The sequence below is a fragment of the Acinonyx jubatus genome, chromosome D1 (assembly GCF_027475565.1).
Source record: "Acinonyx jubatus isolate Ajub_Pintada_27869175 chromosome D1, VMU_Ajub_asm_v1.0, whole genome shotgun sequence".
NCBI classification, from domain to species: Eukaryota; Metazoa; Chordata; class Mammalia; order Carnivora; family Felidae; genus Acinonyx; species Acinonyx jubatus.
The window spans coordinates 26,410,422-26,471,369 of NC_069390.1; the positions used below are offsets into that span (position 1 = coordinate 26,410,422).

The 60,948-nt window shown below is 45.0% G+C and overlaps 1 protein-coding gene across 5 annotated transcripts; it reads right to left on the bottom strand.

The window, feature by feature from the left end:
• Window positions 1-20,117: 20,117 nt before the first annotated feature.
• EHF (ETS homologous factor) lies at window positions 20,118-60,637 on the bottom strand. 5 transcript variants are annotated; one of them, XM_015074389.3, is made up of 9 exons: window positions 60,470-60,637; window positions 40,307-40,406; window positions 36,313-36,558; window positions 34,083-34,145; window positions 31,392-31,460; window positions 31,206-31,274; window positions 26,071-26,133; window positions 24,634-24,829; window positions 20,118-24,544 (listed from the first exon to the last, which is right to left on the bottom strand). In XM_015074389.3, exons 2-9 carry the CDS (start codon window positions 40,401-40,403, stop codon window positions 24,445-24,447), a joined length of 903 nt encoding a protein of 300 aa, XP_014929875.2. In that variant the 5' UTR covers window positions 40,404-40,406; window positions 60,470-60,637; the 3' UTR covers window positions 20,118-24,444. The 5 variants fall into 5 exon arrangements, with proteins under 5 accessions (XP_014929875.2, XP_026928712.1, XP_026928711.1 ...); XM_027072911.2 differs by lacking the exon at window positions 60,470-60,637 and adding an exon at window positions 51,375-53,066 and having other exon boundaries at window positions 26,071-26,130; XM_027072910.2 differs by lacking the exon at window positions 60,470-60,637 and adding an exon at window positions 51,375-53,062.
• Between the last annotated feature and the right edge of the window lie 311 nt (window positions 60,638-60,948).

A 60,948-nucleotide genomic window follows, 5' to 3' on the forward strand; every position in this document is an offset into this window, starting at 1 on the left:
CAGTCCATATCCAGAGTATATTAAAAATTCATACAAAGCAATAAGAAGAATAATCAATTCAATGAAATAGGTCAAGAATATTAACAGGCATTTTTTCCAAGAAAGAACAACTGGGAAGATAATAAATACACGAAAGTGTGCTCAACCTCATTAACTTTTGTGGACTGCAAATTATAATAATAATGAGATATGATCTCCCATCCATTACATTTACAAAAATTCAGAATTATGGCAATGCCAAGTATTTGTGAGGACATAGCGGTAACACTCACGCCATCTGGTAGGAAGCTCACCTGATATCACTGCTTTGGGTAAACATTTCGGCATTAATCTAGGAACACAGAAGACACCCATACTCCTAGTATAGCATGCGGGAGAAATTCTAACATGTGCTTGAGGAGGTATGTGCAAGACTGGTGATTGCAACTTTTTCGTGGGAGCAACAGTTTGGGAAATATTTAAATAGCAGTAGAAGCATAATGGGTAAATGGTGATCTATGTACATAATGGAACCCTAGTCAGCACTTAAAATGAAGATGAGTGAGCGACATTGACCCATATGGACAAAGCGTAAGTTACAAAATGATCCAGACAGAGTAAGGCCATGTGCACAAAGTTTTTAAATGTGCAAAACTGCTACTTCCAGCTTAGGAATAGATACACAGAGAGCAAGAGTATAAAATTGAGCATGGGAATTCCGGAGAGTACTTATCTCTCTGGAACCAAGAAAGAAAATAGGACTAGGGGTAGGGCACACAGGGGTCTCCAACTGTTATTTGTTGTTGTAATCTTTTATTTCCCCCCCAAAACAAACAAACAAACAAACAAAAAAAACCCACAACACTCTACACATTTCTATATGCTTGAAATATCCACAATTATTTTTAAAAGTCAGAAGGAAAAGTAAAATCAAGATTTTTAAAAAGTTTATTCATTTATGGGGTGGGGGGAAGAGAGACAGGGAGAGAAGGAGAGTCCCAAGCAGGCTCCCCACTGTCCACTCAGAGCCTGACGCAGAGCTCGATCTCACATGACCTGAGCTGAAACCAAGGGTTAGACGCTTAACTAAATGAGCCATCGGTGCCCTTAAAATCATGATTTTTAACAGTGATTATCTCTGGGTGTATGGATTTATCTTGGTGGTGGTGTTCTAGAATTTCTTTTTCTTTTCTCCTTTTGTTGTTGTTCAGAAGGGCGGTCTTTTCCTGAATATGAAATAATTGGGCTTTTTCTCTGAGTGTGTTGGACGTGTGTGTCTGTGCGTGCATGTGTGATACAGCACACAGTGCTTTAGTAATAACAATGACAGTAACAACTGGAGAAATGTTTTCTCCATCAATCAACAAGGACGTTCGATGGAAAAGTGATTTTTCTGGACTTTGCAGATGGTAATCTGACAAACGTCTTGGCATGTGTGGAATGACCTCACCCACGGTGGTTTCCAGGGTTTGGATGGGAACCAGTTTCTGGCTATTTCACCACCTTAGGAGAAGAAGGGTGAGGTGTTACTGCAGGGGCACCCGGTCAGCACTGCATCTACTGAGACGCCCTGCCCAGCCATGCAATCTTTTCTGAAACTAATGAGATCAGCAGCTTTTGACGAAACCATGAGTCATCCCTATTGGTGAGGATTTCCAGGAGCCTGAGGAGCGGCTTGAAGGGCAGGCTTCACCAGATGTGCTCCCTTCCCCTAATGTCGAGCACGGCCTCCGGCCCATTACCAACGGTCACAAGGTCACCGACAGCCAAAAACACTCCTGGGCTTCAGGTAAGGGCCTGTAAAATTAATGCGATCCCAATTAAAACGCCAGTTGGATTGTTTTTCAGGAACTTGATGTTCTAACATTTACCTTGGCTCACGACTTACCAAACCATCATTGATTGATTTTAAGACAGATCGGAAGACCAATAATAAAAATGTGTGGTATTGGTTTAGAAACAGACAGATCAGGCCATGGAAGAGAAGTTAATGCCTGATAAAGACAAATAATAGATGACAGACTCATCGACAGATTCATAGACAAAGACACTTGTTTAATAAGTGGCATTGAGAAACTACAAAACAGATTATTGTGGGAAGACAACTGAAGGTAGATACCTCTCTGACTCCGCAAACAAGGGTAGATTCCAGAGGGACTGAAAAACCAAATGTGACCAGTAAAACTATAAAAGAAATAGAAAAATATGCAGGATATCTTTGTAACCTGAAAGTTAGGGAATGATGGAAGGATGGCAGGCAATAAAACGTCCAGAGTACAGATGCTATGGGGGGGGGGGGGGAAGATGGATTGACCATAACAAAATTTCGAATTATCGTTCATAGAAGGACGCCATGAACAAAAATAATAGTAAGTGACAGAACTTAGAGTCTCGGAAACCAATATCTAAAATTTTCAAGGAAATTCAATAAAAGACAAGAGCCCTAATAAAAAAAAAAAATAATAGGCCAAGGGTATTAAAAGGCAATTCACAGGAGAGGAAACATAAAAGGTTCCTTAGTATTTGAAAGACCCAACATTGTTAGTGACCAGAGAAAGCAATTCAAGGCAAGATATCACTTTACTTCAAATACTTATTCCCAAAGAATCGGGACATAATGGCAAGACTGGACAACGGCGGTCTTGGTGAGGCCCAGGAGCCACAAGAATTCTTTGCGCACTGTGCCATTTCTCCGGCAATTCTATTCCTAGGTATATATCTCAGACGAATTCTTTTCCCAGGCCCGTAAGAGCCCAGGTATGATAATGTTCACTGCAGTGTGATTGCAGTGGTGGGAAAGCCTTGGAGACAACCAACACATCCATGAGTAGAGGAGGAGAGGAGGTCAGCCGACTGCCCCTGGGGCATTGTGTAGCAATGAGAAGCAATGGATTACGTGTAAATACGGTACCATGGAGAGGCTTTTTAAAAATGCTTTACCCAGGATTACAAGGGGAAAAAAGCAAAAAACAGAATGAGATATATAATTTATATAACATCAAAAACATACCCACAAAAACATATAGTTGAGGAATGTATATTTAGAAGAGACTTAGAGGTGCCTGGGTGGCTCAGTTGGTTAAGCGGAAGACTTCGGCTCAGGTTATGATCTCGCGGTTCGTGGGTTCGAGCCCTGCATTCAGCTCTGTGCTGACAGGTCAGAGCCTGGAGCTTGCTTCACATTCTATGTCTCCCTCTCTCTCTCTCTCTCTCTCTCTGCCCTCCTCTGTTCTCAGTCTGTCTCTGTCTCTCTCGAAAATAAATAAATAGTAAAAATATAAATAAATAAATAAAACCAAAAAAGACCTAAATGTGTACCACAGCAACAAACACATGGAATGGAGTAGAATGGTTGCCCATAAAAGTGGAAATGAAAATAAAACATTAATGGCACAGTTTATTCTGGAAATCTGAGCACACACTCCATGAGGCATCACATCACAGATGCGTATATAGGCATTGATGGACATGCATTAAGGGCTCTGCCTTCACTGCCATTTTCATCAGCGCTTTGCACTATGCATTGATAACTGAGGGACAGAAAGAGGAACATATTTATTGTATATAATACCATGAAGCCATCTGTTATGTATATCTGCCTATGTTTCTAGATTTTAAGATGACCCTGTAGAAGAACAAAGTACTAGGGGAAGAAAGGAACACTTCCCTTCTGCCCTTTCTTCCCCCTTCCCTCAAATCCCTCCCCTGTCATCGTTGAAACACTAAAATAACAGGTATGCTCAGGGGACAATCCGGGGACAATCGAGTCAATCATTTCGCCCACCTGATAGAATCGTATAAAGTCGTGGCAATTATGTTGAAGGAGAGGAGGAAGACAGAGCACTACAGAGGACACTGATGCACCTCGTCTAGGAAAACGAGTTCACAATCCAGCTCCGTTTCCCCCCAGTGAGTTGTTTTGCTGGTATCCTAGAGATTTGTCTCATCTGCTTTGCAAGTGGCATTTAATTTAACAAATTCCACGCCTCTACTAACCCTTCGGGAGTTCAGAATGATCATGGCTGACAACGGCAGGTCACGCTTGAATAAAAATATATAATAAAATATTTTCTCAAAATTGTTTGGGTGAGGGTGTAGAGATTTATAGAGGTATAGTGAGTAATCCTGGCATAATACAACTAAATTTCATCTATGCTAATTGATTGCAAAGTGCTCCATTATTTTATGTTTCATTAAGTAAGAAAAAAACGCTGTCGATTAAACTATGACATAATGGCATCCTTAAAAAAAAAAGACAACAATATGTGTTCAGCAGCCTGGCAAGCCAGGGTTTATATCCCAGCTCTTTCGGGTCCAACCGTGTGCCTGTGAACAAATGAACTAACCTCTCTAAGCTTCAGTGTCGGCTTTTGTAATAGGAACACAGTAATAGTACCCACTAAACAGGATTTATGTGGGGATTAAATGCGACTGTGAATGCTAAGTGTCCAGCATTCTATCTAGCACATGCTTGCCCTCAATACTTAAAATATAAATTAGCAACTTCAGGATTAACAAAAGGCGTGTAATAACATGGAATGTTCTCATGGTATAAGGATAATAAAAAACGGAGATACAAAATTACTATTATTTAATCTCAACTGTCTTCAAAAGAAGTAAGGCATGGAAGAAATGCCACAAAGAAACAGACCAAAATGTTAACACGTTATTAACATATGTAACACATATTTGGGGCACACCTATGGAATTATTCTTTTCTCTTTTCTGATTTTTCTGGCTTCCTAACTTCTCTATAATAGTCATTTTAATGGAGAAAAAATATTTGATTATTTTTTGATTTACTCCTAGATGCTTCTTTCACACTTGAAAGCTTCTTTTCACACATCTGCCAGTGAATGCATAAACAAATGTACCTATTGTGAAGCCAAAAAATGTGCCTACAAAGCCTCTGTCCTAGGGCGTCTCATGCCAGCCACAGAAGGCCACTGCTAATCAAGCACGGCCTCCTGTGATTCTTCCCCTGAATCCTCCCGGAGATTATAATCCTTCCCAATACAATCATCCAGCTCTCTCTTTCTAGTCAACTAAAATAGTACAGTGGGTGAAGTGTATCTGTGGTCTCATGTGTCATTCTTCCCCAGGATATTTACACGTTAACTACAAGCATATTTCATTACTAGATCAACACTTCAGGCGAAAGCCAAAAAAACCAGGGTGGAATTTTAGGTGCCCAATATTTGGGAGGGGAGATTTGGAAAGAAGAGCTTTTCAATCCCAAGAACTTCATTTTCCTTTACCAAAAGATGGCAGAAGTAATGGCAGAGTTCTGTGTCTTAAACCTACGACACAATTCCGGAGTTTCCTAAACAGTCATTATGTTGAATATTCTGCTACTTGTGCTGGTTCAGGCAATGTGTTCCAACCTTGATTTTGCCTCCAAGGGCCCATCCCTTTCTGTATTCCAGGCATCTGGCTCTTCGCAGGTTCTAAATCAGCTGGTTGTCTAATGCTCAATTTCTCTTGGCAAAGAGAAGACCTGTTTCTTTCCCAACAAAGACACGAATTCTCCTTGCTTTCAGGCCTTGTTCCTCACCTCTTCAGATCTACTCTACCAGGACGGCACAGTGCAGGTGATTTGTGCATAAACTAGTCCTCACAGCCATGTCTGAAGAGCCAGCTTCCAGGAGACAGAACGGGTGGTCAGGGCCATGCCATGCCCAGGCTTTGGAAGTGACTGGTGGGTGAGTCATGCAGCTGTGTCACTGCGTTTGTTTACAGGGACCAAAGCTACATTTGTGTCCAAGCTCGTAGATCCAGAGAAGAAACAATCTCATGAAAAAAACAAAGGCTCCTATTACTCCAAATTACCTGTAAGAGAGCGACAGGCTACGTGCTGGGGGACGTGGGATAGCCCTTAAAACTCCATTGAAATTCAGCTGCAGGGTTTCGTTTCCAGTATAGTGGATAGTTCACAAGGAGATGTTTCCCTATGAAAAGGTTGAAGCAACGGGGAGACTTTTGTCCTTCTCTATCCCCGGAGTGGGGATGGGAAGCAGTTTCAGGATAGCCTTTGGAGTTGTTGGTTGGTATGGCGGAAGGAACATATGACTTGGTTTAAGAAAACCTGCATTCAAGGGGCACTTGGGTGGCTCAGTCGGTTAAGCGTCCGACTTCGGCTCAGGTCATGATCTCGCAGTTCGTGAGTTCAAGCCCCACGTCAGGCTCTGTGCTCGCAGCTCAGAGCCTGGAGTCCACTTCGCATTCCGTATGTGTCTCTCTCTGCCCTTCTGCCCAGGTCATACTTTTTCTCTCTCTCAAAAATAAATAAACATTAACATACTAAAAAAAAAAAATGAAAACCTGCCTTCAAGTTCCACTTCTGTCACCTAATGACAGTATGATCTTGGGTGAGTCTTAATTCCCCCTGAGCCTCAGTTTTATCATCTGGAAAATGGTGACCACAATGATAGGGTGTTGATAGGAACGACTGAGATATAGATCTCTTGGCATGCAATACATGCTCAGTGAACATTTCATTCCTTATCCAGTTTTGTGAGCTATGGAAACTAGGGCTTGGGGAGATGCTGCAATTTGCCAAGGGTCTCCCACATCAGTGGTGAATGATACACATTGTCCTCCATCTGGGAGGTGGGAGAATTGGGATCCGAGTCCAGTTAGCTTTCTGATTTCAAATCTTATTTTCTGAAAATTCTTTTTGCCTTCCTGTCTGTCAATGCCAGCTGGTGAGGACTTGGTTGGAACTGAGGCTAAGGAGGGGCCAAGAGGGGAGAAATCCTAATAGGATGAGCCCGGGAGCTCCGTGGCAGTGTGGCCCGCCCCAGCCGGACAGCCAGGTGGAGGCAGCACATGGGAAGGGACAGCCAGGACCATGGTGCGTGGGAGTTCACCGCAGTCATCTGGTGCTGCTGACCCAACACCATGTCACTATAAAGCAATAACCATATAATGACAGCTCCCACTAACTGATTGCTTCTCAGGTAACCAGTCACAGGCCAAGTACTCCTACCTCACACGGTTACCATAAAGATACGATAACGTAAACTGTCTAAAACACTTAGCAGAGCTTGTGGCATACAGTAAGTGCTCAATAAATGGTAGTTGCTGACACTATACACAAGGTCTCGTTTCATCTTTGCAACAACTTGAAGCGATTATTACTACTTCTCTCTCTGTTTTACTAGTGAGGGTACGAAGGCTTAGGGGGACAAAAGAACGTGGCCACTGTCAAACAGCTGCAAAGGAAATCGGGACTCAAACTAGATATGTTGAGTCCAAAGCCTGCACTTTCAGCCTTTAGGATATGCTGGCTGTCAGCCTGCTAGTGGAAGTTGTGACCTGCTAAATAGTTTCACTTTAACGTTGTCCAGGGTTCCCCTTTCCCACGAGACCTGAGCCCTGAAACTGAGCACAGCAGGAGGGCATAGAGGCTGCATTGAGCCAAAGGAGGTCTGGCTTCATACTCTTCATTGCCAGGAGCCTGAGACTGAAGAACTGATGGCTGAGAAGGAAGGAACTGGAGTGGGTTTTTGTAGTAGGGACCTTAGAGGTTACTTAATTGTTAAGGTCAATGGAGCCATTTGTTCCAGGTGGACTTGGTTTGCTTTGGAAAGCTTTGCTCAAATGAAATTTTATAGAAAGGCCCAAAGTGTAAAGTCAGCAAAAGTACAACCGGTCTGTTGAAAATGAGTGGAAGGCCCAGAGCCTCACCTCCTCCAAGGAGCCCTGATATAGTCACCTCATAATTCAAGATGGCGGCCATGCAGCTGGTGACTAAAGAACTATGCCGTCGGTATGTGGATAGAGACACTATGGGCAGTGGAAAGTGCACGGGGCCCTGAAGTCCCTGGTTCATATCTCATCTCTGCCCTTTCTGACGTGTGTGGTTTGGGCAAAGGAAATAATCTTTCGGAGCATATTTCCTCCTGTGTAAAACGGAGCTCTGATCCAACCCAAGAAGGTCGGTGAGGGAGAAAATGCAGTAATAGATGAAAATGGCCTCAGACAGTAAACCACACGCAGAACAAGAGGAACAACTATTAGGTCTCCAGTCTGAATTTTAGTTTTGGTGTGTTTTGGTGGTTTGTTTTGTTTTGTCTTGTGAAAAGAGGAAGACATTTTTAACGGTTCAAATGAATAAAGAAAACATATCCTAAAACCAGCATACATAATCACCAAGGCTGAGAAATGCACATCCTTGCTTTCATTCAACATTTACCTTGTTCCTAGAAGTGGGTGGTATTGACATGGAATAAACACTGTGACTATTACCTTGCCCTGGAGGAGCTTATAGTCATGTGTATGTATAATTGTACACACGCACACACACACACACACACACACAGGAATTTCCAAACTCTTTTCAGTGTGGCAAATTATGACAACACAACAGCTTGGAGTCCTAGACTCTGGGAATCCCTGTCCTGGTTCTTGTTGAAGCAAGAGAAACACCAGAGGCTTCTCATATAGCTCAGGCTTTGCTAAGATCTCAACAGGCCTGTGTTTTTCCTTCATCTGGTTTGACCCTGGGATTTATTATCAACCTCTGCCTTGATTTTGCCCACAGCCTGGTATAACAGGGTGACCTGAAAAGCCTTTTTTCCTTCCCACAAGTGCTTCTTCCACCCTAGCCTACCTTCTGGAAAGAAACATGAAGATAAGAATGGAATAATCTTAAAATAATTTAGGAGCTCAAACATAAGCTTTCTTCGTTAATGTGTTGACATTGAATGTAATGAAAAGAAGCCTGGAGGTAAGTAAGTATTCCCATAGCTTCTGGATGTATAATAAGCTCAGGATTATTTTCTCTTAAGGAAAACAGGCCCAGTCACTGCAGTGGAGAAGGACCAACCCAAGTCAAGGGACCCATAGTCTAACCAGCTTGCCCCATCTGCCTGAAACCAGGGGAAATACCATGATCGAGAAGCAAAAGATGACTCATTGGAAAGAAAGAGGCAAGTGTAGGATCTTGAGAAAGTTACTTAGTACACTGAACTTAGGATGAGAAACCAAATACAGTTGCATTAAATTATTCCACAAATATTAGTAAGCACAGATAAGGTGTATATTAGTATCCATTGCCGCATTATTCTAAAACTCAGCATCTTAAAATAAGAAGCGTTTATCTTCTTACACAGTTTCTGAGGACCAGGACTAAGAGCTGCTGAGTTGGGTAGATCTGGCTCATAATCTGAAATCCTGACTGGGGCCAAAGGAGTCACTTCCGAGTTCCTTGAGGTGGCCATTGTCTGGAGACCTTAGTTCCTCACCATGTGGGCCTCTCTGTGAAGCTGCTCATGACATGGCGGCTGACTCCTTTTAGGCTAACTAATCTGAAAGAGAAAGAAAGAGAATGCCCAAGATGGAAGGCTTGATGTCTTCTGTAGTCTAACGTTAGAAGTGACATGCCGTTACTCTGCCATCGTCTATTGCTTCCACAGACCAAACCTGATATGTCGGTGGAGCAGAATATGCAAAGATGTGAATCCTGGGGAGTAGGGATCACTGGGACGCCATCTTAGAGACTGGTTACCACCAGGTGATACAATCCTCAATGCCTTTTCCCTTAGGCAGTGAACCAGACTATTACCCTCCTAATTTAGACGCTGTAGAATTCTAAGACTTTTTCGTCTTGACCAAGAAATTTTTTGCCACTGTTCATCCAACAAGAGCAGAAAGGTAAAGATTTTAGATGAAATCTTGTGACATTGCAAGTATCCCTTTCATTTAGTCAGTGGTCACTCTGTGTCCGGCAATGTGCAGACTTTGTACAGATTATCACTGGGCTCCAAGCACACTCAAGATCAAGGAGTTTTGTGTTCCCAGAGACAGAGGAAAGGACTGAATGGTCTTATCAGGTCCCTTCCAGACTAGGATGGTTTTGCTTCTTCCCAAAGAGCTCCTTTTAGTATTCATTTTACTGTAGGTTTGCCGGTAGCTAATTGTATTTATTTTTCTTGGTGTGAAAAGTCATTATTTGGTCTTAACATTTGAAAGATGTTTTTGATGGGTACACAATTTTAATTGGGAATTTTTTTCAGAACTTTATAGAAGTTATTCCATTGTCTTCTGGCTTCCATTATTTCTTTAGAAAAGTCACATACCTAATTTTTTTCTCTGCTTACTTTTAAGGTTTTCGCTTTGTCTCTTGTCTTTGTTTTTAGAGTGTAGCAATGAAAGCCTGAGTGTGGTTCTCTTCTGTTTCTGTTTCTTTCTTCTCAGAGTTCACAGGAATCACTGAACAGGTGGGTTTCGTCCATTTTGGAAAATTCTTGCCTGTTACCTCTTCAATGTTGCTTTGGCTCACTTTCTTTTCTCACACTCTGCCACTCCAATTATACAGTTTTTAGGCCTATTTACTGCATCCATATATATTTTCTTTTGTCTAGTTTTTTCTAGGTTTTCATTATTTGGTCCTTGTAATGTATTGAAATATGTGTAAAAAACTGTCGAGATTTTGAATGGTGTCATCTTTCTCCTGAAAAGCTTTACTCTTTCTTTTGTGAGCCAGATTAGGGACTATCAACTTCCACCAATCAAGTACTAAGCTCATTTGAAGTAGATTTGCAATTGTGGCAAGGATTTATCACTTTGAGTTTATCTCTACCTTCTGGAATTCCTAATAAAAACCTCAGGTGTTTATGGAAGATTTTTCTAACCTTTTTGGTCCTGAATCCTAATCCTTGTTTTTTTGGCATCATGACACTAACAACATTTCATTCTGCTTTTCAGAGCCTAGGTCTCTTGCCATAAACAGTTTCAGAGTTTGGCATGTCATGAGGGGTGAGGAATCTGATGGAATGTTGTGATCAGTTCTCTAGCCTTCTCTTCTCATTGTTATTCTGATTCCTTAAGCATCTGCTTTTTGTCTCACCAGCCCCACAAGACTTTCAAAACCTCTACAGTTTCTCTGCTTCTTGGCTGCCTCCTACCTGGCTTTTTGCTTCAAATCCAAAATGGAAAAATGACTTGAGATTAAAAAGTCACTCAAATTGTCAACTCACCTTGCATGATTCCCTCCTTCTTGGGATTTTGTCCCCTCAAGTCCTGGTTGCCTTCAGGTCTTGCAACCTTTCTAGTCCTTCTGGTGGGAGCTACTGAATTATAGTTGAAAGTAGAAGCCTATGGTGTTATTAAAAATTTGAAGAGTTGGACCATAATTTTATTTTTATCAAAGGTAAGGATAGAAATATGCAGCTAGAGTTTGATTTGTAGATCTAGTGGGAAGATTTTGAAGATGTTAATGCCCAGTGATGGCATGACTGGAGCTGCATATTATCTAGAGATTCCTGACAGAGTGTATGGGATCAAATAGAGGTGAGAGAGGCAGAAAATTAAGAAACTGGCAATTTTTCCCCACTTTGTGTCCCTGCCTGAGAAATGACTCAATCTCTTAGACTCCTGTTCCTTGCTCTAGAAAAATTGGAAAAAGGTGTTCTTCCTGCAACAGTGAGCTTATGGGTGACATCCCCTCACAGAAGTGATAAAAGGTAGTTGAGGGATAAAAATAAAGGCTTTGAAGCCAGATTGACTTTAGTTTAAACACTATCTCTGCCACTAACTAATTGTATGAATTTGGTAAGTTCACAATATTTCTTTTTTTTTTTAATTTTTTTAATGTTTATTCATTTTTGAAAGACAGAGAGAGACAGAGCACAAGCAGGGGTGAGGCAGAGAGAGAGGGGGACACAGAATCCGAAGCAGACTCCAGGCTCCGAGCTGTCGGCACAGAGCCCGACGCGGGGCTCGAACTCACGAACCGCGAGATCATGACCTGAGCCAAAGTCAGACGTTCAACCGCCTGAGCCACCCGGGCACCCTAGTTCGCAACATTTCTGAACCTCATTTTTTAATCTGTACAATGAGAATACTAATAGCACATAGAGTCGTTTTATAGATGAAATGGAATTTCAGGATCGTGATTGAGCCAGGATTCAGACTCAAGCAATCTGACTCTGGAGCCAAGTGTTTAAGTACTACAATATATTGCCTCTCTAAGAATCAGAGATTGTTGTTGAGTTTCCCCAAGTCAAACATTTCCAAAGGCAATATTTTCCATTGCACAGGTGAATTTGGAGGCAGTAGAGATCCCTGCATGGTCACCCACGTCCTGCAGTTGTCCTGGCTCACAGTTTCAACCAGATCAGAGATCACTGGCTCCAAAGTTGGACTCTTTCAGGAGGTTGCAAAAGAGGACTTTGACCCGTAGATAGAAAACTACAGTCAGAATTTCCAATAAAAAGTTGTCACCTTCATTAGTATGAGTTAAGGTTTCTCTTACTCAGGATTCTGTCTGTACTTGTCCCAGGACTGGACTGTAACCAATGCCTTAAAAATATTCCACAAGAGAATGAAACGAGCTTCATCTAATTGCCCGGATGATTCCTTTCCCCAATTTCCCCATTCCCCCACCAAGTTCTTCTTGTCTCCTTTGCATTTTCCCAGCACCAGGTAAGACCTTCCTATGAAGAAATAACTTATACTGTGACAGGCAAGTTGTCACTCCAAGGTTCTACTCCTCTTTAACCAGAATAAGGATGCTTGTAACCGGAGGAAAAAACTAAACTCTCAAAGACTAAGTCACGTGCTGTCTGTTCGCTGGCCTCTTAAGCTTTGTTGATGTCATTGCCTATACAGGAATACTCTTTCCACTAGCTCTTATCAGCAGCTACCTTCACAATTGCGTTAAGTAGTACTCTTCGTTTTATAGTTAATAGAAAACTCAGAAATCTAAAATAGGGACTTGTGGTTCTTGTAACTGAAGCCCGGTGGTCGGAGGGCTTCAGGTGCAACCTGATCCAGGGTACGTGATGTCATCAGGGGTCCAGTGTAGTTCTCTGAAATTTGGCTTGCTCTGCCCCTCCTCAGTGTACTGACTTTATCCTCAGGCTAACTTCCCCAGTGGAAGCAAAAAGAAAAAGAAAAAGAAAGTTGCATTGGTTCTATCATTCACATCCTCACGTCACACAATCCCGAGGAAGAGAATTCTAGGTCTTCACTTTCCCAGAGAAAAGTGAGCTGAGACTCATTCTGAGTACACCAGCCTAGGTCATAAAGATAACCCTCATCAAGGATAGAGAATGCTCTGATTTGCTCAGCCTGGGTCATGTGCTCCATACCTGGAGCTCAAGTAAGAGCTAGTTTCCTCAGAACTATGTGGATTCCCTAGAACTACTAGAGAGAAGAATGTTTTCACAGGAGGGACCTACTAGAAAGAGAGAAGAAGGTAGACACAGGAGGAATCAATGGGAACCCATTACATTATGAATCCGGACCTCTGAGAAGTGAATCCAAAGAAAGAAAGAAATACAAAATGAAGAAGCAAGGTGGAAGGTCTGGTGGCAAACACTTAACACACTGAAATTTATATCTGAGACTAAACAACTTTGGAAGCTGGGTTTTGGTTTTATCAAAAATAATAAAAGTATTGAATCCTCATATTTTCATATTTTCAATGGGACTCAGCAAATGAGGAAGTGGAGTATGAGGGACAGCACATGTTAATTTTATCATCGTTCAGAACAAGGAGTCAGCCAATAGTGTCTTAAGTGGAAACATGTACCCTCAGAAAGCATAATCACCCCAATGTCAGTATTCTTTATTGTCATGAACTTAGAAGTTTCTGGTTTGGACTAATATGTTTCATATTAAGGAAACATTTATCTGAATTCAGAGATCCCTTCCATTTCTTTTTCTTCAAGTTGAGTTCAAGTCAAATTGAAAGGTATGTTTTCATTGTTAAGCAGTATTTAAGGTCACAGTTTTATAAAATTCTTTCTGTCTACACACCCATTTTTTACTGAGTAGCTAATACATTAATATGGTTCAGATATAAGGTTTTACAGGGAAATCTTGCTTTCACCCGTATTCTCCACCACCTTAGTTCCAGCTCTCAATCCGTCTTTTTATTTATTTTTTATTTTTTTTATTAACTTGTTTTACTTTTTATTTTTTTAGATCTATGTCCAAATTAGTTGGCCTATAGTGCAACAATGATTTCAGGAGTAGATTCCTTAGTGCCCCTTACCCATTTAGCCCATCCCCCCTCCCACAATCCCTCCCGTAACCTTCCGTTTGTTCTCCATATTTTTGAGTCTCTTCTGTTTTGTCCCCCTCCCTGTTTTTGTATTATTTTTGTTTCTCTTCCCTTATGTTCACCTGTCTTGTCTCTTAAAGTCCTCCTATGAGTGAAGTCATACGAGTTTTGTCTTTCTCCGACTGACCAATTTCACTTAGCATAATACCCTCCAGTTCAAAGGGGCGCATGCACCCCCATGTTTCTAGCAGCACTATCAACAATAGCCAAAGTATGGAAAGAGCCCAAATGTCCATCAATGGATGAATGGATAAGGAAGATGTGGTGTATATATCCATCCATCTTTTTATTATTCTAGAGACCTGGAATGGTGTCTACCAAATACGTACACTGGTTATTTTGAGTGTTGGAATTTGAGGTATGTTTTTAACTTTCTGACTATTTATATATATAAACTAATGATTAGACACTTTTTAAAGTTGTCATATTAAAAATGAAAATGCTGTCTCTCCTCCAATGGCCAGTTAAATCCCACTCTTGTAAAGGTGGGATTTACAGGTGGTTGGGACCAGAAATTACCTTTCTCTTCTCTATCACTCTGTATTCCTTATTTGGCACCACTCAACTCACACAGCACACACATATTCTCTGAGACCAGCACCGTCTGTGGACGTAGAACGTCTGCCTCACACAGCAGCTCCTTGGGAGTCCAATCTGTTGTTCCACCATTAGCATTACTGGGACCCATCAGCTCGAGGAAAGGTGGTATCTCTTGTAGGTTTTGAATTTCAGACTATACTCAACGCCTCAGGGTCCTGTTTATTTTTGCACTTTTGGCAAATTTTACTTCCTGCTTCTGAGCAAGCCTACTCAAAGAAGGGACTTAACTCAGCAGTTGAAAGCTCAGGCAGTGCTTCCCTTAGTAGCTCAGGAATTTATGTGATAGAAACATCATTGCTTGCGGGATGGGTTCACGTCCTAATTCTGCCATTTGGCAAATGGTCGAATCCTTCTGAGCCTCAGTTTCCTCATCCAAAGGGAAAGACGGTAATAACTATATTACCTACCTCACAGGATTAAATGAGATCATATAAGCACAGTGTATGGGACTCTGCCCAGCATAGTAAGCGCTAAATAAATATATGCCATCACTGTCGTGCATGAGCCATTTCCCCAGGGAGCAGTCTCACCAGGCGAAGACACAGTTCTTGGATCCAGAAGGATGGCTTCTGCTGAAACTGGCTGCATGAGTCCAGGGCTCCAGACTCTGCTGCTTTGTCACCGGCCGCCTCCTACTTCCACAGTCCTACAGAACCGCCAGAGACACCTCCGTATTTACTTTAGCAACCCAACTCATCCCAGGGCAGACTCAAACATTTAAATAAAATTTGGACTAGACTCAAACTTATTTTCATAAATTCCTGGAACTTTCTATTTGGAAATGACTCTGGAGATGATCTAGTCCAACCAGCCAATTAATAAAGGAAGAAGCCAAAGCAAGAGAGTTTAAGACACTTCCTGAAGGGCCATGGCTGGTCAGTGGTGGAGCCGTGACCAGAACCCAGGTCTCACCTTCCTGCATTTTCCCATCTTTGATTACACTACAGTGTAATACCTGGTTATTTGGCTGTCTCCCCCGTAAAGCATAAGCTCCAGCTTAGAACTCCTGCTTGTTTACGAGGAAGCTGAGCTTCAAAGGGAGAGGTTAAGCCAATTGGCGAAGGTCATCTAGCTTGTAGGGGAAGGTATGAGATTTGGAACGGGGGTTGTTCTGACTCAAAAGCCTATGCTTTTTACTCTGTTAACCTGTTTTCCAGTCCCCATGACTCAACGATGTCTCCTTCTTAAAGAAAACGTGGACATTGATGGAGACAATACAGCAAAGTAGAACCGGAAGTGAAGTGGGCTTTCACACGAATCTGCGATGTGAACTTGGACCACTTGATTTTGCCTTTAGTCAATCTGGTGCCGTGCCTGGTACCTTGGCTGTAATCGTCACGGAGTTGGAAACAAGTGAAGTATTTTTGCTTCTTCACCATGCTGCCACATCCTTTACTGCTTGCTTTCCCTCTCATGGGAAACCTCAGTGGAAAGTCCAACATGGACCCAGAATCCTGTGTATTCCCATTCAGGTGAGACGTGTCCTCAGGTCAAACTTAAGAGATCACCTCTGTTTTCACAGCTTTGGCAGGGATCACCGACTCCATCAAGTGTGAATACACTGTTTGTTTTCCTTCTTCTCTTTCTATTTGCCATTGGAAAAGTCCATTAATGCTGAATGACATGACTAAACAGTCAAGGGGAGAACAGTTGATGTGTTAATAACTCTTAGGTAAATACCATTTGTTATTGTCACCAGTGAGGCTTTCAAAGAGGTGGCTCCATTCCTGGTCCAGGACTGTCCTCTTGTCAGCCCTCGATCTTTCAGCGACCTGGAAAGACAGGTTTGGAGTGGGAAGGAGTCCTAAAGGGACTGGTGAGCAAGAGGAAGGAAAGGTATGGGAAAGAAATGAAGACTCTGAAAGACACACAGAGAGTAGGAGAGAGGAAGGCACACACACGCACACACACACACACACACACACACAGTGAAGCTTAGGAGAGAAGTCAAAAAGCTGATGATTAATTGGATCTTTTACTCGATTCTATACTGTCCCGTGCTCCTTCCTCAGTGATGCCAGGAACCTCTGAATTTCTGGTGTCTTAGCAGCTCTAACTTGGTCTCGTCTGCTATTCCACTAATGTCTAGGATGTGTGGTTCTCCCTCCCAGATCTGGCTGGACTCCGGAAGGAAGATGATGTTGGCCAGATTCAAAAAATCAGCATAAGAAAGTTGTCTGGCATCGCCATGGAGGCAGAGGAAAAGGAGCTTCCTTGAGGATGTCTCCGTGTTGGGGACGAAAGATCCCTGTGATTAGGAGACCCCAGGACCCGTGGGTGTAAGGATTCATGAATGGGAAAACAGGAAAACTGGCTTCCCCTCCTCGTTACAAGCTTGCATGACCTTGGGTCTGTGCATTATGCTCTCTGTGTTCTTAGTATGGGATTTTGCAGCAAATATCTTCCAGCTCTGAGTGTAGGTAGGAATGGCGACGTTTTGAACTGAAATCTGCATGACCAGACGTAGCCATCCACATGAAGCTCAAAAATGCATTTTAGGTAGCGGGAAGAGCTAAAGCAAACTCCCTGGGGCAGCAATGAGTTTGACGCTGACCCTCAAGAGAGCATTTTCGGCGACTTTATGTGACCAGACGCCAGGTCATGCTAGTTCATAGAAGAGAATTTACTTATAAGGACATAGCGAGCTGATGGGTAAACTAATGATTCAAGAAGTTAGTCCTGAAAAGAAGAAGGAAATGGTGTTAGTGTCATTTGTAGCAGACAAATGACAAATGGCTGGCGTGCCAGCCGTTCCTATTTAAGGATCTTTCGTTTCCCTGCCCATTTCAGTGATCTTCCCTCAACGCCCGTATTCTCAACCAGAAAGCCACATCCTTGGAACACTCATACGAATGACTGTAGGGTATGTGTGGGGTTTGGAGATAAGAATAATAAAATCTTCCCACTCAAGAGCTCCACTGACAGCATTTAACTTGTTTGCACTCGCAGGTACTGTCACCATTCCAGCAACTGCAGAGATATTTGCTTTGGATCTTTATTTTTATTGTTCTCTACCATTCAGGGTCACCTTTAGTTTCTAAGGCTCAACGGATCTTATTTCACCCTGGGTTAGATTTGCTCGCCACCCTTTCCACCTCTACCCGCTCCGCCTAGCGTCAGATTCTAGAGCACCGCTGTCCAATAGATCTTTCGCTGATTACGAAACTATTATTCCACATCTGCACTGTCCAGGGACCGTAGCCACTAGCCACGTGCGGCTGGGCAGCACTTGGGATATGGGTCATGTGCTTGAGGAACTAAGCTTTCACTTTATGTCATTTTAGCTAGTTGAAACTGAAATAACCACATGTGGCCAGCGCTTATAGTTTGGGACAGATAGTTCTAAAGAGTTGACATTCATGAGGGTTCACAGTTCTCAAAGAGGACTCTCACTCTTTGGCAATCAGCAAGTTCTCTGTGATTGCTGAGAAATGCATCGATGCAAATAAAATAATGCCCAGGGCAGGGAGGGAATTTTTTTCTCAATGAGAAAAAACCAGAATATATTCAGAGTGGGTCAAACGTGATGTGCATGAATATTATCAGCATACTAATTTGGCCCAAACATCAAAACACCGCTTCTTCTAAGTCAGAGAAGTAATCTTTACATATTATCACGTTCCTGGGCATCTAAGGGTGCTGTTTTCATCAAGCCTTCTTTGATGAAAAGGGTCCATTTTATTTTATTTTTCAAATTACAAAGACTGTAATACTTTATTCAAGAATTTATTCTTTAAAATGTAGTTTATCGTCAAATTGGCTAATACACAGTGGGTAAAGTGTGCTCTTGGTTTTTGGGGTAGATTCCCATGGTTCATCGATTCCATACAACACCCAGTACTCATCCCAACAAGTGCCCTCCTCAGCGCCCATCACCCACTTTCCCCTCTCCTCCAACCCCCATCAACCCTCAGTTCTCCATATTTAAGAGTCTCTTACGGTTTGCTTCCCTCCCTCTCTGTAACTATTTTTTTTCCCCTTCCCTTTCCCTTTGGTTTTCTGTTCAGTTCCTCGAGATCCACATATGAGTGAAAACATATGATATCTGTCTTTCTCTGACTGACTTATTTCACTCAGTATAATACCTTCAGTTCCATCCATGTTTCTACAAATGGCAGGATTTCATTCTTTCTCATTGCCAAGTAGTATTCCGTTGTATGTATATACCACATCTTTATCCGTTCACCCGTTGATGGATATGTTTGGGAAATTGGGAACACTTTTCCCCGCCTTATAGATTTACAGTGTGCACTGTCATAATAAAGATTCTAATAATTCCTACAGTAAATAAGTCTGTAGGACATTGCTTAACACAGTATTACTCCAACATATTTAACCACAAAACTGTGTGTGCGTGTGTTGTGTAATGGTAGGATCCTGATGAACTAGAGAATATTACAGCTTTACTGCTTATTACTAGCTGTGTGGCCTTAAGAAAGTCATGGAATCATTATGATTTTCATTTCCTTCCTTTGAAAACTAGAGATCATACCTATATATCAGGGACTTACAGGAGGATGAAATGTAATAATGTATATACAGAACATATCGTAGATCTTCTCCAAATGGTCAGATATTCGTTTCATGTTATTGTTTACAGAGTTAAACCAAATGACTGAGGCTTTCTGGTCCCCAGGAGAAACTTGTTAGGAACCTCTCAAGTTCACTTACGGGCTTGAAGTATTTGTAAGTATTGTACTGGAAGCCCGGATGTGTGATCTTTTCTGCCTCCCTTTGTTCATCCTTCAGGAAGAATGTGTGCTCAGCATTGAGTGTCTCCCTGCAATTCATTCTCAACACAACACCCAGAGGGGTTCTTTTAACCCAGAAGTGGGAACATGTCCCTTCTCTATAGCTCCCCACCTCGCTCTAAAGAAAAACTGGAACCTTCATAACATCCTCCAAGTTCTATGTCATCTAACCTGCCAGTGCCTATTTGACATCATTTCCTACTATTGCTTATTTGGCTCTGGCAAAAAGTCTTCCTTGCTGCTCCTTGAACATGTCAGGAACGTATGTCAGGAACCGCAGGACCTTTGCACTTGCTGGTCCCTTCTGTAAGGTATCATTCCTCCAGTTACGTGCATCACTCCTTCCATCTTGCAGGTCTTCACTGAAATGTGAGCTAAACTAACATACATCCCTACATACACCCCAGCATTTTCCACTCCTTTTTGCTCTACATTTCTTTACTACACATCTAATATTTGCCTGTTAGTATTTTGTTTCTTGTCTGTTTCCATTCCATGAAACATGAACTTCATGAGAGTAGAGATTTTGTCCCTTTCATTCTCTACCATAGATTAGTGTCTAGGATAGTGCCTGGCACATCATAGATGCTCAATAAATGCTTATTAAATTAAATATATGCAAGAATTACATGCATTTTGTTGCTATGGACTAAGTGCATTTCCTCTAAGCCTAGTTTTGGATGGCTCCTTGAAGCATGAAACACACAATTACAGGCTGGTCTTGGGTTTTTATTAGTGTTTTCTGGGACCCATCAAACAAAAAACAATACTTTGAAAAATATAATTCTTTCATAAAACAAAAATACTCAGTGTTAATTTCACATAAAGGGCAAGATTTCTGATTAAAAAAAAAAATAGCGGCAGTAGGATTGTTTTTCACCAACTGTCAGCCCAGAAGCCAAATGGGAAGAAAAGCAAGAATTATGCAGATACCTACAGAAAGATCAATCCCAGTTAAGCTAACTGTGAGGGCTTGTACATTTCAGGGGTTCATCAGGCAGTCTCGGTGGGGTTTTACCAAGTGCTATCTTAATCCAGAAATGGAATCCTGAGAACCAAAGCTGAAGTTAAGTCAGCTCTGATATCTTCGTTGTTGTGCTGTCCCTTTTTTCACACAGTATGTGTCCACGCAATAGGGTCCTATGGAATATCTGGTACATTCTGTCTAATTAAAGAAGCTCCTCACGTATATGGCTTCCCTGCTGTGCACTTAGTAGGCACTCAACAGTAACTATAGAAGAATAACATAATTGCCTTTCCCTCTCACTATTTTACCTTCTCCTATATTTTATACATTTGAAAAACAGCACACTTGCACAATTAAAGTCTAACGTGCATGACTAACCTTATCAAAAGATCCCTCAGCATTTTTCAAAAAGACAAAATATATATATATATATATTTATATATAAACCAACCCCCATATACTAAAATTCAGAACTGCTTTACACTTAAATAGCAATTTACATCGTATAAACACATTCATAATCTTCATTGGTTAAAACAGGTCAAAGGTCCATTACTGGCTTCTTGTACTAAGTAAGGCTCACAGCTCCCAATCAGGCAACAGAATTCTCCTCTGATGTATGTTGGCTTGTGGAACCAAACAATTTGTCTGTTTGGTTTCATTTCAGCACAAGGAGGAAGGCAAAGTAAAAAGTCTCACAGTAGAATGTTCATCTAATAGATAACATGTCCTTGAAGTTGTGGCCATGGTGCTCCTATTCCAGTGAAGAAACGATTCACATCCCAATTATGGATATGGAGACATCTTCCAGAAGACATTCGCTCATTAAGTCAACAAATGTTTGCTGAGGACCTATCTCATGCTAGGTGCTGGGAAATATGGGTAAGATATAGTCCCTGCCCTCAAAGAGCTTACAGTCTAGAAAGACAAGGACTTTAAGGAAGGACCGGCATGTTCAAAGGAAAACTCATCACCTGGGTCTGCCCTGGTCAGAAGGCAAGTTCAAGAAGCCGCAGGTGTAGGTCTCTGGGATCCAAGGCCTAGCTCAAATTTCATCAAGTCAAATATCCAGGAGTCTCAGATTATCTAAGTCTGGCCAAGTCTTAGCAACACATTTCCTGCCTCGGATTCCCATGAAAATGACAAATTAGAGCCCAAGCCTTGAGAATTCAAGAGACCAGGTGTGATAACCATGTAAGCATCCAACACAGATAAGCGTCTTGAGTGAGAAGCTATGAGTCCCCAAGAGAAGGTGGGGGGGCGGGGGGAGGGTGCTTCACCCGATGCTGGCTTCTCTCTGGGATTTTGCTCTCCCTTGCAACACTGTGGTGGGAAGTATTCCGTTCACACCCTAAGTTGGCATGGCCCAATTGCCATGAGTTCTCCAAGTCACGAACAGCACATAGAAAATGCATCAACTCAAGCCAAGACAATAGAGAGATATGCTAAGAACTTAATACTCCAGCCTATTTAAGCAGGAACCAGGTGCCAAGAAACTGTCACTTTCGGCAAATAACACAATCTGTTAATTATCTGCAGAACTGTTCCAGTCGGTACTCCCCAGATTTACTTACTACCTACCAGAAAGTGCTCTTGATGGAGACGGTGCAGAAAGAGCCAAGGCCAATTTGGAGGAGTGTGAGAAACGTACAGGTTTGGGGAAGGGTGAACTCCGGGAAGGATCTAGCCACTTTAGGTGAAGAGCAGGCAAAGCCAGGGGGGGCAAGGCAGAGAGCACGTGAGCAGATGCCCCTAATGACGCCGCATGGTTCAGATGCACGCAGATGTGCAAAAATTCATGCGTTTACACCAATTCAGATATTTGGATGTTTAATTCATTCCATGTGAAAAGTGCTAAAATGCTGGAAAGGCCTCACACTTCTTTCGCTTCACTTGGAAAAGCACCTTGTGTTTTTTTACGCAGGCATGTTTCAGGTCTGTGTTGCTCGTTGTTATTTCCCTCAGTTTCCTCAGTAACTGTTATTTGACAACGTACGTGCAGGTGACCAAGGCAGGCGGAAATAAAAATGGACTTGGTTGTAACTTCAGAAGATCTCCCTAAGCCGGCCTCCAAGGTCACCGTCCCTAAAGGCTCTCATTATAATCAGGACAAATTCTTAATTCTCACTTCCTACCTTCTGAATACATTACAAACACTTCACAACCTTCGACTATGAATCACTCGCCTTCCCTGGGTGAGACACGGTGGTAGGTGGTCCATTAGCTGATGAAACCCATTGTCTTCACCCCCACATTTTTGCTCAAGGTAGAGAGGCAAAAGGGGGGGAGAAAGCCAAGGACACGGGAAACCAAAACGAAAAGGTGCAAAAGGGATCTGAGTGTTTAAAGTCACTTCCAAAGTGTCCCCAGGCTCACGTTCCTCCCAGACTGCAGGGCCCAGTGCTGAGTCTCCAGGAACCTCTCAACAATTCCACCAAAGAAATCCCCAACTTCTTACTAACCATAACTCCGGAGCTGAGCTCTCTGTTTCCCTTCCCTCTTCCTTTCTTTTCTGTCTTTCCTTTTCAAAGCAAACAAAAATATCCCTCCGGACACGAATCTAGGCGACATATCATTCACTTCGGGATGAGTCGAGATGAGACAAGAAAGAGATTATCCAAAAGAGGAATGATGATAAGAATTAACATGTGCAAAGATTTTCCCTGGAACCCTCTCTCTTTCTCTCTCTCTCATTTCCTCCCTTCTTCTCTCTCTCTCTCTCTCTCTCTCTTTCTTTTCTCAGCATTTCCTGGTGCAATTTAATTTTTACTCCTTTTTCATTCTAGTGAAATGTCTTCTATTATAGTTCTTTGCTACATTACTATGTTTAGTTTGTCATCTGACTTTGGTTCTCATCTGGGGTTCTGAAAACTCCCTCTAGATGTCCCACTCCTGAATTCCCATCGTCCCTAACATTTTAAAAATTAAAAATTGGTTGACTTTGCAGTCTTGCTTTTACTTCACTCTAGGGACTAAAAGATCTACACATAGCTTTGTCCTGAGAGTAAATCACCACCTTCATCTTGACTGGTTACATCAGTGGTTCTCAGCCAAGGACAATTTTGCCCTGCAAGGGATACCTGGCAATTTCTGAAGATGTCACAACTTTGGGGATGGGAGTGCTATTGGCAATTAGTGGCTAAAGGTCGTGGCTACTGCTAAACATCCTACAATGCACAAAACAGCCCAATAACGCACAACAAAGAATTACTCAGGGGCTATAGGGCTCCAAGAGCAAACTCATCACCACCTCCTTTTTCCCATTTATTTTGGAGCAATTGGGATAAAAACAACCAAGGCTAGACCCTCTCTTAAATATCTAGAAGTGAGCAGAGGTGGCAACTGAAGTTTCCACCCCCCCCCCCACCCGCCAATCATCCAAGCAAGGGGGAGAGAGAAAAACAGCCTTGGCATCAGGTAAATCATTCTTGAATGAGTAGAAAGCCCCCACCATTATTCTTCTCGCTGATTTAAGCATCGCAAGTCCTGTGATTATGCAGTGATTATAGTCCACTTGGATTTCAGAAGGCTTCATGCTCCACTCACCGGCTCCCAAAGCCCAGGTTAAACTTCCCAGCATCCTCTGGTTCATCCTGGCAATCTGAGACCTCGGGGTCCATGCTAACAACCACACCCACCTCTCTTGATGAGACCACGTGGATTCGTAAGCGCAGAAGACACATCACCTTTCCCTAATCATTTTGCACATAAAAACATTTAATGCCCTCTAATATTTTTTTCTTTCTTTTAGCAGGAAGCACAAGGCTACCAATCCTGTCCTTCTTGCAGTGGAAAAGAACTTCAATAGAGGCAAAAACAAATCACGGCCACATACAAGCCTCCTATTTCACAGAAAACTGTGTACGTTTGTTCCCCATATAGGACATACTTCAAAGTAACAAAATAATTTTATCGACTGTAGTGTTCCTTCTTCCCATTAGAAGCGGATGCTGTTCCCCCTCATGGTACATAAATATCAGAGAAAAGTAGTCTTTGAAATACGCATGTGCAGGATTTCTTGGTTTGCTATTGTCTGGGGTATGTGTTGGCTCGAGTTTCAAGTGTTGGCAGATTCAGTTTTCATTTTCTCTCCATCCACGTGCGTTTTTCCCAAATTTATAGACCAGTCTTCGTCCATCTACACGCTCCAGAATTTCTCTCTTGTAGTAATATCTGTAACAAAGGACATCGCATGAGGTGGCTGGTCAGACCCAGACCGCCGAGGAAACAACCGGTCACGGTTGGGACTGGAAACTCCTCACCTCATCGCTCGGCTGAGTTTTTCGTAGGTCATGCTGTTGTTGTTCTTCTTTTTTCCCCACAGCTGAGCCACAGCCTCCGATTTCAAGAACCTGAAGATGCCCTCAGACCGGTCTTCCCACTTGATTAGCCCCGGATTCTTGTCTGGGTTCAGGAGGATGTCACGGATGAATTCCCATAAGTGAGTCCCTCGTGGATCTGAGGAGAGGTTGGAAAAGGAGTGTATCAACGGCCTAAGTTACGGCAAAGAAGGGGCAGAGGAGGCACAGAGTTGTGACATTTTCTAGCAATAGGACACATCCCATTTTCCCCTACCCACCAGCAAAGCCAGACACGGGACGACCAAATATCGGATCGAAACAAAAGGCATTTGAGAATGAACTAGCACAGGGCTTTAGCTTATAAATCAGGAGTCTGAGACACAGAGAATGTAAGTGACTTGACCGAGGTCACCCAATTAACCAGTGTCAAAGCTAAGACGGAGGCATAGGTCTCGGCCCTCCAATGCCCGGGAGAGTCTCTTCGAATTACCGTGGACAAATTGTTCAGGATTCATTTTAAACTGTTATTTCCCTGAAGAGCGAATTTCAACCACTTTCGTTTAGGACCTCAGCCCAAGTAAATCGCTCTCACCCGGCAACTGTGCTTTAGTCAAATGCGCATCGACGGGGCTCTGGAACTTTGACTCCTAGAATATATTGGGGCAAGGTCTTGTGGGAGTTGAGGGGGCCAATATGAAAATGAAGCAGCTCCTATAATAAGATTAGCAACCAAATCCCACTTGACTCCCACTAGACTTGGGCCGCACAGTTCCTCCCGCGATTTGAGGTGCTGTGTTCATTCGATTCTGTGGAGTGATGTGGAGTACAGATAGTGAAGATGTCCGATTCCCTATCACTTGTATATCACACCGTCTTGATTTCTTTCTGTGCCCTCTCCTCCATGTCTCTGATATTTCCTGTATCTTCATGAGGTTTGATTATTGGGGGAAATGCGACTTCCAAAGAGCTCTGCTGCATCTTGAGAGTAAACAGCCACCTCTTGGATCAATAACTTGACAGAGGTAGGAAGTCAACAGTCAACAAAAGGGAAAAAAAAAATCTCAGCTGTTTCTTCCCACCCTTCTTCTCTTCCCACCCATTTTTCTGGAACGGGGGGAGTCACTAACCTCATGACTGCAAGAAGTGGTTATTCCCTTGGTATCTCAGTTTTAGAGCATATAGAGCAGCACGAGGAGGAACTCTCTGGGCGGGGGGGGGTCTCTATTTGAGAAACTGCTTACCCGGGCAAGCAACGTCCTTACTCTCTCACCCACACAGGCGGAGGTAGAAAAGTGGAGGCAACAGGCAGAGGCAATATTTGCCTAAAAATTAGCGGCCTCTAATTATGACCAACGTGAAAGGAAGGGCCAAGAGCCATCTGAAAGCCCGCCAACTTACTGTGCTTTTTGGTGTGGGACTTTGCAGGGTGGTCTTGGTCCTTTTTTATCTCGGGTGACTCTGCTAAAGGAAAAAACAAGAACTGTTTAATTTACCTCTTTCCTACAATTGTGATTTCCATTCATTCATCCACTCATTTAACCAATATTTTTTGAGCACCTAGTACATGCCTGGCACTGTTTGTATATGCGGTATATGAGCAAAACAAAACAGAGATGATAAAAACTATCCCCTGCGGATAAGGGGACCAGGAGGATGTGAGGGAAACAGTCAGCCATGCAGAGAGCTTATGGAAGAACCTGCTATGAATAAGAATAGTAAGTGCAAAGGCCCTGAGGTCAGTATGTGTTTGGTACATTCACAGAATAGAAGGAAGCCAGTGCAACTGTGACAAAGGGGTAAAGGTTCAGGCTTGATGGGACTCTGTGGATTTTAGCTTTTATACTCAGATAAGAAGCCATTGAAGGATTTAGGTCATTGAAGTAAGTTGAGTGTGTGTGTGTGTGTGTGTGTGTGTTTCTTTTTTTACATAATATAAAACGTAAACATTTATAACAAAGAAAATGGCTTTTAAGCCAGAGGAGTGCCCTTTTTTGGCATGCAAAGTTACATTTTAATCAGCCTGACAAAGGGACCATTGACTGGCCTGAGCTCAGTACAGAGGGCCACCAGTGGACTATGGAAACACAGATTAGTTTAACAAATGACTCATTATGGTAACCCTTGAGAGTATCGCCAAAGAGAAGACGGCAGAGGCAGATCTGTGAAACGAAACTTCTTAAAAAGAAAACTAAATGGTCTAGCAGTACATGTATGCATGGGTATATGGAGTGTGTGTGTGTGTGTGTATGTGTGTGTGTGTGTGTGTGTGTGAGAGAGAGAGAGAGAGAGAGAGAGAGAGAGGAGAGAGAGATTGGACCCCTCAGGTATTTGGAGGACCAAAGCAGATCTCACCAAAACTCTCTGAATCAGAAATCCACAATTTTAATACAGAGTAGTCTCTAAATGCAAGCCAATCCTGTTAAGGAACTGGGCCAGTAAAATGCATCTCCTCTGTGGGCATTACATCGGGGCTCCCTAAGCTAGGGTTCACTGACCCGTGTGGCCTTCAAGGGCATTTCAGACTGACTGAAACTGTATGCAAAGGGAGAGGGTTCTTGACATTCATTTAATTGTCAAGAGTGTCATCATTCAAAGAGTTAGAATAACCATTAGCTCCTAATTAAAATGGTTAAGAAGCATAGCTACTGTTTATTGAGCACTTACTATGTACCTGTGCTAAGCTTTTTACCTGAATGACCTTATTTACTTCACTCCATGACCCTATGAGGTGGGTACTGTTATGATTCACAGATTATAGCCGTGGTGGAGCTAAGACACAGAGAGGTCAGATGGCTTGTGTAAAGTCGCACAGCCTGCGAGGAGAGTCAGGACGTGAACACAAACAGTTTGAATGCAGAGGCTTCATCCCAACCACCACTCGGTGCCATTTCCAAAGATGGTGGCACAGCACAGATTTCACAGATGTCTTCCCTGCCGAGAATCAGGGTCAGTTCTATAATGCTCTAGCTGGGGGGGAGAAGCAATTCCGACTTGAGGATTCTGTATTTTCCAGCATGCATGGACACGTCCACCTATAGGAGCACCCGGCTTGTCACGACTCAGCGTTCCGAGCAGTTTCTCTGTAAGCCATGGTGGGTGGATGGGGATTTCACCAGCTCTGGTTAGCAGAGAAGCCTCTCACTCTGGTTAAGACTCTCTCCCCAGGCGTTGCCGGCAAGAGGGCCTGCGCCTGACTTGGGTTTCTCTGAAATCTGGAAGGGCAAATTCACAGGAAATGTGAGGAGACTCCAGTCTCCCTCCCTGTAGGTTTCAGGGTGAGGTTGCAACATCCCATCAGGATGTGACAGTATTGCGACAGGCCTGGCACCCACCCCGGTTTCCAAGTGATACATCACTCTGACAGGGCCGCGTTGTTCTGCAGACAAAGAGTGGCATTTACCCAGGAGGCCACAAGCAAAGCTCATTTTCCAATGGCATCCAAGAGGGATATGGGGCCATTATTTCAGAGCCAGGGTTGAACTCAGAAAAACCCAAGTGTTTCTTGGCTTATTGGCCTCAATAATAATATTGGCCTAAATAATATTTAGGGGTTCCAAGCTGACATAGAGTCAATTACTTCGGGGGGAAGGTAACTTAGTGAATAAGATGGAAACCTTAGACCCTCTCCCCAGAAAAAATGCACATATGTGCATACTCAGGGAGAATCTGTGAACAACTTTAGGGGTTTAGGCTCACTTAGCAGTCCGTGGACTCTAGACTTAAAGACCCCAGACCAGACAGACCATGAGGGAGTTTCCTCTGTGAGATGTCAGCCATTTACCGAGACTGGACCTCTATCCAGCTTCAAGAAAAACTAAAAACAAAGAATAAAATAACTCTCCTAATAAAAGTGCTTCCATCATAAATAATACGGAGGACTGACTATACAGCCAAAGGCAAAAGGAAACTCGAGATTTCGTCCAGCCTCCTCTTCCTGTCCCTGGTGTGTGTGTGGACAAGCTGTGGAATCACCAACCTGCCTTAGCACTAAAGTCTTTTGATCTGAAAGCTCACTTTTATACGATGGCCTCTCCCCCTGTGTCTTCCCCTCACCCCAAAATAAAAGTCAAAACCTTTGAAGTTAGCCATGTGGTTGAGTGATTCACTCGTATAAAATAATGGCTCGCTCTGGGGAAGTTGTCCAGCTTGGCTTTCTCTTGCTCTGCTCCCAGGTACCTCAGGCCAAGGTCCAGTCTGGGCAAGGGCAGCACCAAGCCACAGGTGTGTGACGCAAGTTCCAGAGCATGACTTCAGCTAAGTCGCTTCGCAAGAAGTGAAGATTAGAAGCATTTGCATGTGATTCAGCTGTGAGCCATTTCTTTACGGGATATCCAAATGTCAGTGTTATAATAGACCGTGCCACCCTAGCTCTAGGCTCAACAAGTCAGTGAATAAACACATCAAGCCCGAGTTGGCATGATTGGCTCGAGGACTATCGGGCAGATCAGGAACACTGGCAGCAGCCATTTTGTGAAATGGGCAGATGACAGAGAAATCAAAACAAAGCCTGCTTCCCCACCTGCGTTTATCACAGAGGGCATCAGTTTATGTTGGGCCTCGCCTTCGCTTGGCTTGTAACTGGCATTAAAACATAGAAAGATATTTACCTGCACCCGATTTAATGGGAACTGAAAATCGAAAGACTCAGACAAATGACAAAGGTCTTTTTACAGGGGTTCAGCAGAGACTAAACCTTTCTGGAAGGAGTGGCCCCATCACACAAGGCTGTAATTCACTATCCCACTGGAGGGCCGTTCCTCCAAAGAATCTCCCAAGCCCAGACACTGAGCTGATTCTTGCAGTAGTGATTCTGGTAGAGGTCCCGGATTGTTTCACTGCGGTTCTATCGTAGGATAGGAACAGCGGACCGGGGAATCCAGGATCAATGGAGGCAAAGGTGTGCAGATCTGCAAAGTCCATTTTTCAGGATGATTCAAAGGTGGGATAAGGGGACAGTGAGTTCCCGGTTACTGCAAATGTGAAAGCAGAAAGGGGCCCTATTGGTTCTGAGACTCTAGAAGATAAGGCAGGAGACAGAAGAGAGAAGCCTGGCCAGGCCGTGAGGGCAGGGGAGCTGTGACATGGGTTTTATGTTTCCCAGGTGCCCGAAGACCTAACAACCTCTGAGCTTAGGAAGTGGTTTGTGCAAGTTTATTCTCAGCTGCCGTCTTTCGCCATAAGCCAGAGACCCAACCGGAAGGACGCAGGAGGCGCCACCTTGCAAAGCATGCGAGGGAGTCAGAGTGCGACCGGATGGTTTCCTCAGCTCTGAAATCCTGGGTCTGGACTGGGTGGCAATGACTGCTGCAGAAATTTCCCCCCAATTGTTTCTGTTCCCCCAGAATGGCGAACCCACTGCAGAGCCTTTCCAGTGTCTGATCTATTTCCTAAGTTACACAAATCCTTCCGGTGACACATAACACTCTGGGCCATCAGGGGAGGGGGAAGTAGGGAAACGAATTGGCCTTCATTCTTCACTTCAGTTCCAGATGCATTTACGCCGGCTCCCAGCTCTGTTTCATTCAAGGGGTTTGACCCGAAAACAGAACCTGAAATCTTGTTACTTCAGTTCTCAAACACAATGAACAAAAGCAAAAAAAAAAAAAAGGCGGGGGAGGTCAGGGGAGGAGAGGCCGTTTGATTCCAAGTTCTTCATTTAAATCCCAATTCTTAAGATGCCCCGAATTCAATTCCAGCAAAAGAGCAATTGACTCATGACAAGTCTAAGCTCCGAACCTCACAGACCCAAGCAGAGCTACGGGTTTGTACCCAGGTCAAGGGACAACATGGAACCCTCTGTTCACCTCCCCAGTTCTCACATGGCACCTGCCAATGTCCCTGTTTGTGAGGGGAGGGAGAGAGAATCTGAAAGCGCCTCTCCAGACTCCCAACAAACCAACCCCCTCAGTGGAACCTTGACCGAGAGCTAAGGGTAGCCCCCCAGTTGCATCCAATTTTAACCAAACACAACTAATGTGAACGTAGTTCATATAAAGTGCAGGTGGTCTGACTAATCTGAGCCATCAGGGGCAGACTTAAAAACTGACCTGTGAAAACCAGGGTTCTAGAAATGTCCAACTGCCACCCTTCTACTCAGAGACCATCAGCAAAGGTTCTCTGATCTCTGAAGGCCACTTTTAGATATCCTTCCCCTAAAGTCAGATATAGTTTGTTGAAAATTAGATATGGCCTTCTTCCCCCATAACTATGCCCAAGTCTGAATAGTTTTATCAGATAGTTTCCCAAGAGCAAGTCCGTGTTGAAAAGAGAGGTTTTTGTTGTCACGAGAGGGTGACTTGGTTTCACAGGAGACAAACACTTTTCCTAGAGGCTTCCCTGGTGGTCATTTTCGAGGTACAAATATTGGCTGGCAAGCAAGCCTCTTAAAAAGAGCAAGTCTTTTCCTTTCCTAGTCTTTTAACGAGAAAGACTCCATCCAGCAAAGTGGAAACCTAGGATGTGGGTGATTCTCATTCATTCTCAGTAAGGACTTGCGGGTGGCACACTTGGGCCCTGAGGTCAGGACAACTTACCGACAGGAAGGTGACCGGTGGCTGTCATGGAGATCTGGGCCCGGCAGAAAGTCTTGCTGTCCAACAGATCTGCGGCAATGAAAAGACAAAGGACATCAGGCGCCCCCACCTTACAATGTAACTTCGTGGCTGTTAGAAAACAGGGTAAAAATGTCAAAGGCCTTTAAGTGTCAGGGAGTTAGTTACCTACTGTGCTACCATAGCTGGTGTCATATAAATAGTTTTCTTCTTTCCAGGTGTTCATGACGGAAGGGTCTACAAAAGACGGAAAATGGGAATGGTCAGCAAGCATCTTCCCCTGGGGGATGAGTTTGCCTTTTCTAACTCCCTGCTCCTCAGAGAGGGGCGGGACATAGTGGGTGGTCCTCACAGAGAAAGGGTAAGATTCTGTTTCTGCCACATGTAACTCACTTTTCTTCCAGGGTCCTGGGGGAAATGGGCTTTATCACGGCCCCAGCCAGATGTTCTATACCTGCTGCCTCTTTGGGGACATGAGACAAGTTACCTCAGTGAGACCCGGTCCCAGACCATCGCTTTGGCTTCCTGGGAATTTTCCCAGTCTGCACGTGGCAGGGGCTGGGTTCGGGAGCCTGGCATTGTCTTGCATTCTACTAGATAAAATTCACATTAGGAAAAGCAATTGTTGGCGACAAATAATTCCTAATTAATGAGCGTCTTTTCCTAGAAATCTCTTCCTGGGAGAATTAATGTTTCCTTGCAGGAAGTCTAGCTAGTCTTATCATGGTGTCTTTGTGGCTGAAATTCTGGAAGTCCCCCTGCAGTTGGATGACAGCTCCCTCCCCCTAGGATTTCTCCAATTATCTTAAGGGGCAACATAAAATTCTCAAAACAAAATAGAGAAGGAGAAGAGCGTGTCACCTAATCAAGCAAACAACTTTGGAGAGTGAGGCCCCATTGCCTCATCTTGGAAAAGAAGCGTGCTTCTTCCCCCCACCCCCACCCCCACCCCTCCAGTGTGCTGGGTAAGCATGTCTGACTCTTCAGATTTCAGATTTGAAGGAAACTCCCGCCCACCTACCCCAAATGGAGCCCAACTCCTACACAACCCCCACGTCTGGGCTGATCGCCAACAGAAGCATTTTCTTTCCTGGCCAAGAGCTGTGAGACCTGGCAGGAGCTCTCACCTTGTCCCCACCAGGAACGTCCTGCTTTTCCCTCTTCACTGATGGAGGCTGCCCTCAGCTCCCCTCCTGTCTGGGTTCTGAATTTCAGGGTCAGGGTGGTAAGCCACTGGCCGAGTTTCATTTTGTTTTTATAGCATAGATGGCATAAAACCTGACTCACTGGCTAAGTCCTCCTGTTTACGCCATAGGGATTTAGCTGGTATTTTAGCTAATAGCTACGTGTTTGGCCACCCCAAGCCCAGTCTCCTGGGGTCACACCCTCTCTCCTTGTTGGGTCACCTCATACACCTGTTGTTGTCTCTGAAAACAAATTGAACCGAAAAGTTTTGGGGGGTGTTGCCCCCTCTTGAGCCTCTTCTCCCCTCCTCCTAGGGTGGACCTTCTTCTCCACCCTTTGGCTTAGCTTTTCTGAACTGGCAACACAAGAATGTCTGGATGGTCAAGGAGGAATTATCAAGTTATTTGGGCCCTCTCCAATACCAGCTGGCTCCTCCAGTGGGGCTGTCAGGTCCTGGTGGGAGTAGGGGCGGAACCCCAGCCTCTGGGACAAGTCCAGTGTCTGCCTCTAGGGCAATCAGGCCCAGAAGCACAGACCATCTGGGGAACCCAAGCGCTGGTCTCTAGGGGAGCAGGGGAGGGCAAGGCTAGGAAAACCTAATTAACATGCTTAGCAGCTATTGTTTTCTCTTTACTAATGGGAGACTAGCCTCAAATAAAGAGAGCAAATAATGTGTGGGGTCAATTTCAGCCCCTAGGGACTCACAAACCACCCCAGGTCAAATCCTGTCCTCCGTGACTAGCGTGCAACCCTCAGGGAGGCCTGTGGCAAACTCGTCCCACAATCTCACTGACGTGCCTGTAGGGAGTGACCCTGGAGGAGCGGCAGCCGCACGATTTTATCGTGGCCAGTAGACTTTGGGGGACTTGCATAGGTCTCCCTAGATGGAGAGGTCATAGGCCAAAGGCCAATATGCAAGGAGCTCTGATTGGTGCCAGGCCCTGGGGCGCAGTTTCTCAAGGCAGCTCCTGCCTGCCCTCTGCAAGTCCTACAGACCGGCAGAAAGTCCCCAGGAGAAAGATGTGGGACAGAGAAAGGAGGGTTGATTGGTCAGGGGAAGAACAAAAGTAAATGTAGATACTATGAAATTGCACAGCCTACTCAGAGCCTAGAATAGTGTCTTTTGTCTAAACATGCACCTGAGGCAGGAGTTGGGTTCTGCAGCTGCTCTTAGACATCCCCCCAGGGCCTGCCAGAAGCTACAGTATCTACAAGAGCACGTCTGTATGTTCCTCCTTTTTGTGAAATATACCCCCATCTAAAGAGGAGTGGGGAGGAGACACTGGCCTTTGTCTCTTCTCTCCCCTTGCTTCTTCTAACTTGGCTCAGCCCAGTGCCCTGACTCTCTTCCTACAAGAAGGAGGCCCACCTAGGCTCTGCATTTTTCCTTGCCCGTGGACCAGAGCCTGCATGGTGCCTTGACCAGTAGTGAGAAGCAGAGAAGTGTGGGCAGCACCAGTCTAGATCAGAAATAGATGGCAGTCACTGGTCCCAAAGGCAAAGAACGAGGTTCATGGTGGAGTGGCCCACTGGAGGCGGCCAGGGAAGAGGCATCCTTGGGTTTCCTGCCATCACACTGGATCCGTCTGCTCCCACGCTCTCCTGACTCCCTCCAACTGTCCTCCCCCGGGGCTTTGCCTACCGAGTTGGCTCCCTTTGTCTGGGGCTACTCACCAGTTTGTTCCGTCTTGACAATGACATTGTGTGTGGACTGGAACAGGTCACTGCTGCACTGGCCTGTGAAGGACAGATTGGGAAAGTCTGAGCCGGCTCACGTGGAGCCAAAACTTAAACAAGCCACAAAAGCTTAAACAAGGATAGAGCTGGCTTCTTGGAAGAAGTCCTGCCACCTGTCCGCCTCTGTTGGCTTATGCGAGGTCGCTTCCCTCTCAGCACCTACAAACTTGAGCCTGGAGTCCCGGCCCAGAAAATCATTAGCTAGGGCATCTACATCGGATGGAATTATTTGGCCTTGTACAGGGAAGCCATCCACTATGATGGAAATAGTGGGCCAGTTTTCCCACTAATAGCTGCGAGGCACTTCACCTTTCTGGGTCTTGCTTTCGTCATCTGTAAATTTAGGGGATTAAACTAGATAAAGTCATTAGATGGCCTCTAAGGTGCTTTCCCCTACTAAGATATGATACAAAATGAAAACAAAAATAGGCTAGAAACCATTTTGACTGGCTTGATTCTTCTTTGATCTTAAATGTAATGAAACCCATTTGATTAGATTCAATCTATGAGGTATGTCCACGTAAATGAATACCAAAAATAAACATACACACACACACACACACACACACACGTGAATGAGTTGAGTATGTGTGTCCTCTCCAGACAGATTTTAAATATCTCAAGAGAAGAGGTCATACCTTTAACCTCTCTGACCTTTGGGTTTCCCCGTCTGTAAAATGGGTACAATGTTTAGTTTTTGTCATAAAATCATTAAATGAATCAATTCACTTAGAGTGTCTGGTATAAATAAACACTCAAAGAATATAAGTTAATATAATGTCTACAAAAAGGCGAACAAGGAAACAAAGGGAAGAAATCTGGTGATCAGGCACTCAGAGGCACCAACAGAATGCAGTGGGACCAGACAAGTCATAGGAGGTCAAAGATGGCCGCAGCACCTTCGCTCTCTGCCTCCCAAGCCTGTCTGCCTTAGGTTCCAATCAGGGCAAAGCTTTAAAGGAGTGGATTTAATTGCAGGTAGGGAGGTAAATATTTTTAAATCTTCAAGTGTAAGTCTGCTCCTTCTGAAGATTCCCGAGGGTTATTTATAGAGCCTTGTTTGGTCTGGTTCTAGTAAAAGAAAAATGAGCAACCGTCTGTGTGAGGTACTTGGGAAGAAGGGAGTGCCCGGGAGCTGGATGAGGTCATCCAAAATGGCCACCCCAGCTGCCAGCTTTGAGGCCAGACCCTGGGTCCTCCTCAGTGTTGGTAACGGCTGTCACAGTCTGACTCTGCTTCAGAGCCCTGGAACTGACGCCTTCCCAAAGTTACAGCTACCTGCCCAAACATAGGTTCTGCTAAGACAGAGACATGCCCGTTCTGATGTGGACAGGCCAGCTCGCAATTCCTGCAAGTTACTGCCTTCCAAGATGCTCACGGTTCTCAGAAGAGCTAGGTTTTTACTGGTATTATCAGGAGACCCTTATGTCAGTGTCAAAGACATTCTGCAAGGTGAGTTGTCTGCCCTAGCGTGTCTGACGAGCCAGTATGGAAGGTGTGTGAATAAACTATCACTGATGCACGGTGTGCGAAAGGGTAGCCTGCCTGTGTTCTAGGCAAGGCTTCAAGAAAGACACATCTGGGGCACTAGGGCGGCCCTGACTCCAGAAACCGCTGCAGAAACATCCCACACGTGCGCAGACCATTAGTTCTAACCCCACTTCTCCCCCTTTTTTTGAGTTTCAGATCTTTTAAGAATCTGTTGAAATACCGCGAGCCATCTTGTCCCCAAAACGCAAACATAGACCTAATTCTGCGTTTCTTCTTACCCCCTGTAGGTCCCATCTTAAGAACCTAGGTCCAGAAGTTTCAAAAAAAGAAAAAGTATCCATGATGATCTTAACAAGCAAGTGATTGGGAATTAAGCTATTGAAACCTGCTTGCGAGGGAAAGAAGAAAAGGTTTCCTGATGGCGAGTCTGTGAATATCCAGTTTAAAAATTAACCAGAAGGAGAAATGAAATGATCTTGGGTTTATATGGGATTAGACACACCTGGAACCCTAGACTTTGTGCCTATTCTCTCGCCTCCTTTCTCCGTCCCTCCCTCGGGACCCAGTCATTTGGAGGTGAGACCGTCCTCTGATGTCCCTGACAAGGAGCCCTGCCAGCTGCGGGGTCCCTGCTCTCTGCAGCCGGCTCCCAGAGGGGTAGACAAGACATAGTCACCATTCCACTTGAGATGCTGCAGGTTGCTGTAGAGGAGCTGGCCCGCCGTGCCCGCCGCCCGGGTGAACTCCTGCAAACTCATGCTGCAGAGATGCTCGCCGTTGACGTCGAACTCCTGGAAAGGGATGCAGCTGGCATCGAGCTGGTTGGTGTCCAGAAGGTGCTGGAGCCACTCCCACACCTGGTACTTGCTCCAGTACTGAGGATGGACCTCATGCCACTGGCCTCCGAAAAACCCGCTGGAAACTGCAAAACAGGAGGCGGTCCCGTGAGCGCCCCGTGGTTCTTCCCGGACATCATCTCGGACACGAGATGCACCGCCAGCTGCCAGGCGTCAGCACCGCTACGGTCAGGGGACAGCAGCGTGGGGGCTGGGGCACGAGATGGGCTCTGGAGAGGAGGCTCTCAGAAACCCGGTCCCTTCCTCAGTTGTGGCGGGGGCTGATCGTCAGCCTCCCTGCCAGTTCGTGTCCTCCCTAGTATAACACTTACCCCTGGGCACTTCGTGAGCACACAGACTTGACCTGAAGTACTCTGAGATCATGAGCTCATCCCCACCTCCTGCAAAGTGCCATGAAAGCTAAAGTGTCGCCACAGTGTCAGCAACCTAATAGCCTCTTGTCCACACCCACACAGTTCCCTTCCTCTCTTTTCTCTTTCTCTCTCCCACTTTTTCCTCTCTGTTACACACGCACACACACACACACGCACACACACACACACACAAATTCAGACCATTTTCAACCAAAAATGAAGCCTGAGAATAAGGTTCTTTTCTCTCTGATACCTTTGCTTCTCCCCAGAGTGGTCCAGACTAGCCATCTGCTAATGGTGCTGATATACCCCTGCCCCCCATGGATTATTAAAGCCTCTATGACGTCACTTTCCTACTCAGCTACCCTCAGTGGCTTCCCATTATTCACTGAAATTAAGTGCAAAACTGACAAGTCCAGCACTGGGGCTCTTCAGTAACTATTCTTCAAGTGATCTATCACTTCTGAAGGTGTTCCTTGAGCCTGGTTAGTATCCTGCCAATCGCTCCCTGTTGAAGTCCTACCCAGCCTGCAGATTCTGGCCACCCCATAAAAGCAATCACAAATCCCCCCAGCTTACTGCAAGGGCTTGATGTCCCCTGAGTTTCCAGGAGATGTGCTTGGCATTTCTCCTGATGGCTGTTGTCATGTTCTGCTTTTCTTCACAAATCTCTAAGTTCTGTCTCATCCTTCTTTGCAAATTGTAAACTCAAGGTCATGGACTCTGTCTAACTCATCTTTGTATCTCCTACCGAAAGAGACTCAGAGACTAGGCCATCGTAGGTGGTCTCTCTCCATTTCTTTGGTGGAATTTGTTGCTGAAGAAGAAATCACGTAGGACTCTAGAAGAGTTTGAGGTGCATTCACAAGATGGTTAAATTAAATACCAGTGAAGAAGTAAAATTCATCAAAGGCAACAAATATCACTGACCTGGATGTGGGCTAACCTATTTCATCTGTGACTCTCTTGTCTCACTCAAGAGAACCTCACAAAGTCACCCCAAAGTCCTGGTCCTTGGTGGGGGGGGGGGGTGGATGGAGAGGGTTTCTTTCTATTTCTTTGGTGGAATTTGTGCCTGGGGACATGGTAATAGGGCTGAGATCTTACAGTCCCCTTGAAAACAGAGGTCAAGGGGAGGAGCTCTCATCCAAGAAAGACAAGGGGCAGGGACAAGGGGAAAACACTGTTGTAGCCCACCAAGGTGAAGGGAGTCCGACTGAACATGGCACACAGATACTCCCACAAACTGAATGATGGACCAACACGGGAAAGCACAGCGCAAGAAAACCATCTCTAATTTGTTTCTTCAAAGGCATGCTAGGTGAGTACTTCTCAAACTTTAATATGATTGTCAATCACCAGGGAATGTTGTTCAAATGCAGATCCAAATTCCATAGATCTAGGGCGAGGCCTGAGTTTCTGCATTCCTAACAAGCTTCCACAAGATGATGATGATGATGATGGTGATGATGACGATGGTCTGTGGATACAGTTTGAGTGACAAGCAGCTAAAGAGCTCCAAGGGTTTGATTCCCTTAATGCTGTTTGCCTAGCCCTCAACCCCTCAGAAAGGCTGAAGGGGGAATGTTTCACCCCGTCTGAATTCATCCCCTGCTTCCAGAGCCCAGAAGCATTAAGAGCAAGAGATAGAGGTCATTTAGGTACGAAGGTGACTGCCACGGGTCATATCTACACTCATAGTATGTGTTTCATTCTTTACCTGTCATGGCCAGACAAAAGCAGCCCTAAACCCTCCACTGGGGCCCTGAAGGGGAAGCCAATTGTGATGGGGAACAAGGACAAGGATTGGAACAATCTAGTCCCAAAATTTAATTACACAGAAATATTCCCAAATATACAAACATGCAGAGCTTACACTGGCTCTTTCCACGTCCCTCCAGTTTTTTGGTGTCTCACAAAAACAGCTGTTTCGGGATGAGGTATATTTTTGTGGCTCCCTGAGTCTTTGATCTTTTTTTCCCAAGATAATTACTCTGCTGTGATAGTATAGCTCTAAGTTTACAAATAAGAGAAATAACTCTCAATAACCCGACAACAGGCCTCTCCGTTTCCTCTCCCAACTCCTAGAATAAAGGATAGTTCTTGATATTGTATCCTATTAGAACTTGGGAGAACCAGAGAGTTTTGTCTAAAGATGGGTTCTCCCCATCTGCCAGGGGACTCATCCAATTCCTCAAGTTTTAGGAGAATCCCTGAAAATCCCATAAGTTCAACTCTTGTCTAATATTCAACTGACCCCTGTCAATCATGACCAGGGACTGGGACTTCTTTGGGGCCCCTAAGTTCTATTCCCTGCTAAAAACACTGCCCCAGCTTTCTCCAAAGCACACAGGAGGAAGGCTGTCCTAATCCGGGGTCCAGACTGGGGATGCCAAAGACTCTCCAGGCTGAAGAAACTTCCTACCCTATTTGGAATCCTCCTTTGAGGTCCTCACGAGGAATCTGAGGCCTGCATCAGAAAATGCCACTGCCCGGAAAGCGCAGCAGTTCTGTGGACAGGTGGCCAAATGAGGGAAGGTCACCTGACCATGCTTCCCAACCCTGTTTGACTGGGGTTCCAAACTGAAAGGGGTGGAGCTGCACTTCGATCAACCGCTCATTGGAGAACACAAGCCTTCCATTATCCTCCTGTTCTGCTTCTCCGGCTGTGCTCACCGCCGACAGCGCATTTCCACATCTCCGGAGGAGCAAGAGCAGCAGATTCTCTTGCAAGGAGACTAGCAGCCAGTTTGGGGCAGGAGAGGAGCCTGGAGCTCCTTAAACCCACTGCAGTCTGATGCACGGCAGTTTGCCTGAACCTGAGGCCTTCACGGTGGGGGGTGGGGCCTGATTCAGCTACGGCTTCATCCAGTTCACTTCTACAGTAAGCCGTGGGCTTGATCCCCAAGCCCTCCGGAAGCCGCATCAGCAGGCCCTCCCTCTTCGAATCAATCGGCTCCAAATGAAAGCCCCAAAGGGAGACACGTGGTCCCACAAATCTCTCCCCTTACGAAGGCTGGTCACGGAAGATGAAATAGAATAAGCTGCTGTAACCCTGTCTTCCTTAAGTTCCACGCTGTCACACAGCGCGCGCGCGCGCGCACACACACACACACACACACACACACACACACACACCCTTTCCTCTGCCATCCTATCCTGATATCCCGGCCAAACACTGTTAAAAGCTTCCCTTTGGGCATATCTTCTACCACCCTCTCTGCCAGGCTGCCTTGAATATTGGGAGGAAACAATGGAATATCTGGAGCCGGCTTCTGTCTGGAGCCCCAAGAGCCTATGGGGACCTCCAGCACGCAGTTTGCTCCATTTCCCCTCGTCCCCACACCCCTGCTGAATAAAACCTGCGTTTTCCAAACATTAAGTTGAGAAACGAAGCGTAATTAAAACAGAGGAAAAAGCCCCATGGGGCGTGACACTGACGCCCACTCGGTCCCCTTACCATTGCACGTGGGGTAGCTGTCTGTCCAGGTTGGCTGCTGGTGGAGGAGATTGTTGCTGGGGTTGAGATTCATTACACCACTTCCTTCCAGAATCATGATCTGTAAGGGGATCAAACAGTTCATTCGGTCAGTGCCTCTCGGACAAACGTCATTTGGGAGCACAGATCATAGAGTTAATTCAGGAATTAAAAAAAAAAAAAAAAAAAAAGAATTTGTCCTGCCATCCACTGCCTCCAAAGCACGTTACCACAGCCCTTTCAGTAAAAGCAAAACTCACTGGCAATTAAAAATTTCCAGGTTCAACTTTCATATGCATGAGGCAAGTTTTTACAGCCACCCATTCATAAATGAATAATCTCTGATCAGGAATGAAGCAGGAGGAAAATGCAATACCTGCTCACAGGGCGAGTCTGGCCAGCAGCCATGATTTTTTTTTTTTTTTTTTACAAAAGTGAAAATGCCAAAGAGATTTCATGTAAAGTGAAATTGCAATCAATAAAATCCAAGCCGGTGGTGGCATAGACCCGGCACCTGCACAGGCCCTCGGATCTGAAATCAGACGTTCACAAGTCCCAACACAACTGAGCAGCCCTGCACTCGAACACCTAACCGAGTTTCCTCAGTGTAGATACCTGCCACAGCCCGTGTCCACATGTCAAAGAACTTCAGACGTAGATACTTAGAGCTCCTCCAGTATTTGGCTCCATGATAATGTCAGGAATCCCAGTAAAAATTCTGACGAGCTTTCTCTCTCCTTTTAGAGCCCTGAAGAATACCACGGGCTTGGAAACTGACCCGAAGATGGCTCTCTCAGTCTCCTTTTCTCAGCAAAGGACACAGGAGAAGAGCCTTTCTCGCATGGGGAACTGTTTGGGTTTTTTAAACAACATAAATATTCTACACTTTAGAACAATGCGTCTCACCCCTTCGGCGTTTATAATATTCCCTATTCTCAAGTCGGACGCTCTCCTCCTTTTAGACCCAAGCCCTAGAAGTAGGTTCAGTCACTCAAAAGAAGAGCGGCCTGTTCCAGAAGGCAATTGAGCATGACCCAGGGCCTGTAAAGATAACTTGCTCTTTCTAAAATGTTGGGGTGAGGAGAGGAGGTAGCCTCATAGCAGCGACTCATGGAAATTTTTCTGCCTGTTTTAGGGAAATCATATCCTTGGGTGTCACCAACGTCCCCCAGATTGAAATCGCTCCAGTAGAGAGCTTCCAGCCCCCAAACCCCTTCCTCCAACTTAGCTCCTACTCCTCTGGTTCTAGGTAGGGCTTCAGAGGGGAGAAGAGGGGTCTGGAAGAGGCATAAAAATTTCATTCGCATATTGATTCACTCAACAAATATTTACCAGCCATACAATGGGCTGGGTACTATTCCAGGCACCAGGGACAGAGCTGTGACCAGGAGTCAAGCTAGGCCAAACAGGAACATTCGTGATGATTATTAACATCACCATGGCTGTTCGGTAAATAGCTAGGCCTGAATCCAGCCTAAGTAGAAGGTAGCAAAAGAAATATAGAAGAGAATGGTGAGCACCACAGTAGACCAGGGGCCGGGAGGTGGGCAGAGCCGGGATCTGTGTGGTGGCACCATATATATGAGGTTCAAAGCCAGAAGGAACAGGCTTGATTCCAAGCTCTACCCCTTACCGGCCGGTTAGTATTGACTCAGACAAGTCACTGACGTCTCGGAACCTGTTTCCTCACAGGCAGAACGCAGATCACCAGACCTACTATGTGCACTGGCTGGAGATTAAGTGAGTTTCTATACCTGGAGCGGTTGGCACAAATTAAGACACGGCTATATGGCAGGTGTTATGAGGAGGAGAGTCACTCCCCCTCTGGTAACCCAAACCAGAAACAGTCTTGGGCCTCAGTTTCCCTGTGCAAAAATTTTAAAAAGGTGACTGAATTGATTCTTACGTCCCCTTCCAGAAACCTCTTTGCTTCTCTCTCTCAGAGAAGGCAAGCCCTCTTCTTCTTTTCCCATTGAGCTTTCTAGAACAGTTGCCCTCAGCTAAGAAATCCAATGGGCGACTTCAGGGCAAAAGAAACCTGCAGGCCCCCAAAGGGGCAGCTGGGGGAGGGAAGGGGCACGGCCAGGTCTCCTGTTTGCTCAAGGCTGGGCTTGTTCCTCGCCAGCATTTGCTCAACCACAAGCAGTAGAAAGGTTACTGTTTAACCCTGAAAGAGCCGAAGCTCAGGGCCCAGCCCATCTGCATGGAGGGATCAGCCCTGCAGGGCTGGGGTGGGGGAAGTCTTCCCTGAAATTCTTTCACAAGAGTTTGCCTGCAGGGCTGTTTCAAAGTGGCTGTTCCCTGGGACCCAGATGTGCCCTGGGCCAATCACCAGCTAGCTACTTCTCAGCCAGCTCAGGGTTTCTGTTCACCACTTACTTCCCCCAAATCTAGAAGGCAGATTGATGTGAGGGCTAAGCAACCGGGCTTTAGATCTGGGGAGAGTTGGGCTCAGATCCCGGGTCCCCTGCTGTGTGGGACTTTGAGCAAGTTCCACGTCTGTCTAGCCAGAAACTTTCTGATCTTCACTTTCCCCACCTATAAATTGAGAACAGTCGCAAACTCACAGGGCTGAGAGAATCAAATGAGGTTGTGCATGTGGAAAGCTTAGCAATTAGTAAAAAGGGATCCCATAAATACCACGGGACGACACAGGCCAGTTCTCCACTTGTGACCAAGTGCCCATGGCCCCTTTCCTTGGGACAGGCATCTTTTCTGTCTGCAATCCCCTGACTGCATCCAGAACTATTCAACCCACAGGGAAGCCTTTAGGATAAGGCGGCCACAGCTGCCCCATTACCACCTGCCCCCCTCCCGCCCCAAGAGGCTCCTCTACCCATGAGCACTGCTGCTCCTTGCTGGTACCCCCTTTGCTAGGGAAAGCAGCCAGAACAGAAAGGGGCCCTTTTTTTTGTTGTTGTTTTGTTTTTTTTTTGTTTTTACGGGGCACAGTAAATGGTTACTACTCATAAAAGAGTTTATGTGTCTTAACCCTTACTGAGTCAGAGTTCACTTGAGCTCACCCAGGCTTATGAGGGAAGAAGGTCAGCGTCTCCAACCCATCATGGCACGCTGCCTGGGCAGTGCCCTGGAGGTGGGCACAGAGGGCCCGGGGCTAGCATAGCTGAAGGACTTTCCCCAAGTTCTATTCCGTCTGAGGCCCAGTTCCTCGGGTGGAAAATGAGGACATTTGCCCCCCACTGACAGCCTCCCAAGAGTCTTGAGAAGATCAAATGAGATAATAGATAATAAACGTGTCTTGAGAATTGTAAGAAAGCATTATTATAACCAACTCACCCACACTCCCATATACTAATATAGACTTTCTATGGTACATGGTGATTACTTTATGGGGTATAAAAAGAAATCCTTTTAATTACAAAGTAGGGGGATTATTTAATGTTCCTCTTTAAGCTTCCCAGTTTACCTTCAGCATAGCTTTTATTATTTCTTTGAGAAAATGGATCATGTAGATACAGGTAGAGACTTTGGAACCTTGGAGGTGTGGGTTAGAATCCAGACTCCCCATCCGAGGCCATGTGATCTTGAGTATGCTAACCTTTCCAAACTCAATTTCTTCTCTGGCCTCAAAGGCGGCATGGAGGGGAATGTTGATGGATGAATAACCCAATGGAGTTAACGCTGTCCGGTCTGGCACAGTACACGTGGCCTCAATGAAAAATCAGTTCCTTTCCCCTTCTTTAAGTATCAGTTTTGAAGATGTTTCTCGAACATAGTTAACTTCTTCCGAGGTTGGAAAAAGTAAATTCAGAGCCTAAATAAGAATGACTCCACCTTTCAAGTCAAAAGCACGTGGAGAACAGAACCCACCTCTCTTCATCTCCAGCTCAAGGGGGGGTTCCGGCAACTATCCTCAGCCAAGTGCTCTGGGTGAAAAGCAGATTTTCTCAAGTCTGCCTGAGACTGACATCCTGGGCTGGGAATGTTCTATGGCTGCCCTGGGCATTGTAGGGTGTTGGCTGCATCCCTGGACTGTAGCCATTAGATGCCAGATGCAACCCCTTCCAGCCTCCCCCCCCACCCGCCCCCACTCTCAAAATATCCCCTGGGGCCAGATAACCCCCAGTTGAGAACACTACTTAAAAGAGAGCCCGTGGAGGCCGGCCGCTGCAGCTCAGGCTTTGATCATGCTGGTGTGGCGACCTTGGGCTGTCCCTTAGCTTTTCTGAACTGCTGTGCCCTCTCCTGGGAAAAAGGCCTGGCATTTGTACCTGCAGCATAAGTTTGCTAGAGGATTAAAAAAGATAAGGGGCTTTAAAGCCCCTAGGGCAGTGCTTGGTACAAATAAAGAGTAATTACCTCATACACACACACACACACACATACACACACACACACACACACACACACACGCACGCCTGCACGCGCAAGCACACAACCTGTGAATTCTATTTCAAACCCAAAGTGGAATGAAATGCGGATTACCCAGAGGGTTTTTCCATCTGCATTCTCTTATCCCTCCCTTCATGAGCAACAACAACTGGAGAGAATGGTATTTGACTCTGTGCCCCAGTGATTGCCCAGACTTCCACATCTACCCAAGAAATCACCCTCTGTGCAGCAGCTCCTTTCTTTCTTCTTTTCTTTTTTCTTTTTCTTCCTTCCCTTCCTTCCTTCCTCTTCCTTCCTTCTTCCTTTCCCTTCTCCTTCCTTCCTTCTTTCCCTCTCCCTCCCTCTCTCTCTTTCTCTCTTTCTAAATTGTTTTTATTTTTAAGTAATCTCTACACCCAACACAGGTCTCAAACTCACAACCCTGAGATCAAGAGTTGCATGCTCCACCCACTGAGGCAGCCCGGCGCCCCCTGCGCAGCATTTTCTAAGACTGACACTTCTGGAGACAGAAGTCCGCTCTATATTTGAAGAGGAAGAGCCAGGCACGCTACCCAGTAGACCCTGTACAGATGAGTACTTCATGCCAGGCTTCCAGCCCGGACCTATTCAACCTTAGGCATCAACTGCCCTGTAAATGATGAGCCACTAGCATTTGGTCAATCCAAAACCCATTTCTGCAGAGAGATAACACTGCACTGTGCCGGGGTGGCCACAGCCCACATTGATGGGGGAGAGACAGGCCACTTTCTCCTTCCCACTTCGTCAATGGGAAGATGCAGGTGAAACGCAAACCCCCACGGTGCCCCAGTTGCTAAGGACTAGGACCACTTCTGTGCCAGTCAGATGTGCAGACGAGTCACTATCTTCCCCCGGTCCTCCTCCAGGCTTTCATCAAAGGCTAAGTTCCTATCTGGTACCAGCTTGACTGATGTGTGGGTTAAACGAGAATGTTTCCAAAGTTCTCACATATTATCTCGCACATGGCAAGTGCCCCCAAAATGTCAGCTATTGTTATAAGTTCTGCCCATGAGTCTCTCGTTAAACTGTGTTGATCGCCTTCGAGGACATTCTTGGGGTCAGGGTAGATCCTTCAGAGGCAGGATAGTGTAATGGTTGGGAGCTCTCATCTCTGGAGTCAGACAAACGTGGTTCGAATCCTGGCTTTGCCAATTTACTAATGGGGCAAGTTTGGACAAGTTATTCAGCTTCTTTGGGCCCTAATTTTCTCGTTTATAAAATGAGATGATATGAAAAGGGTTGTTGAAAGACAAAATGAGATGATGCCTGTAAAATCCTTGGAAAAGTGTTTGACACATAGTAAGTACTCGATAGATGTCAGGTGGTGTTTATAATTACTATTATTATTATTCTTTATCGTGTGATTACTGTTATTTTACTGCATCTCCAAGGAGGAAATTGAGAGCCAAGTTCATTTCAAGCAAGGCTTGTAACTTCTACCATCCATACAATGCTTTGCAATCCCAGGTTGCCAGCATAGTCAAGTCGAGGCTGGATCTCCGGCCTCCCCACCTCCCATTTTGGACTGCTCTATGGATGCGCCATCAGGCTGAGCTATGACCAGCATCTCTCAGCCTCTGCTCACAGAAGCTGTGCTCTGCCCCTCCGGGCATGGTCCCTGCTCAGGGACTAAAAGCCTCCCCTCCTGTTCCTCCTTCCTCCTACCAGACACGCCATGCTGCCGGGAGCAGTGGGACAACACAACCCCACCAGCTCTTCGTTACCGCCTTGGCATCGTACTTTCACACACCAGTTGGTTTGCAGGTGCAGAGGAGAAGGGCAGGAGCTCCTGGAAGACCGTGGCCAGAGGGCTTCTCTATCCTACGGGGCCCCTTGGCCCAAGGAATGCTCGATTACTGCAAATCTAGGATTTGAGTCTCATAGGGACAGAAAAGCAAGGGGAAGGAGGCATGGCTGGGACTCTGGCAGGGAGCTGGAGCCATATACCTTAGAACCTAGAAGGTTCTGCCCAGTCTTGGGGCTCCTAAGAAGACCAAGCACTGCTCAACTGATTTCTCTTCCTTTTGTTTTCTTACATGTTTATTATTTATTTTGAGAGAGAGAGAGAGAGAGAGAGAGAGAGAGAGAGAGAATCCTAACCAGGCTCCATGCTGTGAGTGCAGAGCCTGACATGGGGCTCAATCTCACAAAACGTGAGATTATGACCTGAGCTGAAATCAAAAGTTGGGTGTTCAACTGACTGAGCTGCTCAGGTGCCACTCTCTCTTCTTAAATATACATAGAGAACCTGCTAACAGAGACAAACATGACCTAGTTTGGGCATGCTCATCTGGAGGGATGTAGGTCTTTCGATCCATGGTGTGGCTACTGAGATCTAGGACCGAACACTGTAAAATAAATAAATAAATAAGTAAATAAATAAATAAATAAATAAATAACAACAACAACTATAGTATAGCCCTTAGGGCTTAGTGAACATTTAAAATGTGCCAGCTCTATGATGATAGTCTTAAATGCGTTATCTCAGTCAGTACTCACAATAACTCTATAAGGTATTATGTCACCTAACAGATGGCCTATCTGAGGCTCAGAGAGGTCAGGTAACTTGTTCATGGTCACACAGGTTAGCAAGAATTGGAGCCAAAAGAGAATGGAAACTCGGACCGTCCAGCAATAAATCTCTGGGAACTTAGCCGCTTTCTGCTGAGAAGCGCATGTTTGGCCAGAAGACAGAGTTGCTTTCAACCCCTCCCCCCTTTCCATACAGAGTCACAGCATTCTCCCTGTGCCATCTGGGGCCTCACACCTTTATTGAGCTTCTCCAAGGTTCTAAAATTCTCTGGTCCATCCAAGCATGCCAGGACCCCCAGTGAGTCTCTGTCTTCTCTCTTGCCAGTATATCAGAGAGAGCCTTCAGAATGAAAGAATAGAAAGCTGCTTTCATTTTGCCACTTCTACAAGATGCTCAGGTAGGAATGTGTTAGTAGCCTGAAAACTGGGCCATGACAGCCCTATAGCCATTAAAACAGATCTATGTATATATACGTATCTATGCACACAGGCACATGTATATATGTGGATATGTATGCCATCTATATGAACATGTATACACATATAATATAAATACTCTTTCTATGACTCAGTAAAGTAATTTGTATTTTATATTTTGGAAATAAACTAGCCCATAATTATTTTCTTCCTCTGAATGAGACCTCAGGACAAAAAACATGGTTTGCTCTTGCTGTGAGGGTGAAAACACACTGGGAGTGATCAGAGTCACAGAGTAGATCTGAAGCAGGGCTCGGCCTGCATTCCCTGTCCCCAGCCCCAGAGGACTGAAGAGTCAAAGTCATGGTCTTCCCTCTTCCCAACTCCTTTATTCATTCAACCACATCATCCCCGAACTGCCACAGAATTGGCTGCCTCGTGGGTATTTTTACTCCTCAAGCCAGAGGAGCAATTAGGCATTTTAAATAATTACTTTTGTGATGACGGCGATATTCAGACCATTCTGGGTCCTTAATCAAAGTTACCAGCAGGTGAATTCACAGCATTTGCCCTGAGGATATTCCACCAGCTTCCTGACTTCCTGTTTCAATATGACTGTCATTTCAAAAGAACTACTCCCGAAGAGGAGAAAAGAAAATTCATGTACGTGTGAAATTTAACTGAATGTAAGACAGGCAATAATTCATGTTTTCCAAATGAATCAAAATGTGAATCAAGCTTGGGGAATGTATTTGATCCTCTTGGGATTACCTCACAGGTAATTTCATACCCTCATAATGTGTTTTGAAATAGACATTTCACGTTCCCAGGGGCAATATCTGAAGCATTATTCCTGTGCTTTCAAGCGTTTTCATGAGTGATGATGCAGTGTTGGGAAGCCAAGTGTTGATCCATTATAGATACACTTTACTGACTGTAAGCCATTTGGAAATATACATATCATGCTGTTCTTTATCATTCTTGGTGCCAGACTCATACAAGATGCAGATACTGACAGAGGACAGGCACCAAAGTTGATTAAAAGATCGCCTTATATGACTTCCTGGGCCTTTATCAATCCCTTTCAGATATGACAAACTAAGAATAGGGCAAGCTTTGAATCTTCAAAGGTCATAGAGCCTTTGGAAACTAGGGCTCTCTTCTCCCAAAAATGCACATTCACACCTTGCTTTGCATATATTTTTGTGGGTCCCAGGCCCTCTAAAGACCACTGACTCCTACAGATCCCTGTATGCTATGGATCTTTAAGAAATCTCTCTTATACTCATGGCAGATTGAAATTTAAAGAAACCTTTGTAGTGGAGTCAGGGCCACGAGACATAAGTTTATTCTGACACATGAGAGAAAGCCTGAGAGACTCTATTCTTACCCTCTTACTTGGCACGGACGTTACCCTGTTTCCCTACGGTGATAACAGGAAGAGCCCCACCAACCCCCTCCGTCGGCAGTTGAAGTAGGAACAAGGTTTCATTCATTCTGGACCTCTGTTTGGCAATGCAGTAAAGAATTCACCATTTTCCCCACACCCTGAACATCAGTATCTGTCTCCCTGCTAATCCCCTTTCTCCAGTCTAAAACCAAATGATCATAAAATAGAGAGGAAACTGTATAGCAGAAGAAAAACAGGCCTCACTTCCTATTACAACCACAGGTGTCTACAGGTCTTTGGAAAGACCCAGGTGTGGAGACTAGAGCATCCACAGCTACTCCTAGGACGCTTATTTTCCAACCAGGCTGAAGAGGTCACACAGGTGTCCCACAAAGTTTGGTCTATAGACCACCCGTATCATCATCACCTAAGGAGGGCTTAAACTTAAAAGTTTTCTTGGGTCCCACCCCAAACCTCTGAATCAGAATCTTCATTTTTAAGAAGCTCCCTTCACCAATCTTTAAGCAATATTACGGTTTAGAACTTCTGGTCCTAGACTCACCTACTTGTCTCCCCTCAAATTTTCACAACAAGATAGCTAACTCCGGGAGATATTATCCTTGAAGGGAACACCTCGGAGTGGAAATCCGAGATAATGCCTGCAGTCCAGAGAACTCAAGCTCCAAGCCACCTGTGGAGAGTCCATCACATTATTTGCTAACTTGAAATAAAGCAGGCCCTAATGCTCAGTCCTACTGAACTGTTAAATTCAACAGTGCTCAGCTATTCACAAGTATGAGCCTTTGAAGACCTGAACCAACAAACCTTGCCTCAGAACATAGCCTTTGCAGAGGATTTAGATGACAATCGCTTCCATCACAAAATCTCATGGCTAGCTTACCCAACCCACTCCCCATCTTAGGCTTTCAAAAGATTACTCAACCACCCTAGATTTGAGGCTTCATACCCAAGAAAATTGCTGTCTTAGCCTTCAGTGGCAAGAAATGGTCATCAAGAAATGCTTGTCTTGCTAATATACATATTTACTCATCCCCTTCAGTTAATATACATTTATGGAATGTCTACTAGGTGCTGGGCACTCTGCTAGGTGCTGGGGACACAAAAATGAACAGAACATAGACGCTGCCCTCCCCTGATGGACGATTCAGCAAAGACACCACTTCCGAAACAATGGTAGCTCTTTCCAAAGTCGTCTGAGCTCATTCCCCACCTCCTGTTGGGGAGAGAGTGAAGCCAGAGCAGAGGGAGCCAGGCAGCCTGCTGGCGTTTGGAAACAACCAACCTTGGAAAGAACCGTGACTACATTTAAAAGCAGGACGGATTCTCTCTGGCAACCCCATGCCCTTGCCTTCACAGGACACCCGTACTAAGATATCGAACTGGCAGACAGGATAATGCCCCCGACTGTCACAAAGCAGCCTCAGCCAAAACCGATCTCCACTCGGGAGAGAATAAGGTAGTTAGTTGTCTGGCTGGCTGATTGTCCGTCCCCAAGACAATGGCACGTTTCTGTGTGGGAGGGTTAGGAGCAAGCTGTTAACATAAAACCCACCGTAAACAGAGCTGTTAATTCAGTTGCTGGCAGGGTCTTCTGTTATCTTCTGAATACCTCCCAGAGGGTATAAGCCCTACCTTTTCATTTGAGTTGGCAGCAGAGTTATTTTTTTGCACCTGTTGCTCTGCTCCAATAACAACGCAGTTAAGCATTGATTTGTTGGAAAATAAACAGAAAAAGGCAAAGAAAGGCATCTGCCCGAACAGCCTGAGCTGGTTTGACTGAGCATTCATGCCAATTTGTTTTTCCTATAAAAACCAAAGAAAGACCTGTGCTTTCAGTTTGGATGCTCCCTTCCCACTCCCTCAGAAGAAAAGGAGGTATCGAATAGACTGGCCAGAGCTGGCAGGGCCACGAAGCCAGAAGGCTGGCTTCCAGTCTTTTTTTTTTTTTTTTTTCCATCGGCTGGCTCTGTGAAGGCACTGAGGGGTGTCCAAGATCTGCAGAATGACACGGCCTGCCTGCAGTCAGCCCAGGTTAAGATCATGAATCAGATTAAGAGGGGCAGAGAAGGGGCTGCCAGGATACGATCAAAACCCAAACCCCGCTCTTCCCAATGGTTGACTTCCGAAAGTCAACACGGCTCAGGGAGGAGGTGTGGTCTCCAGGTTACCTCCTAAAGCCGAGACTCAGCGTGTCGAGTCTCAGTCCAGCCTCTCCCACAGATTTCCTCGGTCCAGCCCTGGGCAATAAGCAGAATGTGAAAACCTCTGGTCCCTGGACCATAGTTTTTCCATCAGGGAAACGAGGCTATCCATACCTACCTCGAAGGTGGGCTGTGTAGACTCCCTCATGTCCCGCCAAGTGACTTGAGGTCCCACGTCCAATGTGGAAAGGACCCGAGACGTTGAGGATGTGATTTCCGCATTAATTCAAGCATGATTGCCCTCCCATTTCTCATCACTCTGTCAATATCACATGATGAGCTCAAGCCCAAAAGGGCCACAAAGAGCTAAACAAATCACTCAAATGTAGATCACAACAACACTAATTAAGCAATGGCATCACTACCCAGCCTTTAACGTACACAATCAGAGAAAGCCTCTCAGTGTCTTTTTCGAAGCCTTGAGAAGCAAGCACAGGACGTGGGCGATGTGTGATGTTCCCCTCGATTACCACCTACCCCCGGCTTTCTCTCAGCCATTCGGTCTTCATCATCACCAGACCACCGGCTCAATGGGGGAGTCACGGCAGCAGGTGGGGCCTCAGAAATGCCGCTTCTCAGGGAGCGTTAAGAGCTGGGTGTTCTGACAGGGGAGGGACATGGCTGGCTGAGCATTCCCCAGCATTCTTGTCATGAGCAGGGCGGGAGTGGAGTGCCTCCGAACCAAACGGGGCAGCCAGAAAAATAAAAGATTTAACGACACCCTCAGTTGACTGAAAAAAAAAAAAAAAAGAAAGAAAGAAAGAAAAAGAAAAAAAAAAAAAAGAAGACCGACTGTGCAGGAATGCGGGAAGGGTGGAGAGAGGTAAGAGGTGGGGATTGGAGCCAGGGAGGGGTTGGGATGCACTGGAACAATGGATTTGACCGTGTCGAGATTCGAGTTTCTTTCCAGGAAGAAACCAAGATGCTGCAGCCAAAGGAAGATCGATAGCCACTAAGTGGAATCTCTCAGACTAATTACAAAACAACAACCAAAACTATGATAGCGACGATAGTTTCTATTTATCGAGCAGTCCTGACGTGCTAGGAGTTGAGCTAGACTTTAAATGATCTCGTTCAGTCCTTGCCATAACCCCGGACGTTGGTACTAATAATTATCCCCATTTTACAGCTGAGGAGGCACAAGAGGGCAGGCAACTTGCCCGGGGACACAGAGCTAGTAAATGGGGGACTGGATATATTTCAATAAATGTATGGGGCCGGGAGCGGGGTTCTGGGAATGACAGGAAATGCAACAGAATTCTCTGTAACTTTGAAAACGGATCCTTTGTATTTCTGAAGCGGAAGAGGGTGTCTTTTAGGACCTCACGCTTTTATTTTGGAAATTGAGATTCTTTCAGGACAGGTCCCATAATTTTTGCCCTAAATGTGGATAGGAGGCACACCAATCAGCCTGGTGGCATACTACGAAACGTGCCTTTGGTGTCCATCAGCCCAGATGCTACAGACACAGCAGCACATGGCCCCTCAAACCCATCTGTCAAACTTTAGTCCGGCTTCTCGTCGAAAGCCCCGCATTGACTCAGGGGTTGGGCTTGGCTGCTCGAAGCCACCTCAGACTTATTAGCCATGATAAAAGAGCGGTCATAACAACAAGGAAAAAAACACTGTTGAAAAATTAAGGGGAAATTATGGCTCCTTTGGAAGAGCACCTTATGCCTGAGCCGTCACACATAGGTCCTGATGACAGACCTGCTGTGTTGTAGACATCACACCAATGAAAGAAAGGATGTGGATGTGTCATTTAGAGCCTGAATCCCATCACTCTGACAAACGAACCTAGGAAAGGTCCCCCATCTTCTACCAGAAAGGTAGGGAACCAGGTGCCTTCCAGCCTGTTACTCAGACATTTCTCTAGTTGCTTCAGAGGAAAGAAATCTTTGATGTTCAAAAAGAAAAAAAAAAAAAGAAAAAAATCATAAAACTCACCAACTCAGAAACTACAGCCTCCCTCTGTGACAGGCCTCAGCTTTCCACCAAAGGTCAGCTAGATGAGTAAGGAGGAACAGGGGGATCTCCACAGTAGAGTCCCAGCTTCCGGGTATCAGGAGTTGTCACACATTACAACATCGTCACATCCAGAGACGGACCGAGCCACATAATTCGCAGGGCTTGGCGCAAAAGGAGAATGCAGAGCCCCTTGTTCAAACTGTATGAATTTCAGAGCATGAAACCAAGCACAGAGCCTTTCTAAATGTGGAGCCCTGTGTTACTGCACAGGTTGTATACTGAGGACATTGGCCCTGTCCAGGGGGTCAGTCCCATCCCCCGTCTTCACCTCCATCTATACTCAATCAACATGGGGAGAAGAGGGAAATCTTTTGTCATTGCCCCAGGAATGATCTCCTGGAACATTTGGTAGTATTAAGTAAAATATGACATTGAACATGCCTTAATAACACCTAGCTTATGGCCGGCACCCAACAAATGTTAGCTGTTATTACTATTACTATTATTATTATTAATTATGATTAATCATTATTTTCATTATGCCGAGGTCCCTCCACAACTCCAAAGCTACCCATAGGCAAAAGCAAAGAGTGGGAAGAACATATACCCCTGTTTTTACAGAGACCATCTGTTAGCTGAAGTCATTCAGAAATCATTTCACTGGCCCTGTGCAAGAGAATGATCTAAATTAAGGGTTCCTAGCCTTTTACTTGTATCCATAGACCCATTTTTCAGTCTGGCATTGACCTATGGACCCCTCCTCAAAATAATGCTTTTAAATGACAAACTAAAATAGCAAGATTAGGAAGGAAGCTTATATTGAAATACAACGATCGGCTTTTTAAATATGTTTACAATTAATGTGATATAATAATAGTATATATGCTTCCTAACACATTAAATAAGAATATCTAGTGCAGGTCAAACAACCTCCATGGCATCAAAATCATGACGAACATCGATATTTTGAGGCATCTGCAACAGGTGTAATGTATATTAAAATGTCTGTAATTTCTCTTGGTGACAGTCAGTTACAGCTAACATTACTGTAGAATTTTGCCTACATTTACATAGAAAGAAAATGTCAGATTTTAATTAGATGATTAAAAACAAAAATATCATTTTTTTTCCACATCCAGGTTGACAAACCACCTGTATTTTCTCCATGTACACCAGGAGCCTCTTGGATCCCAGGTTAGAGTCTTGCTGTTTTATTAACAGCAAACACTTCTTGTTCGACTCAAATAGCCTCTAGATACCGTTTCCACATGACTACAAGTGTCATCTGACCAATTTACCAAGAGGCAGACCCCTGTTGGGTCTGGCAATGGTATCTTGGAAATTGTTTTCAAAGCCTCCAGAACACCCAGGGTGGCGGTTAGTACACATCTGGAGGTAATATCAAGAATTTTAGGGGTGGGCAATGGTCTATGAGGTTGCAGCTAGTCAAGTGAACTGCCTTGTGGGGGATCAGCTTCTCCTGGAGGCCCCTTCTATGGCAGGTATCAAGACACATGGGTAGGAACATGCTGTGTGCCCGCACCAAGCCTTGCTTGGAACTCCCACAGGCGGTGGCGTGCAGCCAGCTTAGGACAAGCTCCATCTGGAAGCCCCCCATGAACACGGTTCACTCCATGTCCCTGCTGCCTGCCTTCTCCAGTGAAAACCTTATGGCATTTATTTCCATGGGCTAAGTGCAAAACCAATGTTAATCACTTTGAAAACAAAATCCCGGAATTATCCATCCACTCTCACCCAGTCAAGAGTCTTTGAGAACACCCCTGTTGAGGACTTAGCCTCAATTTCCATTCCACAAATTACTAAGTATTTACTTACAAGCATTTCTCCAGGTGTTTTTAGATGGGGGGGGGGGGTGGCGGCTCTAATTTAATCCTCACGATAGCCATGTGCAGATGTGATTAACCTCATTTTCCAGAAAGGAAACTTAGAGTCTAGAGCTTGTATAACTCACCCAGAGTCACTCAGGTACTCAGTGGCAGGGTCACATTTGAACCCAGGTACTCTGACGCTACACCTGGTGTTCTCTGTGCCACATTCCAGCTGCTTCCAGGCAACAAAAACTCACAGTCTCCTGCCCATTCCGATACACAAGTGGTCAAAGTCTACTCTTCATCAGTGTTCCTCAACCCACAGCCTTCTGGCTGGTGGAGTTAAGTTGGGTGAAAGATGAGCTAAGTGCTGTCTGAGTTTCTAAATGAACACAACTGAGACAGAGGCTGAACTTGGGGCCAAATCTAAAGCCCCTTTCAAAGACAAAACAAGTCTTGTGAGTAGTCACCATGAAGACAGTGCCGAAAATAGCCTTCACCTTCCAGATCTCACTTACCATGTCCACCAAAATATATCATTTGCCCTATTGAGGGAGGTTCATTTTGAAAGGTTCCTAAGAGGGATCCCAAAATAATGTCCACAAGACAGCCATATTCTCCAAGCTCCATTGTCATACACAAAAAATGGAAGACCCCGTTCGTATTCCAAGAAAGAGCCAATAGACTGTTAGAAGAAATTTGTATCAAGCTGAGAAAGGGCTGGCAGGGTGATGGAAATTTCTCATATCACGGTTGGGCCAATAAGGGCCCAGCCCCCAAGATTGTTCATTTTGTGTCCATGACATAGAGTGAGGTGGAAGGGACAAAAGATGCAATTTTAAGTTCACCACAATCACATCAACTTCAAAAAAAAAATGCATCGAGACAGGGTCATACAAAAGTAAAAATACGTAGCTATGTTAAAATAATGGGCTTAATCGGGTGGTCTATTAAGAGTAATAATCAAAATATTATAGAAGGCACTTCATTCTCTTTTTATTTTTGGCTTCGTTTTCCTCCGAAAACATGTTCAAATGCCCCCATGCTGGCCATATTTTAAATAAATAGGCAGATACTCTTAATAGTGTTGAAGATGCTTCTGAGAAGGAGGCTCTAAGGACAAGGGTGTGTGGAAAGATCGGAAGAGAAGAGGTAATGTGAATCCGATGAACCAGAACAGGGGGCCCAGCCCATAAAACAAACCAGAGTGTGGTTAGGTGCTAGTGAAACCAATTTTCAAAGGGGTATTTTACAGGGTGTCTCTTTTAAAACAAGGCCAATTAGAACCCCTGGAGCCTCTTTAAATGGGCCACTCTGCTTGACCCTGTTGTAAGCTCTGGCTGCTCCAGAGTCATGCTGAGGCCCTCTGAGAGCACCAAGTCTCCAGGTTGGCTGCCCGGTGGCTGGGCCAGCCACACTCCCCTTCTGATTACCTCTTGGGTCTTCCTCTAGAACAAGTGAGTCCATATCCATCCAATCTACCCAATCATCCATGGGCAATCAGTCAAGCAAGCTGATCAGCACCACACAAATGGAGTAGACTCCATGGGTGCCTGAATGTTCGCCTTTCAGCAGGCCACTTTGGTGTTTTACAGAAGATATCATTAGAGTCCCTGCTTGTGTCCACTGGCTGCCACAAAACACCTGGTTTTCATCCACTTCTATACTCCCACCAACTTTGGACACATGAGGCGAATCGATAAAGACGGGACGTTGCCACGGGAACAGATACTAACGCCCTTCATAAAGACTCCAGGAATCCGATCTTAATACCTCCACCAGGTATATCCCTCAGCCAAGGTTCTGAAGACCTTAAGGAAGCCATTGAAGGGCTCCTACTGCCTTCCTTTCCCATCTCATCCTTAGGAGGGCAGCTCCCACCCCTTCTCAGCTGCTGCCACTCAAGCTAAACCAGCTGACCACTAGGGTTACCTGCTTTCTCCCGGTCATCAGCATTTGAGGGTGGAAATGCATCTTAAAGATAATCGGGTTCAAACTCCTTTGTTTGAATGAGGAAATGGAAGCCCAGAAAGCTGGAGCGGGCTGGTCTGGGCACACAGCTTTACCAGGACTAGGCAACCAGGTCTCCTGACTTCCAGTCCTGTATACTGCCTTGTACACACTGTGCCCCAATCATTCAAAAGCGTAAGTCTGAAATTCTTCAGGGAAGATTCTTAAAGAAATATCCTATCCGCCGCCACCCCCCACCCACCCCGCCCCGCCGAAGTCCAATAAACTTTTTGTCAAATAACTCTGAGGGATCTGTGGACATTTCTATTCCAGCACATGTCGGCTTCCTGACATCAATGCCATTTGGCCTGAACATACCTCTCATCCTAATATTAGCTGCTGCGGGAGCCATTCTTCCCACTGCACTATTTGTTTCCTGCATAACCTAAGAGTCTGGCCCTTTAAAACCCTGTTCAATTGAAACAAACAGAATAGTCACCTATTTCTAGCAAGAGCCTGCACCTTAAAACAGATCATATAATTTAAAATCATACTATTAAAAATTAGAGGGGCGCCTGGGTGGCTCAGTCGGTTAAGCGTCCGACTTCGGCTCAGGTCATGATCTCACAGTTCGTGAGTTCGAGCCCCGCGTCAGGCTCTGTGCTGACAGCTCAGAGCCTGGACCCTGCTTCAGGTTCTGTGTCTCCCTCTCTCTCTGCCCCTCCCCTGCTCATGCTCTGTCTCTCTCTGTCTCAAAAAATAAACATTAAAAAAAATTTTTTTTTAATTAGATAAGAAAACATTAAGAAAAATTTAGTATCTTCTTCATCTCCTCAGTTATTCAGCAACAGATTTTAGAGAACACTGGCAAGATATGGCTGCCTTCCTGCCTCTGTCTTCAGATGACAATCCCCCCCACCCCCCACGGACTCAGTTTACCCAAGCCGAAAGCCACCGCACTTCATCGGTTACTCAGGAACAAAGCCAGGGTGAGAACTCGTGGTCTCTAAACATAGAGCCTGAAGTGGAGTCAATGCCTCCCCACCAGGGCTCCACCCACAACAGAAATGACTGTGGCTTCAATTTTACCAGAAAGAGCTGTCAACAAAAGAAACAGGCTGAAACAGCGGCAAAAAAGGTGTCACTGAAAATCAGGTTCCAAGTTTGTATTTGGTCCCTTAAAATTGTGGCACTGCTTCTCAAGTGCGCTGGCAGGTTCTGCCGTGGCATTCTTGGTATCCACCCCACCCCATCTCCCACAGGTCTTTGAAAATCACATCTGTTAGAAAGGGTGTGGGGATGCCTCCGTCTGGAGAAAGGGGAACAGACTGGCTTTTTACTGATTTGTATAAACCTCTCCGTCTATGCTTGCTGTTTCACATCAGGCAAGGTTCTTACGCTGGGCTTTCAGAAGAGCGAGGGGGTCTGAAAAACACAGCCCAGTGCTAAAATTCCCTAATTTAGGGGATCGGGGAAGGACGAGGAGGAAATAAAATGTTACAAGATTGCAGAGAGCTAAATTGTCCTTCCTGAAAGTGAACTTTGGCCCAGAGCACTCACGTTTGGACCTAGGACCTGATATGAGTTCCTTCCAGTTTCCAATGAGTTAATTGGATGCATTATCTCAGCCTCTCAAGGGGTCAAAAAGATATTGAAAGAGGATCTAGGTAAATTGACGGGGGCATAAACACAGAACTATAAGTGTGAGTGTAGGACTTTTCAGAGGTTCAGAAAGGCCCCAGGCGTTTCCATTTGGGGAGCTCACGATATATTAAAAAATGGAAAAAAATAATGAAAACAACATTGTTTGAATTTAACAACTAGATGCTTTTTAACACAAAAGAACAAATATAATTGAATTTTAGATCTTCCATACATATGAGGCCTGAATCAAATTCATTGCCCTGCCCACGGTCACCCTAGAAAGGGCCTGGCTAACACTGCCATCTTGAACAACAACGCGAGAGAACTCACAGCAGTGTTACTCCCTCCAAGTTACCTTCTTTTAAAATGCCTCCGCAAAATACTTCAGACACATGCAGAAGGATTGTCTCCATTATATTTGTAATTTTTTCAAATGTGATCACAGACTTCCAAAAGACCCTCATTTCCTGTTCCCATTGTTTTTAAAAGCTGTCCACATCAGTCATTAGCAGTTGGTGTAGAAAAGATGTGACCCTACACAACTTTGTGTTATAAGAACATGGAATGGATGAATTATTTCACAGCCTCGGAATTCTAGATCTCATAAAGAGGACAAGCGAAGAAGCCTTCCGCAACTCCAAACACAGTTATTAAAATTATTCTTGAAATCTTTTAAGAGCCTTTTTCTGGTAGGGTCTCTAGCCCACGAGACGTTTCCTAATGACTTCGTCTTTCCTATTGGAAATTAGCGCTTCCCTCGACCTCGTGGAATTAGCACATGACCACTCGTGATCCCCGACTACCTGTTTACACACAGAAAGGCTCTATCTGAACACATCCTCACACCTATGCCTACAGAACCAATTCCTGAATTAGACCTTCCATCGGAAAGTTCTCAATCCAGTCACTTACACTTACACTGGGAATATACTAAATCCACTCAAAGACAGATGGTGAAAATGTTACTTCCCAACACCATGCTGTCATGTACCAACAAGATTAATTCCCCATTGTTCCCAGTTCCATCCACACTGAGGCCAACACTTCTCCAGGGTGTCCAAACAATATTAAAAGAGTCCCTGTTTTGGAAGGCATTTGGTGCTGCTGACTCACAACTGCCTGTCTGGTCTCAGTAGCCCATTATGGCACAAACAAAGGGTTAATCTGTCCCCTTGCAATATGGCAAAACTCTTTGCCAATTTTTTTGTTTTTTTCTGGACAGAGCCATTTTTAGGTGTACATTTCTCCCCAGTGCCCTTGCCTACCTGGACTGCCCGACCACTTTCTCCAGTGTGGATGCGTGCGCCATTGCCCGTTCCCAGCCATTTTCCAACAACAGAACATGTTACAGACAAATCTGCCTTTCCCTACAACCAATGAGTCAGAAAAATTACCGACAGAAGACCTCTCTCGAAAGTGATGATGCGTGCTCCAAGCCCCAACAGCTATTTAACCAACCAGCTTTTCATTGAGCTATATCAGGGTCACCTGTCCCTAGCTTCCTTTTTGTTTCAGAACTCAGCCCAGGGAAATGGCTTTGTCACGCAGAGGGAACCCAAGGGGCTTTTAAATCCACAGTGATTGGGAGTCCGAACTCAATGCAGCCAATTCACAGATAATATCCAAAGAAGCCCGGCTGCCTTCCAAAATAAAATTCTAATAAGACCCAGTGAGGTGAGCGCAGGTGAGGCAAGCTTCACTTCCTGCCAGCTGCCTCCGGGAGTCTGTTTTATTTTCATCTGTCTGCTTCAAGGCAGGCTTCTCTTTCCACTCAGGTGTTTGAACTCCAGATTCAAAAGAAGGTTTAAAAATAAAGACTTACCTCATTTACCTAACGATTCTGGGTGGGAAATCCAATAGCTGTGGCTAATGGAGGGGAGACAGCATGTAGCACTCACACCAGCTCCTACAGGGATAGGGAACCAGGGGTGATATCACGTCTGAGCCCTCATCAGAGTGGAGATAAATGCATATGACAATAATTTTAAATCATTTTGTAGGATGTTAAGCAATAAGCCACCAACCGGGAATTCCCTAAGTCACTTCCCCCTCTGCTGATTGGCCGCCGGGCTCTTTAAAAAAATAAAATAAAGGATTACAAACATCGGCTCATTTGCATTTGGCCAACTCACAGGTTAGTGTTCAAACAAAACAGGTCTAACCAGGTTATGCCTGTGTCTCAAGAACAGAGAGACAACCTGTTAATGGATGAGGAATTGATTTGGTGACTGTTCTTTTCAGCTTAGAGGCTGTTTCAGGTGAAAAGCACCGCGCTGGCTCCCCCAGAACACCATCGGGAAG

What these genes read in the sequence shown, in the direction of transcription:
- EHF (XM_027072910.2), bottom strand. Translation starts at nt 51,404, where the DNA reads ATGAGGGAGTCTACACAGCCCACCTTCGAG. An exon ending in TGTCAAGACGGAACAAACTG is followed by an intron (nt 31,461 to 34,082) that starts GTGAGTAGCCCC and finishes CGTCTTTTGTAG; the next exon opens with ACCCTTCCGTCATGAACACC. An exon ending in CACCGGTCACCTTCCTGTCG is followed by an intron (nt 26,134 to 31,205) that starts GTAAGTTGTCCT and finishes TTTTTCCTTTAG; the next exon opens with CAGAGTCACCCGAGATAAAA.